This window comes from Saimiri boliviensis, chromosome 9, assembly GCF_048565385.1.
Source record: "Saimiri boliviensis isolate mSaiBol1 chromosome 9, mSaiBol1.pri, whole genome shotgun sequence".
In the NCBI taxonomy this organism is placed as follows: domain Eukaryota; kingdom Metazoa; phylum Chordata; class Mammalia; order Primates; family Cebidae; genus Saimiri; species Saimiri boliviensis.
The window spans coordinates 117509590-117563122 of NC_133457.1; the positions used below are offsets into that span (position 1 = coordinate 117509590).

The 53533-nt window shown below is 44.5% G+C and overlaps 2 protein-coding genes across 2 annotated transcripts in view; both read right to left on the reverse strand.

Annotated features, from left to right (window-relative positions):
- CYP24A1 (cytochrome P450 family 24 subfamily A member 1) overlaps positions 1-5641 on the reverse strand; it is a 19426-nt gene extending 13785 nt beyond the window's left edge. Inside the window, exons 1-4 of the mRNA XM_074406679.1 lie at positions 4998-5641; positions 4577-4767; positions 3246-3339; positions 975-1071 (exon numbers count right to left, since the gene is read on the reverse strand). Of these exons, the coding sequence (XP_074262780.1) occupies positions 975-1071; positions 3246-3339; positions 4577-4767; positions 4998-5255 (640 nt within the window). The 5' untranslated portion in view covers positions 5256-5641. The remainder of the gene's footprint in view (positions 1-974; positions 1072-3245; positions 3340-4576; positions 4768-4997) is intronic.
- Positions 5642-18143: 12502 nt separating this feature from the next.
- Positions 18144-47011, reverse strand: GALNT8 (polypeptide N-acetylgalactosaminyltransferase 8). The gene is made up of 11 exons (XM_003932596.3): positions 46549-47011; positions 41939-42236; positions 38563-38729; positions 33457-33640; positions 32575-32772; positions 31865-31979; positions 28294-28479; positions 25440-25577; positions 24817-24912; positions 23655-23825; positions 18144-20155 (listed from the first exon to the last, which is right to left on the reverse strand). Exons 1-11 carry the CDS (start codon positions 46754-46756, stop codon positions 20003-20005), a joined length of 1914 nt encoding a protein of 637 aa, XP_003932645.1. The 5' UTR covers positions 46757-47011; the 3' UTR covers positions 18144-20002.
- Positions 47012-53533: the final 6522 nt, after the last annotated feature.

The window sequence follows — 53533 nt, forward strand, 5'->3', positions numbered from 1 at the left end:
TGGAACAGCCTTCTACAGGAGCCCTTGTGATTTGCTCTTTCCCTTTCTTTAGGACTTACCTCAAATGCCTCCTTAACTAAAAAGGATTTGCACCTCTTTCATGCTCGCTTTCTTTTTCTTTTTCTTTCTTTCTTTCCTTCCTTCCTTCCTTCCTTCCTGTCTCCTCCCTCCCTCCCTCCCTCCCTTCCTTCCTTCTGTCCCTCCCTTCCTCCTTTTTCCTCTCTCCTCCCTCCCTCCCTCCCTCCCTTCTCTCTCTCTCTCTCTCTCTCTCTCTCTCTCTCTCTCTCTCTCTTTCTCTCTCTCTGGGGTCTCAGTCCATCACCCAGACTGGAATGCAGTGGCACAATCACACCTTCACTTCTGCTTCAACTTCCCAGGGTCAAGCAATCCTGCCACCCCAGCCTCCCGAGTAGCTGGGACTATAGGCATGTGCCACCACACCCAGCTCATTTTTGTATTTTTTGTGGAGACAAGGTTTTGCTGTGTTCCCTAAGCTGGGCTCAGATTCCTGGGCTGGCCTCAAGTCATCTGCCCACCTCAGCCTCCCAAAGCCCTGTGACTACAGGCATGAGCCACCGTACCTGGCTTTCATGCCTCTTAACTCCTTTTCTCTTTTCCTTTACTCCTTGGAAGGGTATGTTTTAAAATGTGTTTACTTGTTGACTATCATCTTGTCTAGCATATAAGCTACTCAAGGGCAGGGAGGTTATCTGTTTCGTTCCTCATTGTACCCCTGCTACCTAGCTCAGTGCCAGACACACAGCCAGTGTTCAACAAATGTTTGTTGTATGACTTCATAAACAATCCATAGTTCAAGGCATAACGAAAGCACATAAAAGAAGCATGAGAAGGGCTGCTATGGCCTTTCCCTAGGCAGCAATAATGCATGATTACAGAAGGGTTGCCAGCAGAGCCATGCTTCACTCTCAAAATCCCCTGCAAAATCAATGAGCAAGACTGTAGTGGCAACTCACTTTCAAGTGACCATTTGTTCAGTTCACCGTACAAGTCTTCAATGTGGCCTTTTTCATCACAGAGCTCATCTATTCTGCCCATAAAATCAGCCAAGACCTTCAAAGGAAACAACCACAAGAGACACGTTTTAAAGATGTTGAAGGAAAACAAAGGTTCAAAGCTCACTGAGCTAACTTCAGGCCTTGCTATGTGGTATATTCACCCGCCATCATGTTATTCATCCTGAAGTCATGCTAATTATATACTCTCCCTGGGAACCCACCTTATCCCCTAAGGACCTTGTCCTGGGTTATTTCCTGAGCTTTTCCTGAAGCCACCCTGAAGCTTACGTTTCAGCTTTTAATCTAAAAATAATTCTGGCAATTTAAGAAAAGAAAAACATTTTTTCCCCTAATCAGAATGGGGGAATAAACCACAAAGGAATTAGCCAAATGTCCCTGTTAGCCCAGCCTCTCAAGGACTGTGAATCGGCAGCTATCCTGAGATGCCCTTCCACATCTGTACAAGCAAATGTCTCTTTATTGGTTGGTGGTTGTGTTAAGCATATTGAATTTGGAGCCAGTAGATCTACCAATTCTGGACGCAGCTCCTTCCCTGAGTAGTCTATGACCTTGGGACAGTCACATAAGACCTCTGGATGCCAGTTTCATAAACCAGTTTTCAATTACTAATGCCTCACATTTAATGAGGTCCACGTGGTTCCCAACACTGTACAAAGTGTATTGGCTGATCCTCCCAGCAACGCCATGAGGTAGTAGGTACTGTCATTAGTCATTTCCCATGTAATAGATGAGAAAGCTGAGGCTTAAAGAGGCCAAGTTGCTCACTTGTGGACAAAGAGCTGATAAGTTGCCATCCTGGACCCTACCAAGAGCTGGTCTGATCATAAAGTCCACACATGTGGATTTAGTTTGCATGTTTAGTTTGCCCACATAGTACATGTAAAAGTACTTTGAATTTGTTACCATAAAAAAAAAAACACAAGAGGTTTCATATGAATGTATGGATTTGCCACTACTAGTTAAAAATGTAAATAACAATTACAGAACTTGGCGACGCGAGGTCTGCATTCCTACGTGGCCACCCTTTGCTGGCACTGGGGCTGCTGTCCCTCCTAGGAGGGCCATTCACTGTCATGTTTCCTAAAATTTTCACTGGGTCTGCCTTATTATTTTATATTAGCCAGGTGGCCCCTGGAAGCTTCTGAGTTTGCAAACCTTCACCTATATGATCCCATCTGGGGCCACATCCAGTTCAAAATAAACATCCAAAGTTAACGGAGGTAAAAAGAGACTACTATATGCTTAAAACCCCCTTTGACTCCATGTTGTCTAAGGGATAATGTCCAAATGCTTTAGTATAATTCAAAAATATTGTTAAGATCTGTCCAGTATCATTTCAGAGAAAGCCTTACATCAGCTATACTAAACGACCGATTCTCTGAACACACCATGTCATTTCACGCCTATTTTCAGAAGGCTCTGCTCTCTGCCTTCACGCCTCCCTCCACCTTCTTTGCTTTCAGATTCCCACTCTTCCTGAAAAACCCAGCTCAAGTATCACAACTTAAGAACTTTACAAGGCTATCTCATTTAATTCTCACAGCAAACTCATGGGGTGGGAACCGTTACTCCCATTATGTAGATGAGGAAACTGAGGCTTAGGGAAGTTGAGTGATATCGCCAGTTCTCATAGCCAGGGAGTGGAAGGCTGGGGCTTAAATCCAAGGCTGTAGAATACCAAAGTCTCTGTTCCTCATTTCTCCCTCATTGTGATATGACTTTAAAAAAGGCTGAAGGGCTGGACATGGTGGCTCACGCCAGTAATCTCAGTACGTTGGGAGGCAGAGGCAGGCAGATCACGAGGTCAGGAGTTTGAGACCAGCCTGACCAACATGGTGGAACCCCATCTCTACTAAAAATACAAAAATTAGCTGGGTGTGGTGGTGGGTACCTGTAGTCCCAACTACTCAGAAGGCTGAGGCAGGAGAATTGCTTCAACCTGAGAGGCAGAGGTTGAGTGAGCTGAGACTGTAACACTGCACTCCAGCCTGAAAAAACAAAACAAAACAAAACAAAACAAGACAGAGTGTGAAGGAGGGAGAAATATTGGTGGGGAGGAGGTTGTAGGAAGGAATGGAGAGAAAGAGATGCCCTTAAATCATCTGAATTGCGTTCTTTTTTCTCTGTACTTTGTGGCTGTGACTTGAAGCTCTATTAATATCCCTATGTCCCCAGGAGCCCCAGGAAAGCTGGCCGCAGCCTGCAAACCTCGTTGATTTTGTCGTCCAGCTTCATCACTTCCACTGGTTTCATTAGCTTCTTTTGAAAGGCGCTCCGGACCCGCTGCCAGTCTTCACCTTCCCTGTGAGAGAAGCGGAAATACATTTAGAGCACATTGGAAAGCAAAGAAGGGAGATGCAGAAATACCTCCAGCTGCAACGTCAAGAACCATACAATCAAATAAACACTGAGAATCATGCTGAGAAATAGCCAGAGAATATGAATACTAGAGTATTTGGGATAAAATAGTGATCATATTTTGACAATCTTTTGACAATAGGATGAAAAGGCATCCTTCCTCCTAGTCAAAGATTGTACCAGAAAATTGAAGTCCAGATAATCTGGGTTCAGGGATTTTGAGGTGTCTTTGCAGGGAGTGGGAGGTGGGTGGCCAGAGGCTAATTCCTAGCAGTGAAAGGGGGCATGTGAGCATCCCATCACCAGCAACTCTGATATGTTTGAGGGAAGAATCTTGTCTTCTTTCAACTCATTGGTGTGGGGTTCATATTTACAAAATACCTCAGAATAAAAATTTTACCGTCACCTCCAAATAACATACAGCCAGAGATTCACTGGAGTAGTAAAAAACCTCTTGCAATCATGCGGTTGTATGCACCTGCCTCGTAGCATACCACACAGAGTGAGGCACCGTGCATTAATACGGTTTTTAATTCCAGTAATTATATCCTGGAAAATATAACTATTAGGCATTACGATGGGGGGGGCGTAAATAAAGGTTGCGATTTGTTAAATGCTAACAACTAAAAAGAAGAATCACATCGCATTGTAGCACTTATCTACCTAAACTACAACTTTGACATCCCTCCTGATTCAAATTTTACAAGTAGAAATAAGGCATGACCCCCAATCCTTTGCAGAAAAGGTCACTGTAAAAAGCAAAAGAGGTTAAATTCTGGTTTTTGAGCTTGCAAGGCATTTCAGGGAGTTTTAAGGGCTAATTTTGTTTGTATAAGATGCTTGCATGGTAAGCTAACTTCACAACCTCATCCTGCCCAGGGATCTGAACACCACAGTTTGTACAACCGTGTTTTGGCGTTTCTTTGATGGAAGGGTGTGGCCCTGCCCTCTTGCCAGAGGGAACGCAGGTGTCCGGTGCACAGCACGGCTTTTGAATGGATCGACTCTAATCTACACAAGAGCTCAGGGTTGCAGTCGCCCCGAAGCGGGGCTTTGGTATCCGCCCTGCCTAAGGAGAGTCCAACCCCAGGGAACTCTAACTCCTGCCTCTTCACAATTTCCAGGGGCTGTCAGGTTCATCAGGCGCGGCCGCATGCCCAGGTCCCTCGGTTTGGACTCACAGAATCAGCAGCCCGTAGCCTTCTTTGCGGTAGTCGCGATAGGCCTTCCATGGTTTGATCTCCAGCCGCTGCGGGTGCGCGCTCTCGGTGCGGTACAGAGCTTCCAGCAGGCACGGCGAGCCCAGGTGCACCGACTCAAAGGAACCCAGCTTCATGCGGAAAATCTTGCCGTACTTCTTGTGGTACTCCGCCTGCAGCGGGCCCGGCACCACGAGGAGTCAGCGCGCATCCTCCGCGGTCCCAGAAGCGCTTCTCCCTCCTCCCGCCTCCTTCTTCCTCGGAGACCGGGGACCGTGGCTCCCCAGACGCCAAAGCGCACCGTGCGCCCGAGCCGCGCACCTCGGGGAAGGTTTGGTGCGCCACTGGGAGGGCGGAACAGGGAGGAGAAAGGGAATCAGGGGCGGCGCGAAAAGGTATTTACCAGGGTGTCGTGCTGTTTCTTGAGCCCCCCTTTCCAGAGAATCTGCAGCAGGCTGCCCAGCAGTGGCCAGTTGGTGGGGCCCGGCAGGGCGGCGGCGTCCTGGGTTTCGCCACCAGCTGTCAGCGGGCAGACCGGCACCTCTCGTGGCCGAGGGGGTGTGCACGCCGCGGAGGTCACGGGTCTCGGGGGCTGCCTCGGACTTCGCTGCCGCTGCAGGAAGGAGGCGAGCGAGCGGCTCTTTCTGATGGGGGAGCTCATGGCAGCGGGGGGCACTGGGGCGTGGGAGGGGACGGGGTGAGGCGAGGTTGGTACGAGGGACTGGTGGGATCTGGGGGCTTAACGATTCTGGGAAGGGGAGGCAAAGAGGGCCGGCTGGCGTGATGGAGCGGGCGGAAAGGGCCTCGGCGAGGATGCTCGGCGCTGCACCGTGCGGCAGCCTCAGAGCCTTGGTGCCTCCCGGCGCTGGCCGTAGGGGCTGGAAGAGGGCGGCCGGGGACTGGGGACCTCTTGGAAAGGGAAAGCTGGGAGTCCTCCTGTTGAGCTGCAAGTCTGACTTCTAGGGTCTCGCTGGAACCGCGGGGAGGAGGTGTCAAGGAGGGTAGGTGAGATGCTGCTGGCGCCGCGTTCCCTCCGGTCCCTCTCCACGTTCTCGAGCCCGGGGACCTTGCATTTATGGAGACAGGGCATGCCCTGGGTGGCCAATGAGCACTCAGAGGAGGGCGGAGTGGCCCCCGGCTGGCCAGGCTCCGAGGGACGCGGGACCCAGGGGAGGGGGTGGAAGGAGGATGGAGTCAGCGAGGTGAGCGAGGGCATCCGCGCTTCGGGTCACCGGGGCGCTCGCTGCTCGCCGGGCGCGGGAGGTGGGGTGGGGACCGCAGACTCCACCCCGGAGGTAATCCCCGGGAAGGCACGCGAAGCCCGGAGTTCATCGGGTGTACGCCAAACGCGCCTCCCTGCCCTCCCACTGCGGGCAGGAGCCGGCAGTGGGTACAGTGGTTGCCGCCCGGCGCTTGCACAATCGCGATGCCGGGCGGCGAGGTCCCCGAGTGCGGGCGCGGGAAAGCGGCCGGCGTCTGCCAGGAGCCCGGAGAGCCCGCGCACTTACTGGGAGCCAGATCCCCCAGCCTGGACTGAAGTTCTGTTTTGGAGGAAGTTTGGCTTTCTGCGCCTCTCAGAGTGGGGAGGATCTGAGTCTTACTAAAATGCGCCGGAAGAGGAGACTTTTGGGTCTTAACTTGAGCGAGAAGGGAAGTTTGTAGAATTTCCTTTCTGCTGTTTCATGTCTGGTTGTTTTGCAGATTAAATGAATGAACGCGCATAAAGCAGCAACAACGGAGCGCTGTCCATAGTCAGCAGTCACCAAAAATTAGCTGCTGTTGTTACTTCTTTAGGAAGTTAGGAAATGCGCCTTGGAGAGGGTGGCTTGTACCAGCGACGCTTGAATTCAGGCTGGGCCACATTTTCCCTATGTCCACCGCCCGTCTCTGTTTGTGAAAAGGAGGGGCACACAGAGCTCGAGACCACCGTCCCTAATGCCCACCGGCCCACCCCAAGGTGCGTCTTAGGCAGGTCCAGTGACAAACATACACAACTTCGAGAATCATCCGGGCCGGCAAGAGAACCTGCTGCTTTGCTAATTCAGGAAGGAAAGTTGGAGATTTTTGTTGATTGTTTTAAAGTGGTTTGAATTCTTTCAACCTGATCCGATACAAAACTACCACCAGCCAAGGAGGAGCGAAGGGACGTTCTGTTTCCTTGCCCTGCTTTTCAGTCACGTGTCTCAGTCATTTTTTGCCCTGAGTGTTGGCAAATCCTTCCCTGGTAAATTCTTTTGTAAGTCTCTAGTTTGTTTCTTAAAAATCTTTTGCAGTCCGACTTGAGCTTGAACACCATAATTTCTGATTTGTCAGGAGGGGTTAATGACTGTTTATGTTAGTAAAAATAATAGCTATTGATACATACTATAATTTATGCATATGGTATCTATTTATATATACATTATATGCTATATATGATGCAGCAGCAGCATACACTAGATTATATGTTATATGCAATATACACTAAATATGTGTAATATAGTATAGATGGCATACTGGATGTACATCCATATGTTTTATAATATTCTCATGAAATCTTTCTAGGGCTTATGATAAATCAGGCCCTGAACTAGACGTTTTATGTCAGTTTTCCCATTTAGTTCTCATCTCAGCCCAATGCCAATAAAGTGAAATAAGATGAAAAACAAAAAATACCAAAGACAAACAAAAAAACTCTTGACTCTTTAACTTTTACAGTTAGCTTAGGTGGGATTCAGACCCAATATTTTCTGATTCTAGGCTGAGCCCTAAATTATACACCCCTATACATCATGCTATGTTATGTCACTTATTCTTAAACCAGAATGTCTCAGAATATTGGAAGTATTTCTCAAATGAGAATTATCACCAAGAGGAAAGTCGGTGGGACCAGAATGCCTACTATGTCAGTACGTGCGAGGCAAATGTTTTATGTGCTGACGGTGTTGCAAAAGAGTAGCTCTGGCTGGGTGTGGCGAGTCACGCCTGTAATCCCAGCACTTTGGGAGATGGAGGTGGGTGGATTACCTGGGGTCAGGAGCTTGAACCCAGCCTGGCTGACATGGTGAAACCTTGTTTCTACTAAAGATACAAAAATTAGCCAGCCATGGTGGTGCATGCCTGTAATCCCAGCTACTTTGGAGGTTGCAGTGAACTGAGATTGCACCACTTCACTCCAACCTGGGCGGCAGAGTGAGCCTCTGTCTAAAAAAGAAGAAGAAGAAGAAGAAGAAAAAAGAATAGCTCTAAACAGAAGTTCTATGTTGTTCGCCACTGAGTGCCTTGCTTCTGGTGCGGTGTTTGGACACAGTGAATGGCTGTATTGCTGTTTCAGCCATTGAGTCATTTTCCCACTTATTCTTCCTTTTCCTTCTCTTTTGGCAGACATGCACAAGGAGAAAAGGAAATCATTTCAGACTTGCTAGGTTTTTCTAAGAGTTCCGTGCTATGTTGCTTTATATATTCTAAATAGATATTTAAATGTATGGGCAATCATTAGTTACATGGTAGCCAAAAAGAAAATTCCTATTTCAGGGATATATTTTCTCATGTTCAAGGGAGAAAATCCCCAGCAATTTTTAGATTGAATAGCAGAGAAAAACAAGACTTTCTTTGAAACCTCATTGACCTCAATACGTACCTGTCCTTGGGAAGTACGGTTAAATTCAAAATGACTATTTTTGATCCCACTTCCAGGAACTCACCATTCTTCATTTGTCCTCATCCTTCACTCCCTACTTTGCTTTGTGAGTCATCTGGACAGGGATCCTGTCGGGAATTACTAATGAGAGATCTTGAAATGCCTCATAAATGACTGCCATCATTGCTGAGACAGGCTCAGGCCCTCTGTTTTGTTCTGGGAAATCTTACCAAGTCCCAGAATGGATCATTATACTTCAGCCCTCATACAAAGGGACCACCCATGGCAACATGTGTATGTGTGAGTTCACACACCTGTGTCCACACGTGTAATGAGGGTGGGGTGGAAGAGCATGTAGGAGTGCAAGGGCTGGTTTCTCTGCACTGGAAAATGCAAAACTCTTTCAAGTAGATGCAATAGTAATATAGTTTTGTGCTTAAAACTGCTTAGGCCTGGCGTGGTGGCTCATGCCTGTAATACCAGCACTTTGGGAGGCTGAGGCAGGTGGATCACTTGAAGCCAGGAGTTCAAGACCAGTCTGGCCAACACGATGAAACCCTATCTCTACTAAAAAAATAAAGAAATTAGCCCCAGGCGTGGTGGCAGATGCCTGTAATCCCAGCTACTTGGGAGGCTGAGGCAGGCGAATTAGTTGAATCCAGGAGGCAGAGGTTGCAGTGAGCCAAGATCATGTCACTGCACTTTATCCTGGGTGACAGAGCAAGACTCCATCTCAAAAAAAACAAAAAAAATATCTTTGCCTAAACTGGGGTGTGAGTACTAGATCCACTTTCTGATTGTGGAAACCTGAAGCACTTACTTGTCACATCTGTTGAATGGACAGTATTGCAAGTAACCTCACAGTAAAGGTCAAGCCTCATGGAAACAGGAGTTGTAATAATAGCCAATTTCAAGCCTTGCTGTGAGAATACTGCATTGAAAGTTCCTAGCACAGTAAAGTACTCAGCAAATATTACCTTGTAGCATTACTGTATTGCATGCCTTGTTTCTTGCAAAGTCCACAGAAGGGAGGCAACTTAGATGTCTCCATTATTATACTTTTGTGTTCAACTCAATAGTTGCAATTGACTCAAGAAACTGTATACTTGAGTAAAACCAAAGGAAGATTAGCAATGAAATGCTGGTAAATTCAAATCCCAGCTCAGCTACTGAGCAGCCAGAAAAACCGGGGACAACTTACTCGTTTACAATGTAGTTGTCTCAGCCTTAGTTTCCTCATCTCAAAAGTGGTAATCAAGACAGGCACAGTGGCTCACATCTGTAACCCCAGCACTCTGGGAGATGAAGGCAGGGGGATCACCTGAGGTCAGAGTTTGATACCAACCTGGCCAACATGGCAAAACCCTGTCTCTACTAAAAATACAAAAAGTAGCTGAGCATGGTGGCAGGTGCCTGTAATTCCAGCTACTCAAGAGGCTGAAGCAGGAGAATCACTTGAACCCAGGAGGCAGAGGTTGCAGCGAGCCGAGATAGTGCCACTACACTCCAGTCTGGGTGACAAAGTGAGACTCCATCTTAAAAAAAAAAACGGTGATCATGGTAGTTCCCACTCCACAGGGCTTTTCTGAGGATGATGAAGCGCTGAAAGTCCCTAGCACACCCACTCACTTAATGTCATTAAGAACTTCAGGAACTGGGCTCTCAAATAATTAAAGTCATAATCTTTATTACAAGTGTCTTGGACTTCTTTGCCCAATTAGACAAACCTTCTTGAAATTATAGACATTGATTTTTTGGCCTTTGTTTCTGTTTTTCCTAGAGCATATGACAGGGCTGTTTATGTTGGCCAGCACCCAGTGAGTAAATAATGAGAAATTGATTATTGATTATTTCCTCATTCCCAAGTGAAAAGCAGTAAGCTCAGTATCAATGATTCTTTGTTTTCTGAGGAAATCGTTGGTAATCCTGGAGGGCTTTGTGTGTGGATCATATAGAAAATAGTTCTGTATGACCAAAATAATAGTTTCGATCTCAACAGCTTGGGTTGAAACCATGGCTCCACCACTCATTAGCTGTGTGGTCTTGGGCAAGTTATTTAACTTCTCTGAGTCAAGTTGCCTTATTGGTAAAATTGGGGGTTACTATACCTGTGTTTCAGGAAGGTCAAGATAAACACTTAAAATATTAGGCAAAACACAATCATCGTCTTCACTGAAATCTGTTTGGTCTCTGTACTTGCTTGATAATTTTTGAGTAAAATTCAGTCATGCTGGTAAATTAAAATTATATTACAGGTATAGAAAAAGGTATCTTAAGTTCTTTGAGATGCAGTGACACGGGAAGTTTTCAACAGATTTATCATTAAAAGAGCTGCTGTACTGCAAAGGAGATGAGAACTAGAGTAGGCACACTCAAGTTTGTGAATCATTTCACCATTACTACAAATTATAACTTATTAAGGAACTACCATGTGTGTGGCAGACATTTTACTGTCTCCACCCACACAACAATGCTGTAAGGTGAGATTTGTTATTTCCCATTTTATAATGACAAAACCTCACTTTCTTACAGAGTTTAAGCCAGACCTCGGTTGAATCTACCCTGCTACGTACTACCATTGTTACCAGGTCACGTTACCTTGTCCTCTTCTATAAAATAGAAATCATAATAGTGTCTCTTATATATCATTATAATATATAGTTATAATAGCTTATGTAGTTATTGTCTTGTAACTTAAAGTCTAGTTTGCTTCAAGATGCCAGCTTCCTAATACTTGAGCTCAGACTTAAATTGCGGGAAATGGTCAGCTTCACTAAGGCTTGGTGGAAAAGAGGCAGGGGGCTTCTCTCAGCTCCTTGAGCTCAAAGTATAAAGGAACCCACAAAGAGAATAACACAAAGGATGCTGATCAGACACACAACCATATTTAATATTTATTCTAAAGACAAGGAGTTCATACTCCTCATTGCCATCTCTAAACCTAATTATCAAATGGCTCCTGGGTGGCATGCTGTCGTATTGCAGAGGTGTTTTATTCTTTCAAGATAGTTTTGTTCAGTGGCATGAGCATGAAGGTTAAGATTCTTTAAATAGACATGAATCTCTAAAAATGAGAATTAAACTGAACGTCATTATTACGATTACCTTCTTTACTTCCACCAGTTCACAGGTGCAAGAGGTTCTATGGGCTAAGCAGAAGAACGTAAATGTTGATCAATATCTCAAACACTGCAGATTACATTTAGGAGTTATTTGAAGGCCATTTGAATAGCCAAACACAGCACTGACACCCTTGAGTACCTACAAGGCTAGAAGCACGTGGCTAGCCTCTGTTCTAGTCCCTGAGAAATCTACTTGCTGTCAAATCATGTGTTTAAAATAAAAGGGGGCTGCTGTGTGTGTGATGAACTTCTTTGGGTTTTACCTGCCCAGCATCCAAGATCTTGTCTTCTGATTACTGTGTGATTCACATAGACCAATCTCACCCTACAAGGCAAAGCCCATGATTTAGGACCAATCCACACATTCCTCCTTCTTAGCTAAAGTTGAGTGCATCCATCTGGGATGAGCTCATGTTCCATGTTAGTCTGATCAGAGTGAATGTGGAGACTTTCGCTGGACCAACTAGGAAACAGAAGACTCTTTACCCCGGGAAGGTTACTTAAGGCCCGTCATTTGCTGGGGCCACCAAGTAGAGAGGGCTGGCCTCATGGCAAAGCCAACACAGAGGAAAACAAAACTAAGAGAAGAAATGGAGGACAGGGAAAAGAAGGGAATGTCAGATCCTCATGGCATCATTCGGGACCATTCATCCATCCCTGCATTTCCTGCACGTGAGTCAACAAATTCCTCATTTTGCTTATTCTACTTTGGTCTGAGTTTCTCCTCTTGCAATTTGAAGAATACTGACTGATACAGTCATTCTAAACTACATATTACTATTTTGATTTTATTTATTTTTAATAATAAGAAAAATCATTCAGGACTGGGAAAGGGTATAATATTTCTGGCCTCAAGCAATTTAATGAAGCACAATTATGCATGGTCGTAGCTAGAGATCCCAGTCCTGAAATGAACAGTATTTTATTTATTTATTTCCATTCATTTTATATAGATGCTCTATCCAGTATTCTTTTCAAAAATATATTTAGTTTTTGGTTTAGAGGCATAATGTGGTGGCTACACATATGGGCTCCAGATGATGCTGCCACCTTTATTTTCTCACTTCTTGCTCTTACTTAAATTAGCTCTTATTATTATTCAATTGATAATATAGGATCGATCTGACGTCACATACTTCAATCTGGCATTATTTGTGTTTATTACATATGCTTTTTCACAAATCAACCACAAGCCGTCTGTCAATCTAACTTTCCCTTTAGGTATATCTATCGGAGATGAATGCACATGCAATACATGTGGCCCGCCTGAGTCATTAGCAAAGTATCCAAGCACTCTGATGTACTGAACAATGAAATGACTAGTTAGCAAAGATTGAGAGTTCATGTGCCAGTCACATCTCGTCTCGCCTAAGTCTCCCACCAAACTTTTAAAAAAGATGCAGCTGAGATCATGAAACTCATGGGGACACCAAGTCACACAGCACTCAGTTGTGATTTGAACCCTGGGGGGTACCTGACTCCTGAGCCATCACCCTTGTTCACATTGAGACAGCCTGTGTCCCTGCCTTTCCACAAAGCATGTTCATTACTTGCGGGGCTTAAAATGCATGCCCATGACTTGGCTGTGGAAGAGAATAACTATTCTCTATAACTGGCTTCATCTGGCTCGGTAACCCCTATTCTTGCTGTGCCACTCTTGGGTAAATACCTAGGAGTAGAATAGCTAGATCTTCTTGTGGTTGGGTGTTTAGCTGTTTAAGAAACCTTCGAGCTGTTTTCCAATGTGGTTGTACCATTTCACATTCCTACCAGCAGCACAGGAACGTTCTCGATCCCTTTATCCTCCCCAACACTCCGATCTTCTAAATTTTAGCTCTTCTACTACCTGCAGAGTTGTATTTATTGTGTCAGTTTTTATGTTGTGATTTTTCAGGAAATCTGTTCATTTTTTTCTAAGATATTGAATCTTTGACATATAATTGCTTTTCATATGTCTTTATTATATTTTTAATGTCTGTTAAATCTATATATCTGCTCTCTTATTCCTGATAGTGCTTTTGTTTCTTTTTTTTTTTTCATTAGTCATACTTTGGGTTTATCTATTATAGTCATCTTTTCAAAGATCCAACTCTATTAAATTTCTCTATTATTTGTTTGCTATTTCATAGACTTCACTTATTCATTCCGTTTTGCTCTTAAGCTCCCAGTATTTGAAGACTGTTACGGATATCTTATCTAGTATTGTTATCGATTTCCAATTTAATTTCAATGTAGCCAGAGAACATACTCTTGAAGATTTCAAACTTTTAAAATATATTGAGACTTATTTTTTTGATCCAGCACTTAGTTTATCTGGGTGAATATATCACTGAGCACCGAAAATGAGTACATATTTTGCTATTGTTGAGTGTGGTGTTCTACAAATAGCAGCTGGGTTGTTTTCCATTTATTCCTTCTGTTATTGATACTACTGCTGTTAAAATATTGCTCTATTGTTGCCTTTTTGGAGAGGCTTAATCAAATCTTTCAGCATTCCATTTTATTCCTTTTGTTGGCTGTGTTGCTACAACTCTTATTTATTTGTTTTTGTTTCTCTAGGGCAAATAATTCACATTCGGAATGTATCAAAGTCCATTTAGAGTCAAAAGATGTAATGGCCTTGAACAGTACAATTCCAGTTACGCGTCCCAGTTTTTGTCTTCTTGTTATTATATCCTTTACTTCTACTTACATTCTAGATCTCAGCTTACAATGCTGTGAATTTCGCTTTAGTCTTTTCTTTTAAGAAAATTACAGAAATTACAGGAAGCTTAGCTTTTTATGTTTAGCCACTTATTTAACATTTCTGGTGCTGCTCCCTCCCACCGAAGATCCACCGGTTTTTATCTTTCAGCCAGAAGAACATCTGTTTAGCCTTTCTGGGACTCTCCTCTGCTTTTTCTTAATCCAGCAGTTTGGGAAAAGCATCCGGCCTCTCGTTCTGTTTCCAGTTGCATCCTCTTAATGGCATGCCCTAAGGATGCTTGATCCAATATTGTAAAAGGAAACAAAAGCAAGATTTGTTTTGAGGACTGGTTGGCCCTCCTTTAAAAAAATTAAAGACACCAATCCAGGAAAAGAGTTGGAAAAAAGTATCCCAAAATTGTCCCATTTACCCAGGCTGTCTTTAAAACAAATATCAATCACCAGCAATTACCTTTTGTGCCCAGGCAACAGGAAAACTGGATGGATGCATCAATGCTAAAAAGCTTGGATTGAATCAGATGCTTTCCTCATAAGTGAAGTCCAAAGTGAAAAATACCTGACACCCTAGCTAATTAAGGTCACTTAGATGACAACTCCAGGGAAATTCCAGCTCAGCACCCCAAGATTTCTCAGGGACTCGGATTTCTCTTTAACCTACTGGAAAAGAAGTTGTCCTCAGCAAAGCCCTTCCATAGAGAAACTTGAGATAAAATGGGTCTTTCAGCAGGGCCATGATTGTGTGAAAGGATATGAACCGGCGAGAACTGCGTTCCTCGTTCTTGATGGAAGGTTAACATGATTAGGATCTCCAAAAGTCTCATATAGCAAGATTAAATTCTATCTTACATATCAAAATCTCAGATACTCAAATTTCCACTATGATATTCAGTTCTCAGTGTGCTCCCTTTATGTGGGAAATCTGTAACAACCACAAAGCACACTCACTCCTTCCTCGGGCATAGGCACACACAGACCCACCCATGTGTGCACAGGCCCATACATCCACACGTGCCCCCAGGCACCCGTGCATGACTTCACATGCACAGCCCCACATGCAAGCACACCTCCATGCAACTTTCCCCAGCAACACGTACCTCTTCCCACAAGCACATCTTCCACATATGCACGCCCCCCTCCCCGCACTCATCCCTGCAGATTGAATAGCACACATGATTCAGAATGTCTGTGAAGCCATTTCCAACCTGTTTTTGTAATGCTTGTGCTTCTCAGTCCAAAAGTTAGTGGAACTTATGTTTCCCGGAAATTACAAAACAGGAATTTCTCATTCTCTTAGCAGCATCCCCACCCTGCTGTACTCCTGTTAGTCAGTGTTGCAAATAGCAGCAGCACATGACAAACTGGCTGCCTCTCCTCCCCACCCAATCCCTACTTTGCTTGTTTGTGATTGAAGAACAACAGAGTGGATCTCTTGCTCGGGCTGACCAATGAGTGAGCAAAAGTGTCATGCAAGGAGACAGCCTTCTAAGTCTGTGGAAATTATTAAAACAATCCAACACAGAGACCTGTGCAACTTTCCGTTTCTAGGATGACAGGTGTGTCACCTTGCCTTCAAAGGGACAACCCTGGCTCACTTCATTGGCTCCGTTCTCAAGGTCTGATATAAGACCCAAAGAGGTCTATGCATCATGTGGCAAGAAAGTGGCATCCTCACAATCTGGAACCTGCCTCTGGTGAAAAGTGGTGTTTAGGGAACAGATGGTTGATCTTTTTACCTTGGCTGCTCACCACTCTTTAAGAGGAACATCTCCCCCAGATCAATCTGCAAATCAAATGCGGGGTGTCAGTGGTTCTAAACTATTGTGTTGTTTTGTTTCATTAATGCTGATTTCTAGCCCTTATCTGAGACCTACTCCGTGAGACTCTCTGGAGTCTCTACAAACCATAATTTGGTTAAAGTCACCTGGGAAATGGAGGGGAAGCCAGGTTTGGGAATCACTGGCCAATACGGCGATGCCTGTCCAGAGCCCGGACTTCAGAACCCAGTGATGTCAACCACGCTCATTCCACCCATCGTGCCTCGAGATGTGGGCTCCCCATGCAGAGGAGGCCTCTGTGCATGGTGGCCAGAGAGCACACCATCCTTCTTTGTGAGTTCTGGCCCAGCCCCCCAGGCAGTCAAGGGCTAAAGGGAGAGGTGGGTGGGAGCTCCCTTGAGCAGAGGGGCCTTTGTAGGGTGGTGGAGGCTCAAGAGGGAATTTCCTGCCCTGTCCTGGAGCTTGGGCCCCCAGTCCTGCCTGAAGTCCCAGGACCCACAGAGACAGCTTCCCTAGACCTTGGAGACGAATCCCAGTAATAACGGGGGCAGGATGGGGTGCTAATTACCAAAGGACACTCACTCCCTGTAGAGTTTTTCTCTTTCCTTACACAACTGATGAAAGTAAACACCCCCACGGGGCATTTAAATAATGCCCAAGCCAGAATGCGTTAATAACCAGCAGAGTGGATGTGCGCCAGCTTTCCATTTTCAGCACATACTCGACTGTGGGGAAAAGATGCTAGTAGCTACCTGAGGGCCTTGGCAGTGGAGGCCTGGTAGGTGAGTGAATCTGTCACAGTGAAATAATAAACTTGGTACCCCCAAAGACCACAGCCTCCCTTAATTGTTTAGTATACAAACCCTCCTGATTTTTTGTAAGAATTCCACTTGCTCTCTAGTTCCGCTGAATACATTTCCCATAAGGTAGTGGTTAAGACTAGAGTGAGAGAGACCTGCTTTTAATGTATGACCCTGAGTAAGTGAGCCCATCTTTCTTAGACTTAATTTTAGCTTCTGTCAAATGGCTGTACTTACTTCACAGAATTGTTTAAAAAATTAAGATCGTGAATATAAAGCATCGGTAAATATCAGCAAAAAATATTAGTAAATTACTAATTGGTAAACTACTAAGTTAACTGAAGCCAGAGAAAAGGGAATTCCTTAGTTCCATAAGAAATATGTATGGTAGATGTTTTGAGCAGGTTAATTTGTAGTGAAATTTTTGGGCCAGGTGACATTTTTATATGTATAATTTTTTTCCTTTTTTTTTTAATTGCATTTTAGGTTTTGGGGTACATGTGAAGAACATGCAAGATTGTTGCATAGGTACACACATGGCAGTGTGGTTTGCTGCCTTCCTTCCCCTCACCTGTATCTGTCATTTCTCCCCCTGCTATCTCTTCCCACCTCCCCACCCCCGTCCCTCCTCCATTTCCCCCCAACGGACCCCAGTGTGTAGTGCTCCCCTCCCTGTGTCCATGTGTTCTCATTGTTCAACACCCACCTATGAGTGAGAACATGTGGTGTTTGATTTTCTGCTCTTGTGTCAGTTTGCTGAGAATGATGGTTTCCAGGTTCATCCATGTCCCGACAAAGGACACTAACTCATCGTTTTTGATGGCTGCATAATATTCCATGGTGTATATGTACCACATTTTCCCTATCCAGTCTATCATCGATGGGCATTTGGGTTGGTTCCAGTCTTTGCTATTGTAAACAGTGCTGCAATGAACATTCGTGTGCATGTGTCCTTATAGTAGAATGATTTATAATCCTTTGGATATATACCCAGTAATGGGATTGCTGGGTCAAATGGGATTTCTATTTTTAGGTCATTGAGGAATCGCCACACTGTCTTCCACAATGGTTGAATTAATGTACACTCCCACCAACAGTGTAAAAGTGTTCCTATTTCTCCACATCCTCTCCAGCATCTGTTGTTTCCAGATTTTTTAATGATCGCCATTCTAACTGGTGTGAGATGGTATCTCAATGTGGTTTTGATTTGCATTTCTCTAATGACCAGTGATGATGAGCATTTTTTCATATATTTGTTGACCTCCTGTATATCTTTTGTAAAGTGTCTGTTCATATCCTTCGCCCATTTTTGAATGGGCTTGTTTGTTTTTTTCTTGTAGATCTGTTTTAGTTCTTTGTAAATTCTGGATATCAGCCCCTTGTCAGATGGGTAGGCTGCAAAAATTTTTTCCCATTCTGTTGGTTGCCGATTCACTCTACTGACTGTTTCTTTTGCCGTGCAGAAGCTGTGGAGTTTGATTAGGTCCCATAATGGCAACAAAAGCCAAAATAGACAAATGGGTTAAACATCTTTTCATGTATTTAAGGATATTGTATCTTTTACCCAACTTGCTATTGAGTACATGCTTTTTCAAAACTTTCCTGTGAATTGCATTTTCCCTTCAATTTGTCAGGCAGAAGCTAGAAGTTATACATTTGCTTAACACTCATCTTACCCCTTGATTTTTTCATCATAAACTTATCTACAGTAATTTTAGTTCTTGATATGGCAATGTTCACAGTGAAACTTTAATCCAGCTGTACATTTATAACCTGTACACTTTTAAAAGGCCATTTTTAAAAGTTTTAATTGATCAAATTCTGTACCAAAGTATCACTGTCCTGCTTGTCTAATGCAAAACCTAATGATTCCCAAAATCATTCCCAGGCAGCCCTGATATGAGATTAAAAGAAAACAGTGACCCCCTGAAGAAGGGGTTCTGGGAGCACATACTTGAAGGGTAATCCCACAACAACACAACACAACACACACAGACACACACAGACACACACAGACACACACACACACACACACACACACACACAGCCATCCTACCCCCTCTCCCACCATGGTGCCCAGTCCCACCAGCTTCCAAGACCTTGCCAAAAATTGCCAGGCTGAGATAGATCTTCCCAACTTACCAACTAGCAGAAGTTATTTATCCAGTGGATAGCCATAGAATCCCTGGTTTTAAAATTTTGCTTGCAATCTCTTCTTTGCCCCCAACAAGCGACGCCCCTTGATTCAAGCCTCATCTTCTCCATGACTTGCAGGAGCAGTAGGAGGAAATAGGTAATTAAGTCATTAAATGTTACGACCTACGAAGAGAAAGGCTCCGATGGCCTTGGATTTTCTTACCCTTCTCAACACCCTGCCCCTGGACAGCTGTGATGGGTCGAGGTGCCTTGTCTCCTCCCTTCAGCCTCCAGAATCTCTTTGGTGTGGGGGAGATTGATAATCCAAATAAAACTGCCATGGGAGGGTGAATGGACGAATTTTTAAAAGTTACTTGTCTCTTTGCTGCATTTCTCAGGACAGCCCAGGCAGGAGGGAGAATTAGTGCCACCTGGAGAGCTGTCATGCTGCTGGCCTGAGGAGGGCCCAGCCTCTCACGTGGAATGGCCCCCAGCAGCCTGGGGGGTCCCCGAGTGGACGAGCTGGGGAGAAGGTGTGGGGCAGATGGTGACGGTAGCTGTTGGGAAGGAAGGCTAAACAGTGTGGGCAGAAGTCAAAGATAAACTTCCATCCTTCTCGCCGGGCGCGGTGGCTCAAGCCTGTAATCCCAGCACTTTGGGAGGCCGAGGCTGGTGGATCACGAGGTCGAGAGATCGAGACCATCCGGGTCAACAAGGTGAAACCCTGTCTCTACTAAAAATACAAAAAATTAGCTGGGCATGGTGGCGCGTGCCTGTAATCCCAGCTACTCAGGAGGCTGAGGCAGGAGAATTGCTTGAACCCAGGAGGCGGAGGTTGCGGTGAGCCGAGATCGCGCCATTGCACTCCAGCCTGGGTAACAAGAGCGAAACTCTGTCTCGAAAAGAAAAAAAAAAAAAAAAAAAAACTTCCATCCTTCTTTCTTTCCCCACGTAACAGCCAAAAGATGCTGGTTATTTCAAGGAGTTTCCAAGAATGGCATTTGATGTATATCACGACCTTCCCAGGGAAGCTGGGGACGAGGTATCAGAGTTTCCTCTCCTCTCCCCAGCAGAGACACCCCAGCACACATACAGGCCCCACCTGAAGTCACCATAAACACACACACACACACACACACACACACACACACACACACACACACACTTTCTTTCTCACTAAGAAAGAAGTTCGGAGTAGAAGCCATTCCACTTGCAAGAACTAATGTCCTAGATCCAGCGCTGTCTGAGGATCACTGGCTGTTAGTCCGACCCCAGTCTCTGATGGTGTGCTGGATTTCCCACGCTTGCGTGGTACAGGTGTGGACCACAAGCACATGGCTACCCGAAGGGTCCTTCTTCATCTCCAGACACCGCTTGGTATCCCTGTTCATGACAGCTCCTCCCTGGAGGGGAAGCGAGACAGAGCCAAGGTGCTGAAATGCCTCAGTAATTCATCATGGTTAGGGGCCCCTCAGGGCTCCGCATGTCACGCAGGGAAGAAAAGGAAGCAGAATATAGGATGAGATCACTCAGTGCTCCCTCTACCAGCCTCATGGCAAACTGACCAACCAGGCGATGTCGCACTAGCTTCGTGTGATGTGCTCAGCCTCTCCTGAGATGGAAGCGTTGGGTCGGTACTGACTACCATGAAGTGACGGCCTCTGTGAGCACCGTGGGCCTTCTCAACTTGGCCTCCTTTCCACATCCTCACCCCTGAGCCCGTGAGACCCATCAGGGTCACCTTCACCTTGTGCTTCTCTCCCTCCTGAGGGGAAACTATGCTGTGCACCTGGAGCAGGAGCCACATTCAGGAATCTCAGCCTCTGAGGAAGCTTCCTGCCTTTCCTGTTGAGGAGGTGTCACCAAGGTTTATGACTGAGAACAGGATAGGCTTTAGTGCTAAAAAGTCAGGGTTGAATCCTTGCTGTACCACATACAAACCGTGGGGGTCTGGATAAATAACCTAATCTCTCCAAGTCTCAATGTATTCATCTATAAAATGGGTTCAGAGTTAATATTAAAGTTAAAATTAGAGTTAATGTTCATGGAGCATCTTGGGCCTGACACATGAAATGGGCAACAAATCCTAGTTCATCTCTGCCACTCCCCATCCTAACAGGGGAAGAGAAAGGAAGGGCCATCCTTCTCTTAGATCCTATGTGATCCCCAGGATCTCCCTGAGCTTCTTCCCCCTTATCTTCATATCTCAGCAACTGACGATCCTGCCATCTGTCCAAACCACCATCTCTCCTGGTCCTGCCCTCTGCTCCCAGCCCTCTCTCTCCACATCCCTCTCAACCTCTTTGCAGGACTCACATGAGCTGCATTAGTGCCTGGGTCAGGCTGTATCTTCGTTATTCCCTGCATTCTGCTATCATCCTCAGGGTTCATAACATTCATTCAGATGGCGAGTGAGAAACCCTGACCTGACTGTTCCCCTTCAGACAAACTGCCACCAAGTTCTTGAACACCAAGTGGGACTGACTGCAGCTGTAACCTCTCCAAATTTCTGCTTCCTCTCTCACCATCACCTCCCTGCCGCTCATCTCTTCAAATCGCAAAGTGCCTCCAACAGCCCTTGCTCCCCCCAAATTTTCCTGTCATTGGACTCCCCCCGGCCCCAACCACCCTTGCCTCCTCTGGGCACCCATCCAGCATCGGCCATTCAGGGTAGCTCTTCAGATTCTGGAACTTCTCCTCCACCACCGCCACCACTGCTCTCTCTTGGCCCCTGCTTCCAGACCACAGAGCTCTCGTGGATGGGGTCTGCCGGCTGAGCAGGCCTGGCTCGTAAACCTGCCACGGCAGCCTGGCCCCAGGGCTCAGCCTGCTCCTCAGGGATCCTCGTCCAGGCCTCCTCAGCATGCTTTGTCTGTCAGCCCCCACCCCGACCCTCACTTTAACAAAATGTCAAGAACACCACACTTCTGCCACCTTAATCTTTATCTGTTGGTCTCAGTTCTGCCCTCCTGCGACACTAAACTCTACTCTAGGCATCCCCAAACTACAGCCCACGGGCCGCATGCGGCCCCCTGAGGCCATTTATCCGGCCCCCCGCCGCACTTCAGGAAGGGGCACCTCTTTCATTGGTGGTCAGTGAGAGGAGCACAGTATGTGGCGGCCCTCCAACGGTCTGAGGGACAGTGAACTGGTCCCCTGTGTAAAAACTTTGGGGACGCCTGCTCTACTCCTTCTTCCTCAGGAAGACAGCATCATCTTTTCTCTATCCACAGGCCTAACAAGGCTTTCAAGCTATATCTCCGGGCCTGCCAATCTTTCATTTGCTCTGCAACCATTTGTCAGTGGCTGCCATGTTCTAGGGGTTGTGCCAGATGCTAGAGGAAAAATAGCAAACCCCAGGCCCTGCCCTCCAGCTCACAGCCAAATGATGACAAAAGGCACGTGAGCTGACAATGGCAAGAGACGGTGAGACCAGGGCCGTAAAAGGGCCCTCAGAGCACATAGAGGAGCCACCTGCCTGACTCCTCTGGGGTCACAGAAGGCTTCCCAAGGGAGACGATGTCTAAGGCCAGGTGGAGAACTGGGAAGAGAGGGAATAATACCTGCGAAAAGGTCTAAGTTAAGAGGGAGCCTGGACTTTCACTGAATTACCTACAGTTCCATGTAAGTGGAGCTTAAAGTGAGACTTCAGAGACTGAGAAGACGTTACCCGCCTTCTTCTAATCAATATTGTCTAGTTCAGGAAAGCTTAATCTGGGACGCAAAAAACAAAACAAAACAAGACAAAACAAAAAAAAACTCTGAAACTGTAAGCAAATCTTGCACATAGGTTCATATGCAGGTTTTCCTGGAGAGAGAGTCCATAGCTCACAACGAATTCTCAAAGGGGGTGTTAGCTTTGAAAAGTTAGAGACTGCTGAACTAGATTGCCCATGTGGCACTTGAACAAAGCACAGTCCCGCATTCAGAGACACGGTCACAGACAGACCAGTAGCTCCCTCCGGGAGGTACTGCCCCTTCCTACTGAATTGGCCCAAGAATGTAGAAGCTTTTGGAGCAACCCCATCCCTTGTCAGTTCCCCATAGATTGCAGTCAGCCGAGACCCTTGCGTCATCGTCATGTACATCTGCCAGATTCCTTCCACCCTGTCCTTGGTCATTTCATGTTGAAGTTAAAGGCAGAGCTCCCTCATTAGCCCCTGTCAGATTTCAGCCTAGTGTTCCACATCTTCTGATAATTATTAATAATAAGTAGATCGCAATGGCTAATGCATATTGAACACTCTGCTCCAGGCAGCACGCTAAATATTTTACACAGGCTATTTCATTTAATCCTCTCAACACTGGCCTACAGAAGATATTCTCATCTCCATCATTTTATAATGAGGAAACTGAGCTTCAGAGGATCTTGCTAGGTGACTGGGCTAGGACGTGGGCCCAAACTCTCAACTGTTCCACTACAACAGATTCCAATATTTCTTCTCTTTAACCACCCCTGCCTTAGTCAAGTGACTCAGCGTTTCACACCCAGTTTCCTGTTTCCAATCTTTTCCCTACATGTTGCCACAAGAAGTAACTCTCCTAAAACACTATCAAATCAAATCTGAACCTCTCATATATCTGTCCTTTAAAAAACATATAACTTGTTGGACTCACGCCTGTAATCCCAGCACTTTGGGAGGCCGAGGCAGGGGGGTCATGAGGTCAGGAGTTCAAGACCAGCCTGGCCAACATGGTGAAACCCAGTTGCTACTAAACATACAAACATGTGGTGCCATGTGCCTGTAGTCCCAGCTACTCGGCAGGCCGAGGCAGGAGAACTGCTTAAACCGGGACCGGGGAGGCAGAGGTTGCAGTGAGCCATTGCACTCCAGCGTGGGCTACAAATCGAGACTCCATCTCAAAAAAAGAAAGAAAGAAAAAAAAATCCATGTAACTCACCTGTTTAAAATCCCAATATATGTGCAGTCCATTCGTAGCTGCCTTGGAGCACGGTTCTAAGGTGGGCTTCTCCTCTGCCTTGCCAGGGTCTGTCAGGCAGCGATCACTATCCCTGGCCTCTGCAATCAGTTGTCCCACATAGAGCTCCCCAGTCAGGTGATAGTAGACGTACTAAGAGAGAGCAGAGGACTCACCATTGGTGCCATCAGCCAGTAGGAGACCCTAGCCAGAGGGAGGGCAGGAAGACTGATCTTGGAGCCCCTAGACACCCAGTTTCACCAGGAGCACTGAACCTTCCTGGACAACACGAAGCCACCTCTGCTTCCCTCTACTCCTTAGTCTCCCCTTGAACCCAGGGAGAAGGCCGGGCCTCGGAGGGCTCCAGCGGAATCATAGCTTACATGGATGAAGAAGCTTGTCTCTGAAGAAAAAACAAAACTGAACTCCAGAACCTGTCACCGTAGGCCCCAGCTATGGATTTGTTGTCAGAAAACCTTCTTTCGCATTCCTGATTTGACACGACCTTGCTCAGTGAGCTTGGACAAGTAGTTTGGTCACGTGTCTCCATTTCTTCATCTAAGTGGAAGTGGTATCTATCGCGCATGCCTCAAAAGGCTGCTGTGTGGGCAGCATGCAAAGTAAGAGGACAGATGTGAATATTGTCTGTTTAAAAAAAAGTCCGCTGGCCACACCTTCCACATGGTGCCAGGGCCCTTCCATCCCTTGGAGGAACATCTGCTCAGCCTCTCTCCTCTCTAGCTCTGTTTCCCTCTCTCTAGAAGCACAGGTGGCTTCACCTGTCCACATTCCCAGGCATTCAAGGAGCAGAGAGAAGACGGAGGGAGCAGTGGGAGGAGGGGAAAAAGGAAGGGACCAGAGGTGACTGTCAATGCAAATATCACCATGGAGCATGAATGTGACAGAGCATAGCCTTTCCACCTATCCTCCTGTAACTGAAATGCAACTAACTACGTTGCCATGGCTTTCTGAAGAAATTAAGATGGGCTCAGTTACAAGCGTGGGTCTGGGGTTCACCCTTACCCAGGATGCTTTGCTCCTGACTCCCCATCACCTATCACGGAGTCCAGACCCTGCAAAGGTTATCAGGGGCTGAGCCACGACAGACTCGCCCAGCCAGGGCCAAGAAGACTGGGGAAGTTACCTGTGAACTGAGTCCATGGCAGTTATACATGATGGGGGTGTTGCCTGAAATGGCTCCCTGATCGAGGCAGACATTTTCATCCAATAGGTTTTTCATCTGAAGGGCGAAACACATGGCGACACTGTTAGAAAGAGGCAGAGAATGAGCCCCCTCCCTCCCCAACATGTTGAGGGCACCAGAACGACCAGCCGCAGGGAGCAGAGAGCTGGGATCCCGGCAGGCATTTTCGAAGCACGGGGAAACAGGCCAGTGCTGAAGGCAGGTGCAGTGGCACTGGCCACATTCTGGAAACACCCACCACCTCAGACAGTCACCACACACACAGGGACGGGCGCCTCTGCGGAGTTCAGGTGGGCAAGGCCAATCGCTGCAGTTGGTGGAGAAACTGAGAGGGTCCAGGCAAGAGCTACAGTTTTCAAGGGGACTAGAAGCAGAGACAAGGAAAAGAGATGGGCATCGGGGAGCAAGGAACGAAAGGAAACTGAGAGGGCTGAGGGCAGAGAGCTGAGGAGAAAGACAGATAGGAAGGGCGTGTTGGGCAGGACAGGCAATCACATGGTTCAGGCTGCATTTTCTTTGCAGTCGAACGCCTAAAATCCAAAATGCGATTTCATCATACGCACTGTTCCATAGCCTATGATGGTGTGTATTGGCTTCAAGAGTGGGTAAACATTTTTCAGGTACCAGTCAAAAGTTTTACACTTCAGTTTTCCCCGGAGTGCCATTCTGGAAGAAATGTCCCCAAAATCGATTCCGGAGTTCTGTCAATAAAACACCAAGTGTTTCTGTGCTTTGATTCATGAAAGCTCGTTAAAGCAAACTAAATATGGCCTGGGAAGAACTCTGTATTTCTATATTTGAGTCCTTGTGGATGAATGGCAACGTAACTTAATAGATACACAAGATCGAAAACCTAACTTAGGACCATGCGCCTGTAACAATAGCTGAGTCTTGTCCAATCCCAGCAGCCATACCTCAACCACTCACACACTGTCCAGTGTTCAAACTGTGTTCAAATAAGGCAGATGTGGAGCTGTAACCAATCCAGCTGTTTCTGTACTTCACTTCTGACATCTGTTTCTCACTTCCCTCTTTGTGTCTATAAATCTACCACATGGCTGCACTGGAATCTCTGAATCTGCTGTGATTCCGAGTGCGGCCCAATTTGCGACTCATTCATTGCTCAGTTAAACTCATTTAAATTTAATTTGGCTGAAGTTTTTCTTTTAACAGCTCCTTAACTCCACCAGTGAGTATGGGTCATGCATGATGGAACTGAATATTTTTCTTGTAGCCTGTGAAGTAACCTTGGTGTTTTCATATTTCCAGGGAAAGTGGAAAACCCTTAAACCCTAGAAAATTCTGCTTTTTCAAATTCTGCTTTTTTAAGGCCTGTATAGTGGGGCCGCTCACGTGTATTTCTCCTCATCAGCTAATGCAGACTGCTCCTGTTTGAGATGATATTTACATCAATAAATCCCCAAATCCTCCTCATGATGGCCAGAAAGGCTCTTGGGGCCAGGCACGGTGGCTCACGCCTGTAATCCCAGCACTTTGGGAGGCCGAGGTGGGTGGATTGCCTGAGCTTAAGAGTTAGAGACCAGCCTGGGCAACACAGTGAAATCTCGTCTCTACTAATAATACAAAAAAATTAGCTGGGCGTGGTGGTGCATGCCTGTAGTCCCAGCTACTCAGGAGGCTGAGGCAGGAGAATTGCTTGAACTTAGGAGGCGGAGATTGCAGTGAGCCAAGATCGCGCCACTGCACTACAGCCTTGGTGACAGTGCATGACTCTGTCTCAAGGCTCTTGGAAGGAATACTCTAATACCAACATTTGGAGATTAAAAGAGACGTTTTTAGAAGCGATATTTTGTGGAGAATCAATGTAAAATAATACTGAAGAGGCGAATTAGAAGAGGAACGCAGAACCCACTGTGTACCTGTCCTCCTCCCAGAATTTTCTGTGGGCCTCATTTGAGATCTTCCCCTTGAAAGTTCAGATGATCCTTAGATGGTTCAGTTGTTTTACAGACTATTCTTTGTACAGGTTGGGACAGTCACAAATGACTCCCTAGAAATAAAAAAAACTAAGGATGTCCTGGAGGGTACTTGTTTTCCTATCATACGTTGGTATACTGGGACATCAGAATCAATTCTTACCCATCTTTCTTCAAACAATGAGCTAACTATAAGAAGTTATGGGCAGCTTGGATTATGAAAGGAAGGATTTTGCTGACTATTAAGAAGGCTCAGGCATTTCTGCACGTTTTTACATTCTCCAGACCTAGAGATCCCAGTGTTAGCCTGGCTCCTGACCCTAGGAGTCCTTCCAGACTTCTCTTCTAGGTCCATCCATGGCTATCCACCGTCCTGACCCCCTGGCTTTCTGGGGGCTACATCAGAACCCATGTGATAGAGGGATGAGTTTGTCAATGAGATGACTGCTTCCTGTGGGTCAGCATGGCTCTACATGCTCTAGCCCAGAGCCAGAGCTCAGGGACACGAGACAGCACCGCATGCCAGCCTTAAGCAGCCAGGGTATAAGATGTGGGCTTAGCGAAGAAGGCCATCGTTGGCTGGGTGCAGGGGCTAACACTTTTCATCTCAACAATTTGGGAGGCCAGGAGTTCCAGACCAGCCTGGGCAACATGGCATGACCCTGTCTCTACCAAAAAAAAAACTTTAAAAAGAATGCTATCCTCATTCTTGTTCGTCCAACAAGATTACAGAGCCTTCTTCTACCACCCCACACCACACCTGCCATGTTTATGTCTCCCATTATAGAAGAGAGACGAAGAACATGGAACTTAGAAGCCAGATTTCCTTGGTTTGAATCTTACTACCTGCATTACCATAAACAAGTTTCTTTCAACTCTACGTGCCTCAGTTTCCTCATCTGTAAAACTTAGAATAATAAAAATAAAACCTATCCATCCCCTATATATGTTGTGATGGCTAATAAGTTAATATATAAAAGGGTCCAGAATGCAGTACTGTACTGTTACATAGATGGTAAAGCCATTATTATCACACCATCAGGACCTTACCCTAATTCTTCTTTTTTTTTTTTTTTTTTTTTGAGACAGAGTTTTGTTCTTGTTATCCAGGCTGGAGTGCAATGGCACAATCTCAGCTCACTGCAACCTCCACCTCCTGGGTTCAAGCAATTCTCCTGCCTCAGCCTCCCGAGTAGCTGGGGCTACAGGCACGCGCCACCATGCCCAGCTAATTTTTTTTTTTTTTTCAGTAGAGACGGGATTTCACTTTGTTGACCAGGATGGCCTCAATCTCTTGACCTGGTAATCCACCCACCGTGGGCTCCCAAAGTGCTAGGATTATAGGTGTGAGCCACCGTGCCCGGCCCTTACTCTAATTCTTTAGGGCTGTGTTGGTACTTCTGTTTATCTCTCCCCATTACATAACCGCCATCTCCTCCTCTTTCATTCTTCCATGCTGCCCTTCAATTCCATTACTCACCTGGAGAGGTATGTTCCAGGCCAAGTAGACCATGTGTTTGTGCTCATCCATCCAGATTTCGGCCACTCGCAGAGCATTGCGCTTTAAGGCAGGGGTCAGATCCAAGGCATAGGGCTTGTGGTGTCTCTCTAGGTGACCAATCCGGGAGCAGGGCAAAACCTCGATCTTCCCTCCACACTGCCACACCTGCAGAAAAAGACAAAGAAGATCACCTGTGCTTCACAGTCAGTGAATTGCATAGCTTACTGACACAGGAGACTACATTTTAGAACTATTTTTAAAGAATGTATATTCAGTCCTCCCACTCCTGTCTTTATATTGCCTCCTATCCTTCTTAACTAAATCATCATTCCTTAGAAGTTTACCAAACTGCTTCTCTCCTGTCATCCAAACAACTGCTGAAATCATACTTCTTTCAGGAAGTCTTCCTAAATGGACCAAAGGAGGAGTAGCCTCTGCTCCCTTATCTCCAAGGAAAGTGCCCATGTCCTGAGAGGTGCCGTGCCCTGAGCCACTGTCACTGCACTAAGTTTCTCATGCTCCTTCTCTGCCTGCACGCTAGACATACAGCAGTGTGGCATACAGACGCCAAAGTAACCCCGTGATGCTTTGCCTCTAGCTTCCAGGTGTGCAATGGTGGAATAGGTTGAGCCTCAATTTATTCATCTGCTAAAAGGGCACAGCCACCATTTGGGTTGTCAGCAGGATTAGATGACATAACAAGGAATCAGTTATGGCAGTCTCTGAGATAACTTGAGGTACAGCTTCTCTTCCATTCTCCTTCTCTGGCTCTCCTCATTGGTCCCCAGAATCAAGTGAAGGTTACATCCCGCTTACACTCATATATTATTATTCTTTCTAGCCAAACATTCAAAAATCCAAATACAACCTTACTCCAATTTTACTAGTTGATGAAGGTTTTCAACTCATATAAATTAGGGGCAAAAAATTAACTGTTGGCATAAAAAAAAATCTTCAAGTTAAAAGTCAAGATTGCCTAGGCTGGGCTTGGTGGCTCATGCCTGTAATCCCAGCACTTTAGGGGGCTGAGGCGGGCAGATCACTTGAGGTCAGGAGTTTGAGACCAGCCTGACCAACACAGTGAAACACCGTCTCTACTAAAAATACAAAAATTAGCCAGGTGTGGTGGTGTGCACCTGTAATCCCAGATACTCAGGAGGCTGAGGCAGGAGAATCACTTGAACCTGGGAGGCAGAAGTTGCAATGAGCCTAGATCACACCACTGCACTCCAGCCTGGGGAACAGAGTGAGACTTTGTCTCAAAAGAAAAAAAAAGATTGCCATTTATGAAATAATGCTCATAATTAGCTTTCCCCAAAAGTTTTCAAACTCTGCTCTTCAAGTTTAGTCCCAATTGTTAAACTCCTTTCATCATTTATCTTTCTCTCTCTCTCTTTCTCTCACACATACATATAGAGACATTAAGCTTCTCCTGATAATATTACTTTGTGTCATACACTGTCCTAATAGTTGCCATAAATTTAATCCTCACCATGCTGGTATCCCCCTTTAAGTAACCTGTCCATGTTTATCAGCTAGTAAATGACAGAGCTGCATTGTGAACCCGGACAGTCACATGTTCAGTTCTGGCACAGTGCATGAATACACAAGGTGCTCAACAAATGTTGTTTTGTTGTTGTTGTTTTTTAACAGAGTTTTGTTCTTGTTGCCCAGGCTGGAGTGCTATGGTGCAATCCCAGCTCGTAGCAACCTCCACCTCCCGGGTTCAAGGGATTCTCCTGTCTTAGCCTCCCAAGTAGCTGCGATTACAGGCATACACCACCACACCCAGCTAATTTTGTATTTTTAGCAGAGATGAGGTTTCTCTATGTTGATCAGGCTGGTCTTGAACTCTCAACCTCAGGCAATGTGCCCACCTCAGCCTCCCAGAGTGCTAAGATTACAGGTGTGAGCCACCACACCCGGCCGCATCTCCCTTCTTAACTTTTCCTACCCATCATCTCCATTTACACACGTTAATGAACACCATCCCTGCCATGGCCACTAGATGTCAGAATAAGGCACTCCATGCAGCTCTGATGTTCAAGATCTGCTACTGGATAAAGATCTCAGTAAATGCTTAGACGTTTTAAAAGGCAAATAGTCACACACAAACCAAGAAGCTGGATATAAGCAGAACTGCTTGATCCAAGGAAAAAGGGTGACTGTATATTTTAATCAAAGTCCATTTTTAAAATCACAAAATATTAAAGAAATAGAATTTCTTGTAGAAATTGAAATGGCAGTGTTCTATGTGTATTTGGGAGAATGTAACCAGAGAGACTCAGCCTAGATGTAGAAGAGGAGAACAAAGCATAAGGAACTCAGAAGTAACAAGGGCTTTGGGTCCTAAGTTGAAGAACTGGGGTTCCAGCCAAATTCACCTAAAGCTCTGGTAGATAAGACAACCCAGCCACAAAGTCTAGGGTCATCTTCAAGAGTTTACTAAGTACCATATGTAAAGTAATTCTTTTTGCATTTATATTTTGTGTGTTAGAGACTACTTGTACTCCTGAGGTGTATTCTATTCTACATCTACAATTATAGGACAAACATCTGGGTGCATAACCCACTAACTAAAGTCTATACTTCCCAGACTCCTTTGCACACAGGTGTGGCCAGGGGACTAGGTAATGATCAATAGAATGTGAAAAGAAACAATATACACAACTTACAGATAGTGCTCATAAAAAGAAAGAGGTTGTTTTCTCTTTCCCCTTTTCTCTCCCTACTGTCTAGAATACAAATATGGTGTATTTTATGGTGAATGTGGCAGGACCACAAACTGAAACTCTTGGTCCCTATCACCCTAGAGCTGCCATATCAATCCTGAACTGCTTATGTTCAAGTAAGTTATAGGAAAGAGAAATTACTTTCTATCATATTGAAGTTTCTGTTATTTTAGCCTCTGTCAGAGAAGCTGAACGAGCATTCTAATTAATATCCTTATAAAGTCATATCAAATTCATGATTACATTATGACTGTACCATCATTCTTATGAAGTACATTAAACAAAATGTTTCTCTTCATTTCACAAATGGGAAAACTGATCAAGACCACTGTATTTGTCTGTTTTCATACTTCTATAAAGAAACTGTCTGAGACTGGGTCATTTATAAAGGAAAGAAGTTTAATTGACTTACAATGCAGCATGGCTGGGGAGGCCTCTGGAAAATCACATCTTAAATTACAATCCCCTTAATCCTTATGTGTCAAAGGAGAGACCAGGTGAACGTAATTGGATCATGGGAGGGTTTCCCTCATGCTGTTTTCCTGATAGTGAGTGCGTTTTCAGAAGATCTGATGGTTTTATAAGTGTTTGGTGGTTCCTCCTGCCTTCATTTTCCTTCCTGCCACCTTGTGAAGAAGGTACCCTGCTTCCCCTTTGCCTTCTGCCGTGATTGTAACTTTTCTTATGGGCTAATTACCTCTTGGAAACTTGAGACTGTATCCACCTTGAGTCAATCCCAGAATCCTAGAACAAGAGGTCCTTCTACCTTTCCATTATTCCACTGCTTTGTCCCGTAAAGTGAAAGGGAATGTACCCACCCTCAGGCTAAGTTCCACGTTCTCTCCTCCATAGGTGAGCATTCCACCATCCAGAGACCCGATCTCTCCCAGGAAGAGCCTGTTAGCAGCCAGGATGCCCATGACTGAAGGACTCCTACAGAGCACACAGCGAGAGTCACTGATCTCTCCACAAGGAACGGAGGCGAGCGGTGGGATGCTCAATGATTATTTGAGCTTTGGAACTCTCCCTAAGTCTGTTCTTATCATGAAGGCCCTCCCTAAACCCTCAGGCTGGACTAAGTGCATGTAGCTTTCCCTGGCCCACTGTGTTACCATAACCCTTCTCAAAATATATTGAAATTACATCTTTTTCATCTAGATATCCTTACTTCATAGCCTGCTAATGCTTGCAATGGCCCAAATGCTTTCCAAAATTTGAAATTTTGGAAAATTTTCATTTAAAAATAACTAAAAGAATTTTAAATTTTGGAAAGCATTTGAGCCAAGCATTAGCAGGCTATGAAGGCTTGATTTTTGCCTGAAAGTCCCTAAATAGCCCAACGTGTCTGTGATTTCTTAACTGGGATAACTCATTGGGGGTTTTTCCCTCTATCGCTTGTCCTTTACCTCAACCCCTCCCTTCCTTCCACGTCACCCCAATTACTACCTCCAAAGATAAACACAATCCATGCAGTTCATCCCTGCCTTCCCAGGTGCTACCCACGTTCCCTGAACCTGCTCGGACTTACTTCACTGGGGCAGTGACATCGTGCAGATCAATCCAGGCTTGTGGCAGTGCATCGTAGCGACACCAGAGTTCCCAGTTAAACCCATCAACTGCCAGTTGATACTTATCCAGTTCAAAGGTGTCAAAATGAATGTTGTCAAACACAGGAGACACAATCACGGTGTGGTCTTCCTGAATCCGAGCCAAGATTGGCTCTGCCCTAGAAGAAGAGCGTGCAGCAAGCTGCTCCAAGCACCTTGCCGTAACCTTGAGCACCTCCTCCATTTGGGCTGTGCTAGGTTGTGAGTAGAACTCTCCAGAGTCCAGAGCATCTCTGGACCTTTTGAGGTAGCCGAGGCTGCTAGCAGCCAAACCGTGTCAAGAACAGGTTTAAAATTAGTACCCAAGGAGCACCCCCAGGCCATTGTGAAGCAGGATTATCAGTATTTATATTACTCCGTGAATTTATGTTATCTCTTGGTTCTCCCTGTTTCCAAAATGATGCTTCTTTCCTGTCTGATTCTCCACAGTCTCTAAAGAACATAGCTCTCTTTATTATATCGTGTCATTTCAGGGCTGCGGAAAAATCTTTAAAATAAACAAAGGCTAATCTCTTCATCTTTACAGTTAAAGATACAATGTCTAGTTAAGTGAAATGACTTATTCAAATTCACAAAGTATTTGACAAAGTCAGAGTTATGATCCAACTGTTAACACTCTCCACCACGCTACTTCTCCTAGCCAAGCAAAATGCCTGCATAAAAGCATGCTCTTTTGGAGTTTCCCTCTGTTTAAGGTCTGGTGCTGACTTTCCCTATGTCCACAGTATCCTGTCTTGTGTTTAATATGTGCCCAAGACCTCCTCTCTGCCCTTTCCAGCAGAATCAGCCTCCTTGAGCCTTACCATCCAACATTGACTTCAATGTGAGCATCCAAGATGGCGACCACGTCTGCTGTGGCAGCTTCCCAGCCACTGTTGCGGGCTTGAGCAAGACCTTTCCTCTCAGGGTGCCGTATTATTTTCAGTAGTCCCGGATGCTTCTGGTTGTAAAGTTTAATCTTCTCATTCAAGTGTACCTTTAGTTCTCCTGTCAACCAAGTGCACACCTGTAAAAATCCTGAGTGCAATAATCAATGTGATACAGAAGTTTTATACTATTCTATAATAGTGGCTGGATTACCTCCAGCATAAAATGGGCAATTCGAAGAGTCAACTAGAATAGTAGTATTTCCCCTGTGCCTGCCTCTCTTCTCCCTTTCACCGGAAGTGTACTGTGATCATTCCTAATTTCCTTTCCCTCACAGTTAAACCATCTTAGAATGATAATCCTGCTTACCACGCGTCAGGCACTGTCACAGGTGTTTTTTTAACACTGAGAAGTTCTTGAGAGAATGAGTAGGACAGACAGAGGCTGATGGAAAACACTGCAGGAAGGCCTGGCACATCTTCATAACTAAACTCTCAAGACTTTCTGGAAAATCCATAAATGACTAAAATTGTTTTGTTTTAGATATTCCCAGTTGGCCTACTTAAGGACCAACTGGGACAGAATGCACAGATTAATCTCTTTGCCAGCTTCTAGCTGGTGAATTTAGCTCAAAAATTATGCAGACAAGATTCACTATTCCTGGACTGTTCACAGGTGGTTTTCTTCCCTCTCTTCCCTCTCTTTTAATAAACCTTGTCTATGGCTTTGCTCTTTGGCTCAGCCTACCGCTGACTTCCTCACGTGTAAGAAAACAACCTGAATGCCAATCACTGAGTGGCATGCAAAATATCTAGCCAAATGACTCTGAGTTACTCATTGATAAAATCCATTAATTTAATTCTGAAAGAATCTCATGTGGTAGGCACTACAATATCCCCACTGTACAGATGAAGAAACTAAGGCACAAAGAGTTTTTAAAACTTTTTTGAGTCACATATCTAGTAAGTGGCATACCCTGGACATGAGCCTATGCTGTCTTTAGCCACCAGGACACATTGTCTCAAGAATTCTGTGAGTACCTGGTTGGGTTTATCAAGTCCTCCCTCCATCTCCTCTCTCCCCATAGAATCTCATAGTCAAGGAATGAGATTCTTGCTGGCTCCTCTCTCAAAAGAAGAGCATATTTGTGAGACCTACAGTGGTTAAGACAGAATCATCACCTATGTGACGATGGCAGTAAAACTTGCCCCATTTTAGATCTGCTGCACTCAAGAGTGATTGTCTCAATTATTGAAGGTGCTAAACAGAGCCACTACGTCTAAGGCTGTTTGCTTCCTCTGGGGGTAAGCTGGGGGTAGCCAAGGTGGCCAGTCTGTATACCTACCCAGGCACTACTTTTACTCGGTAGTCCACAGGAGGTGCCACCGAACCTGAATATCTAGATTCTAATTTGGTCACTACATAATTCTGTGTCACTTCCCATTAGATGTGTCTGTTTTCTCAACTTAAAAAAAAGTACCACGGTTCTCCAGGGCTCTGGCAATCTTCTGCCTTGGCCTCCCAAAGTGCTGGAATTACAGGCATGTAATTCCAGCACTTTGGGAGGCCAAGGCAGAGGATTGCCGGAGCCCAAGAGATTGAGACCAGCCTGGGCAACAGAGTAAAACTCTAACTCTTTTTTAGAAAATAAAAAATTAAAAAAAAATATATATATAAATATTCATAAATATATATATAAATATTATATATATAAATATATATATAATATATATATTAAATATACAATCAAGAAAAGTACCAGATATTCAGGACCCTTCCAACTCTAAATTTTTATGACTGTAGATTCTGAGTCACCTCCTGAGAAACAGTGCCTATCATATAGCACAAAAATTAAGGATGCCTCAATGGGTCTTCTGAAGACAACCTATGCTCCATTCCCAGCTTTGCCTTCCTGCTGGTCTCTTCCCCAAACCTGTTACTTCAAGCTGGTCAGCTCAGGGTGCTTCTGGATTCCTCATTTTTGTTCACATCATCTTTCTGCACTCCTTAGTTCTCTACCCCAACCCAGTTTCTGAGTCTTCCTTCATTTCCTCTGCTGTCTCAAATCCTGTGAAGCCTTCAAGTCCCAATGCAAGCCCATCTCCTCCAGAAAGCCTCCTTAGATCATCACACCCTACTCTCTGTGCCTTCTGATGCTCACTGACAGTTCACTTGGTTTGTCACATTATTCTCCACACATTGATGTATCTTTCCACAGACTGTCTTGCCTCATCAATTAAGATGGAAACTTCTTGAACTCTCTGACATCCCCTTCCCTGCCCAGTGCCTGGCACATGGTAGAAACTCAACATGTAGTTGTTGATTGTGTAATTTTCCTAAAATTAGGGAGAAAGTACAGCATTCCACCTGCCTTGATATAATTTATAAAAAGCTTAGATCTCATCTAACATTTGAGTGGCATTTAACATTTGAGCTCAAAATATTTGAGTGATGTGAATAAAGCTTAACATCTAGGGAAAGACAGGAAAGAGGCAAATCTCTGGCGGCAGACTGTGGCATTTCAAGAGTACTACAAATAATACTGAGATAGGCGATAGGCGAGCAGAACACTAGCTAGCATGTAATGGGAACAGGCTCCCTCCTGAGCCCTTTACACACATGGTTTAATCCCAGAAGTGGTCCTACCAGGTAGACACCATTATTTCCTGATGTTACAGATGCAGAAACTGAGGTGTGAAGTGGTTGAGTCACTTGCCCCCAAATTCACATGGTGACATGCATAGTAGAGAGTTCCATTTATTTTCCTGTTTAACACAAAACAGATATTTGAGTTGTGCTCAGTGTAGGCCCAATTTGGCTGGTGTTTTCCTGGTTAATGAGAGAGACTCTCTAATTCCTGTCCCTGTAACACTGGAGAATGGCAGACAGTCCCCTCTTCTGTGACCATCCGAACAAATCATCTCTGTGGAAAACGAAAAAGGGTTTCAGACCCAAAGAATGTGTTAATAGAGTGCAATTTAGAACAATAAGAAAGCTTTGGTTTTTCTTTATGTGTCTACCCTGTGTTTGTAATCTCGTATTTTTTTATTTTATTGTTCCACAGGAAAAAGTCCTAAATTAAGTCTTATCTACACCTCATCAACATAGAGGTATAAGCTGATTGATTTTTTTTTTTTTTGCAGAAAAATATATCTTTCACAGTATTCCAGCTCAACTCTTGCATTTGCCTCATGAAGACCCTGAGTTCCAAAGAGGTGAGGGGACTTGCCTAAGGTTATCTCTGCCAGGGAGCAGAGCCAGTGTCTTCAGAAGCCCAGGGCAGAGGTCTTTCTAATCAAGCTCCTATTTTTGGCTCAGAAAACCAGGTGTGCAACTTGCAATCTCCATGCCCAGAAATGAATGAAATCTGTCTCTTTTCTCTGGTTTTCAGTGGAATTTTACTCTAAGAATTGTACTTTTTTATTTTTTGTTTAGTTACATTGGAAGTACAAGAGAGGAAGGTATGCGAAGGGTGAAGTATTTTTAGTGTGGAAGTCTAAAAAGGAAAGTTTAAGCAATCATTTTGTTTGCTCTCTCTCCTGAGAGACAGGTTGAAGGTACAATAACCTATCTTGTACTTATAGCTCCCCAGAGAAGGAACATAATCTGCCTCCAAGGAGCTGCCACTTCATAGCCCTTATAGTCAGAAACTTTTTCCTTACTGCTAGCCCAAACCTCTAAGTTTTCGTAACTTAACTCTGCTCTCTTATTTGTTGCACAAAACCAATAAAACTAAGAGTCAACACTTGCTGAGAGGCTACCATGTGCTAAATGCTAAATGCTTTACATAACTCATGTTTTTGTTTTTGTTTGAGACAGTCTCGTGCTGTCACCCAGGCTGGAGTGTGCTCAAGGCTCACTGCAACCTCTGCCTCTTGGGTTAAAGCGATTTTCCTGCCTCAGCCTCCCGAGTAGCTGGGATTACAGGTGCACAGCACCACACCTGGCTAATTTTTATATTTTTAGTAGAGACGGGGTTTCACCATGTTGGTCGGACCAGTCTCAAACCTCGTGATCCACCTGCCTCAGCCTCCCAAAGTGCTGGATTACAGGCGTAAGCCACTGCGTCCCGCCCATAATTCATGTATTATAAAAGGAACGTAGTGATTAGAACTAGGGCTCAGGACTCTGAAGTTTATGGTCAAATCTCAATTCTGTCACTTACCATCTGCGGGATACTGAACGAGTTCCTTGATCAGTCCATGCCTTAGTTTTGTGCATCTGTATAAGGGGTCAAAATGTGGTTCCTTCCTCTTAGGGTTGTCATAATGATTAAAATAGTTAACACATGTAAGGTGCTTAAAACAAGCAATGTTAGCTGCCATGATTATCTCATTTAATTCTCACTTTAGTTCATAAAACAGTTATTATCAACATTTATATTTTGTGTATAAGAAAACCAGAGCATGAAGATGTTGAGTTACCCAAGGACATAACACTTACAAAGGAGAAGCTGGGATTATGAACTCAGAAAGTGAGGACTCAGGTCCACCGTCTCCCACATCTCTTCCTTGGGTGGGCTAGACTCAGGGCAGGGGGCACCCTGTGGGCAAGAGCTGTTGCCACTTTGAAGAGCCAGCACCCAAAACTCTCTTTTCTCCAGGCTCAGTGATACAGGAAGAATGGTCTATTCCTCATAAGGAGCAACTCTAGGTCCCTTCTTGACATCTAGGATCCTCCTCTAGACTCTATTTCACCTCACAGTCTCCTTCGTGGTGACTGGGAGGGACACAGGTAGATTTGGAGGCACAGAGTCCTGGCCTAACTCCCAGCTCTGCCACAGGCTTGCAGTCCAATTTAAGCACACTGTGTGATCTCTCAAAGTCTTAGTTTCCTCATCTGTGTAACTGAGATAACTATCCTCTGTCTTGACTTTGTGAAGATTCAATGTGGCTAGCACAAACAGACCCTCAACTAATGATCTTTTTCTTTTCCCTACAAGAGAGACCCAAGGTGTCCTAAACTCTAAACCAAACCTCTTTCTGGCCAAGCACAGATGACAAGTGATGACTTTGACAATTATTCTTTCTCACGTTGCTCACCATTTGAGCTGAAATCATCCACCAAGATTATTTCCTTCAACAATCGAGATGGTGTCCGGTTGATAACACTGGTGATGGCCCTTTGTATAACGGACAGAGCTTCATCCATGAATATAAGAATGACACTGAGAGATGGGAGTTGGGACGGATACGTCTTCTGAAGACACCTATAAGAAATCATTTTTATGACCATATTTTTTAAATTACAGAAACACAGCTCTCCAATCTTCCCCTTCACTCTGTGTGATGTTACATTAACCAATTCATCCACCTCTCAAATTCATCGGAAAGCAAAACGCTTAGTTGCTTATCACAGTAGCAAGATTTCATATTCATTCATGCAAAATTTTTCTGCTATGAGGATAAACCATCTTGTATTAATCTTTGCTAGATGTTTCCATTTGAATATTCAACACACTTCATAAGGAATTCCCATTCCTCTTCCACGCCCGGATTAGTTTCCTTGCTGGCAGCTTTCTTCCTGGCATTGCCACAGCCCTTTCCCGTGTTCTCAGACCCCAGTCACCTTTGACACAACCACCTACTTCACCACCAGAGACAGGTGGCAAACTGCTCAGAGAATTGTGCTTAACACCTTTTTAAAAATCCTAGCCTACATTTATTAAATGCTTACCATATGCTAGGCACTGGTTTACCCATTTTATAGATTTATTGGGGTTTGATATACAAACACTGCACATATGCAAGCACCCACAACACCATTATAAAGGTAATAAACTTACCTATCAGCTCCAAAAGTTTTCTTCTATATCTTTGCCCATTTTTAATTTATTATTGAATTTTATAAGCACTGTTAATATATTTTACATTTCTTATCAGACATAGGGTTTGAAAATATTCTCTCCCACTCCATGGGTGGTCTTTTCACTTTCTTGATGGTATTATTTGCAGCAAAAACAAAGTTAGTTTTGATAAAGTTCAACTTTTCAATTTTGTTTCACTTAGGCTTTTGGTGTCATATCTAAGAAACTCTTGCCAACCCACTCTCTCTCAAGATGTGCTGGTTTTTTGTTTTGGTTTTTGTTTTGCTCAGAGTTTTATAGTTTTACCTCTTATATTTACAGCTATGACCACTTTGTGTTAATATTGGTGTATGGTGTGAAGAGGGATCCAACTTCATTATTGTTCATCTAGATATCCACTTGTTCCTGCACCATTTGTTGAAGAGACTGTTCTCTCTCCCACTGCATTGTCTTGGCACCCTTGTCAACAATCACTTGACTGTAACTTTAAGTGTATATTTCTTTTTCCCTATGTAAGAGGGTTCAGGGAGCTAAATGTTGGGTGTTTTCCTTTCACCATGTAGAAAGCTAAAGCAGGCTGGAGTTGAATATTCCCCTTCTCCCAGGTAGGTTAGTGTCTTAGTCCATTTTGCACAGCTTTAACAGTATACCTGAGACTGGGTAACTTGTAATGAACAGGAATTTATTGGCTCATGGTTCTTGAGGCTAGTAAGTACAGTAATAAAAATGAGGAGTTTGACTTTCATTTTCTGCTGTGGCTTTTAAGGAGCTTAGAAGTCCCCACTCTATCCTAATAACAAGTAAAAAGCTGAAAACATGGAAGAATAAACTCTTCTCAGGTCTCTTAGAGAAGTGACATTGCAGGGCAAACTGCTCGCCCCAGAACTGGACAGACAGGTAGGTGGATACAGAGACTCATAACTTTACCACGGCAGAAGCTATGGGAATCAGTGCTAGGACAGTAAAACCTGAACTGAAAATCGATGAACTGAGGATGAGTCTGAGAATTAAACACTCCAAGGAGACCCAGTCACAGGAGCTGCTACATTTGTGTACATTTTACCTCCAGGACCTGTACCAGATCGTCACAGACCCACTAGGATGGGTTTATTTAAAAAGAAAAATAATAACAAGGCCAGTGCAGTGACTCACGTCTGTAATCCCAGCACTTTGGGAGGCCAAGGCAGGTGGATCACGAGGTCAGGAGTTCGAGGCCAGCCTGGTCAATATGGTGAAACCCCATCTCTACTAAAAATAAAATGAATTAGCTGGGCATGGTGGTACATGCCTGTAGTCCCAGCGACTTGGGAGGCTGAGGCAGAAGAATTGCTTGAACCCAGGAGGCAGAGGTTACAGTGAGCCGAGATCACACCACTGCCCTCCAGCCTGGGTGACAGAGCAAGACACTGCCTCAAAATAAGTAAATAAATACACACATACATGCATACGTACATACAAATGTCAGTGAATATGTGGAAAAATCAGAATGCTCATATACTGCTTGAGGGAATGTTAAATGATGAAATCACTTTGGAAAACCACCTGGGAGTTCTTTGAAAGGCTAAATACAGAATTATCATATGGCCCAGCAATTCCACCCATAGGGTATACCTACAAGAAATGAAGACATTTGTTCACACAAAAACTTATATATGCACGAGTGTTCATAGCAGTTTTCATAGCGGTCAAAAAGTGGATATAATTCAAATGTTCATTGCCTGATAGGAAATGTGGCATAATCCAAGCAACGAAATATTACTTGACAATAAAAAGGAAAAATGTGAATGATACCTGAAAGCACTGTGATAAGTTAAAAGCATTAGTCACAAAAGACCCCATATTATATGATTCCATTAATACAAAAGTTCCAGAATAAACAAATCCATAGGGATAGAAAGTAGATTAGCGGTGGTTGCCTAGGGATGAGGAAGTTATGGGCAAATGGGGAGGGCCTGCTAATGCAGTTTCTTTCTAAAGTCATGAAAATGTTTTAAAATTGATTGTGGGAATGGTGAACAACTCTGTGAATATACTGAAAGCCATTAAATTGTATTGTACACTTTAAATGGATACCTTGCATGGTATGTGAATTATATCTCAACAAAGCTGTTTCTAAAAAGGAATTACCAAGGATGGTGGGAGAGAAGGAGAAAAACAATAGGAAAGGGAAACTGAAGAAGGAGGAGAGGAGCTGCTCTTCAAATTAGATTTAGCAGCAAAGAGGAATCCAAGTAGAGAATCTGAGCAAAGTCCTAGGGAAGGAGGTATTGCTGCTGGCTTTGGTGTGACTTGCACAAATCCCTTCTCCGCTTGTTTCCTCATCTGTAAAATTATCAGTTAGACCCATCATATCTCTGTTTCTCTGGATCAGAGTTGCAAAGGACCTCTGCTTCTCTGACATTTCTGTTCTTTCCCAAGGGTCTGTAAATATTTGGATCAGTCGGTTACCTTCTCCGAGCTGTCATTATAAAATGAATTAAAAACCAGAACTTTGCTCAGCCACGACCCCTTCCCAGCAATCCCTCACTCCCCCAGCCTTCAATGTTCACTGCTCCTGAAGCTCATCCTCAAATCAAACTGAGGTCCCTGAAAGCCCACTCCTGGTTCCTCACCTGTCGTCTCGAGTGTCGGGGATGGTGCGATTGAGAGGCAGCTGGTTGCTGAGGTACACGTTGTAACCAAACCTCTGGAAAAGGTCCTGGGCCTTTATCTGCTGGGCCTCAGAAAGATCCTCACCCCACTGCCTGAAAAGCTGTGAGTGTGGGAAGAGTTTCACTTGGGTTTTGTGCTTCTCTGTCTTATTCGCCGTGGCTTCCACTGCCTTTAGAACAGGTTGTACTTCATCTTTCGCCCTCTTCAGTGTGGTGTTCACATTTTCCTGTTGCCTCAGAGCCAATTTCACACTTTCTTCTGCAAATGAAGAGGATGGGGGAGAGGAAACATGTCAGCCCCTCGTCAGTTACCTGGGCATTCCTTTCCATCCTAATTTCCTTCAAATGGTTTACTCCCTACATCTTAAAATTCACAAGCTCTTGTCTCAGAGGATGTAATATATCAGGGAACTTGTCCAGCCTGCAAGGCTGTCCCAGCAAAGTGCGTACTAGATATATCTCTCCCTTTAGCTTCATCAAAACTCCTCCATCCCACAGCTTCAAAGCTCCTCGAAAAACTGACTCACTATGATCTGAGAAACAGGTGGAAAATCAGCTAATATTTTTCAGAATGAGGACTGAGAACCACTTACATCGAATCATCCGTTGTGATTTTTTAAAAATGTGGATACCCAGGCTAATCTCCAAATCCACTAAATCAGACTCTGAGAGTCACGTGGGAATGCAGACAGGAGAAATTACAAGAATCTGCTTTTTGGTCAGGCGCGGTGGCTCACGCCTGTAATCCCAGCACTTGGGGAGGCCAAGGCAGGCGTATCACGAGGTCAAGAGATCAAGACCATCCTAGCCAACATGGTGAAACCCCGTCTCTACTAAAACTACAAAAAATTAGCCAGGCGTGGTGGTGCGCACCTGTAGTCCCAGCTACTCGGGAGGCTGAGGCAGAAGAATTGCTTGAAACAGGAAAATGGAAGTTGCAGTGAGCCGGGATCGCACCACTGCACTCCAGCCTGGCGATAGAGCGAGACTCTGTCTCAAAAAAAAAAAAAAAAAGAATCTGCTTTTTAATAAAACCAAAGAGTAATTCTTTTTATAGTAAAATTTAAGAAACACTTAACTACACTCTTGGTGTCTAACAAAGGCAAATCTGCTCTAACCACTACCACCATCATCCACCCATGCCCTGGCTTCTCATGTGTTTGACTTATGAGGAACTTTAAAATTGGAGCTGTGCTAGTCTTGCAATTTCCAACCTGCATGATCATAAGAATGTCCTCAAAAGCTTGTTAAAACTACAGAATCCCAAGCCTTCCCTGTAGATTCTGACTTGGTTCTAGGGTAGAGCCTGAGAATCTGTATTTGTAACAATTGCTCCAGATAAATCTAATTGTCACATTAATTTGAGGAACACCGCTTAACACAAAAGAATGAACAAATAGTGATGGACCCAGGCAGAGGACGTTTTACGCAGAAGACATCCTCCAGGATCCATGACATCATCTATTATTTACCTCACCTTTCTTCCCAGTAAGATTTGTACTGGAGTGTCTTAGCATATGCACCTTGAACTCCCTCAAGCTCAGTCTGTGAACTCAGTAAAAAGTGAGAGAGAAAGTAACCATTTAAATGTTTAGTGATTATGACATTCTTCGGCACCAAATCCCACAATGGTGATCAAGGAATTCTGACATGACTTTGTTCCTGCTCATCTTCCCCTAAACCCACACTAAACTTCAGCCAGACGGACAGGATCAACTTCAGTCGGTCCAGCATCTTTCTACAAGCTAGAAGAAGGCATTCTTCTTTTCTGGATGATTGCAACTCAAGGTCACCAGCTTGGTGAGGGGACAGCCCCATTATGTGAATTTTTTCTGGGGAGACGCAGCTCATGCCGTAGCACATGGCTTGGCAAGCAGAATGTGGGCTGGATTTCAGATCCATATACGGCCCCCAAGAGGGAAGCAGGTTAAGTCCTATAACTGGGAGGAGAACATGTTTGTAAAGTGACGTAAGATTGGCCCAAAAAGAAGGAAAAGGAGAAAGAGAATCAACTCTTGAAGAGGTTATGACAAAAAAAGGAGAGTCAAAAAACTTGGGCAACAAGTAAATGGTAGGTCTGTCAAAGGAGGCTCACGTGAACACCATGCACATTTGCTCGGGTAGAAAAAAGAAGCGAGAGCATACTGTTTACAGTGTCCCAGATGAAATAGTACTGACATTCATACTTTTCTGTCCTAAGCACACAGGGGTCACAGGGTGGTAGTGGGTTCTTCCCACCTCTAAGCTCCTCTGCATTCCTCCTTGGGGGATATCTGATTTTCTCTTTCACTCATGGCTGTCAGTAGGAGCTGGTTTGGACCTGGACATCCTAAAGTCAATTTGAGGAAACGCATAATCTGGTAGTATGAATACAGTGTCACTAAGACACCCCCGTAACTTACACTGAAACCTTCCAAGCCCCAGAAGGGATGTACCCAATGACACTGCCCTGATGGGGCTTTTATGAACCCTGGGAGAGGTTCCAGAACACTGGCCTAGAGTCATTGATCCCTCCCTCAATAGGGATATAATTATTATTGTTTGCTTTTGCTCTGGATAGCTTGCATGATTCAACCAAGCATCTTTATTGACTTATGATTTTCTTTAATCTTCCTGGAATCCTGGAGGCAATGAGCAAACAGGAAGAAGGGTAGTTAAACAGGCTTTAGCTGCAGGAAGCTCTGTGGGAAAAAAGAGCACTGGGGATCCAGAAACAAGGCCTAGAAGACTTTTTGTGGTTTATCTCAGGCAGTAGTGAGTCTCGGACCTCACGCCATTGCGAATAAAATGTGGGAGCACCAAGAATAACAAGAAAAGTCTTTGCAAAGAAGGAAAGAGAACTAAACCAGATGGCTCTGGCTGGCTCCTGGTGGCACGCTGTGTCCTAGCTGAAGGAAAGAACAGCGGGGCTGCGGGTAGAACTCCTGCCCTTTTACGGCTTGAGGAGGTTAGGCCAATCTCATAAGCCTTGGGAAAGGGTGAGAGTCCCGGTGTGGTCTGGTGCTCTGCCCAGTAGTGAGGGTGGTGCTGGGGTTGCCACCCTAGGTACACAGGCATTCTCCTGGTGACGCTGCACCAAGCATATCTGCATGGGCAACGTCCAACCCCCCCAGGTAAGCCAGGGCTTACAGAGCTGACAATCCTGTTTCCTCTGCTCTCTTGCCCGGTATCACTCTCCCCGTCATCCCTGTCTGCCCGTCTTTTTCCCTCTCTCTCCTAGACCCACCCATTCATTTCTTCATCTGTGTAACCTCTATGTGTGAATAGAAGTGAGTAGTGAATGAGACGCTCACAATAAAATATGATGAAGCTTATGGAGGAGGATGTAGAAGGTGCCATGGGTGCATTAGGCCTCCTCCTCTCTCCTTTTACTCTCTCCTCTCCCGTGACACTTTCCCGTTTTTAATTCTTGTCTCCATACAGACTCTTTCACTCGCGTTCCCTGGATTCTCTGACTTCTCGGCTCCTTTCCTGTCCTGGCTCTTTTCTCCTCTCTCATCTCCCGTCTCGCTTTCCCCGCTCATTCCCTGATTGCTTCTCGTTCGCTTGTTCTCTTCTCGCCTTTCCTTCCACCCATCTCCCAGCCTCACCCTGAACCCTGACCATGCTCAGTTCTCATTTTAAAAGGCACTTTCCCCAACTCGGCCCTATGTGCAGACACATCCCTGCTCACACATAAAACACCTCCCCATGGGGTTCCAGTGTTTGATCCCTGTCACCTGGGGAGCAGGGGGAGATTGCTGCTTCCCTTGTTTGAGTTGGATGTGCAGGCAAATAAATTCAGAGGCGTTAGAGTTCCATGGCACACCGGAATCACAAACCAAGCCCAGAATTTGTTGAACTCTTACCCTTAACTTTAAATGAAGAGGTTAGAATTTGGCACTAGCAGTTTACAGATCACCTTCTGCATATATTTCACCACCTGTTAGGTCAGGTTGGTAACTATCATCACTGTTGCCATCACCTCCATTTACAGACCAGGAACCTGAGGCTCAGAGAGATAAGCACTTGCTCAAAGTCACACAGCCACAGTGGCATATCAGGATTCGATCTTAGGTCCTCTAACAAAGTCCTCATTAGTTCACGATAGGAACACACAGCAAAATGGAAGTGAGATTGCCACCTCTCTTTAACAGCCCCTACCACACGTAAGCCTAAGGTCAGCCTGTGTTAGACATTCCTAAGGCTCTTGGGATGCTTATTCTATGTCTTTGCCTGCATATATGTATACATATGCAGGCAAAGAGACAGAATGTGCATGATGAGTACAAGCCCACACATGCTTACACACAGGCATGCTCACTTCCCCCACACTGCTTGCCCTGATTTCCACTTCTACTCGCCTCATTCTCAATACTCAACTCCCATTTGAAGGCACAGAAATCAATGAGCAACTGAGATGAAAATGTGACCTCTCATCCATTTTTCCCTCCACACCCCTTTTTCCTAAGTGCCCCTAAACACACACATACATACACATGCACACACACACACGTGCGCGCGCACACACACACACACACACACACACTCACATACACACACACCCCTTCCAGGTTAGTGCTGAAACTTACTCAGATGCTGCAATTCTACCTCCAAGTGGGAGAGTCTCTTTATCACGGCCACGTGGCGCTCAGACAGAGGTAAAGGAAGCTCCTTGTGGAGACCAGCCATAAACAGGTTTTGTAAAGTCCCCTTGGTAAAAAATACCAGAATGAGATTGACAGCAATGGCCAGAGTCAGCCCAATGCAGAGGGCTTTGGGGAGTTTTCTCCAAAACATCTTCTGCCTGGGGCTTGTCTACTCCCTGTGGGGTTGAGTGCATCACCCCCAGTGCAGGTTAAGACTCAGGACCAGCCTAGCTTTGTCTCCACCCAGCTGCATAAATGACACTCTGCCTGCTAGGCCAGAAGTTCTCCTGCCAGGAACACTATCATAGCTGCCTGGCTTCTCCCTAAGCAGCGTCAGGTGGAGGAGTGTGTGTGGCAGCTGCTCAGCCACACGTAAGTCTCCCGGACACACCTCGTACTGTCTCAGAAGTCAGAGGAATGCTTGCTCCTTCGCCAGCTCAGGCTGTCTGGGTGAGAGGCTTTTCTCTCTCTATATATCCATGTTTGTTTGATTTTTAATGTTTTCTCTCCCTGAAAAAAACACCTGGGAGACTCTGAAAGGGCATGTGAGATCTGGTCCTGTGGGTATAAGAAGGAGGACAAGGATCTAAGATGTCTTTTTACCTAACTCAACACAGCTTTGGACATAATGGTAGGTGTGCAACAAATGCTTGTTCCACAAACCTAAGGAGAGACTTTCTTGCTAGTTCTTGGGACCTCCCTGCCTAGAAGCAGGTGGAGAAGAGCTGGAGGCGGTGCTCAGGGGTTGAGCCTCAGGGGTGACCCTGGTTCACTGGTCTCTGTCATTTGCTTGTCCTCTGCCCAACTTCACACACTGGGCTTCCACTCTGCCCCAGTTTCTAGTAACTCCTTTGCCTCCACACTTCACACTTATAATACATTTTGGACGAATCACCTAATGATCGTTATAGAATAAATACTTAAAATTGTTCCCCAAGGCTGAAAGTTTAAAGTTCTCAGTCTACTGTTAATCCCTTCAAAATCACAGCTTCCACCGTGTCCTGGCTCTTTGGACTATTTACTAGGTCTCAGTCACAAAACATGGTGACATGAGCTGAGGCGGACATGTGGATTAAAGGAAAGAAACGTGGCTTTAGGAAAAACAGGATGAAAATGAACAAAATGAAAAGGAATCAGTTCTTCTGTTTTGCAGGGATAGAAAATGTCTCCCGGTCTCCCACCTGCAAAGTAGACTCAAAACACAGAAAAAATGCATGATGCTTTCTGCTTCTGAGACAAGATGAAATACACACATTTAACTCTGTTCTTTCCCACAAGGGCAAGTGAAAACTCTAAACATTGTATGGAAAAAAAAAAAAAAAAAAACCTAAGAAGACTCTGAAAGGTAGAGAGAAGTGCACAGACTGACTAGAGATCTCCAGATATCCTGGATATTAGGAAATAGATTCCAAGTTGCTGGATGCGGGAGCAGTCAACAACTTGGAAATACCAATGGGCACAGACAATGAAAGCCCCACGGAAAAGCTGCTTTCTCTAACCAAAGAAACAGAAAGTGTTTAGACAACAACTGTCTTAATCCAGCCAAATGCCACTGAAAACCTTGCAGTGCCGTGCCCACGCCATCCACAGGCCACGCAGGGAAGCTAGATTTCCAACCTCACCCCAGCCGTGCTGATGTGCCCCTGTACCCCCCAGCCTCCCCTCCAGGGTGGGGTCAGTGAAGATCTCCCGGGGAGCCAGCATTTTTATCATCGTCCCCACATGATGTCAGTAAAGGAACACTCCCCTTTTCAGCCAGTGCGGCATCAGCAGAGGCCAGTGGGGAACCTGAACTCCCCGCCGTCACCCATCACTAATGAAGCAGCCCTTTCCACCAAGTGTCCGTGGAGGCTAAGCATGGAACCCGGGCTTCCACTCCCACCCGGCAGCAATGAGATGACTTCTCCCTTTCCCCACCGGAGCAGTGTATGAAAGATCTGCTAAAACAGATGTACGTAGGATCCAGAGTCTCATAAAGTTATATTCAGAATGTCCAAGAAGCAATAGAAAATCACTCGTCATATATACAACCAGGAAAATCTCAACCTGGAGAAGAAGAGGCTCTCAGTGGACACCAACACCAGCTGGGCACGGTGGCTCTTGCCTGTAATCACCGCACTTTGGGAGGCTGAGGTAGGAAGATTGTTTGCTCCCAGGAGTTTGAGACCAGCTTGGGCAACATAGTGACACTCTGTTTCTACTAAGAAACATTTAAAAAAAAAAAGGGTTTTCTTTTTTTTAAATTGGGATGGCATGGTGGCTCACACCTGCAATCCCAGCACTTTGGGAGGCTGAGGCAGGCAGATCACTTGAGCCCAGGAGTTCAAGACCAGCTTGAGCAACATGGTAAAATGCCATACTACAAAAAATACAAAAATCAGCCAGACGTGGTGGCACATGCCCGTGGCCCCAGCTACCCAGGATACTAAGTGGGGAAGACAACCTGATCCTAGGAGGTTACAGCTGCAGTGAGCCATGATTGCGCCACTGCACTCTGGCCTGGGCAACAGAGTGAGACTGTTTCTCAAAAACAAAATTAAAACAGATACTAACACCAAGATGACACAGATGCTGGAATTGTCCGACAAGGATTTAAAAGCAGCCAAGTAACATTGCTTCAACAAGTGGTTATGAACATGCTTGAAACAAATGAAAAACAGTAAGTCAGCAAGGAAAGCAAATGTTTCAGCAAAGATATAGAAACCTCAGGAAAGAAATTGAAGATATAAAAAAATTACCAAATGGAAATTTTAGAAATGAAAAATACAATAAACCAAATTTAAAGATCACTGGGTGAGCCTCAACTGTAGAATGACAAGGACAGAGCGAAGAATCAATGAGCTTGAAGATGGAACAACAGAAAATGCTCAATCTGAACAACAGAGAGAAAATAGATGAAAAAAATAATAAACCTCAAAGACCAGAGAGATTACAACAACCAATCTAACATTCATGTCATTGGAGCCTTAGAAGGAAAAGAGAAAGTGTGGGGCTAAACAAGAAGGTACAGAAATAAGGTCTGGCTGGGCATGATGGCTCATGCCTGTGACCCCAGCACTTTGGGAAGCTGAGGCAGGTGGATCACCTAAGGTCAGGAGTTCGAGACAAGCCTGAGCAACATGGTGAAACCGTCTCTACTAAAAATACAAAAAATCAGGAGAGCGTGGTGGTGTGCACCTGTAATCCTTGTTACTTGAGAGGCTGAGACAGGAGAATCACTTGAACCTGAGAGGTAAAGTCTGCAGTGAGCTGAGATCACGGCACTGCTCTCCAGCGGAACTCGAAAGAAAGAAAGGAAAGGAAGGAAAAAAGAAAGGAAAGACAGAAAGAGAGAGAGAAAAAGAAAGGAGGGAGAGAGGGAGGAAGGAAGAGAAGAAGGAAGGAAGGAAGAAAGGAAGGAAGGAAAAGAAAAGAAATAAGAGCTGAAAATTTCCGAAAGTTGGCAAAAGATAGAAACCTACAGATTCAAGATGCTGAGCAGATCCCAAATAGGACAAAGTCAAAGATATTTATGATCAGCTGATGCTCAGATGCATTATAATCAAACTTCTGAAATCTATAGACAAATAAAAACTCTTGAAAGTAGCAAGAGAAAAATGACACTTATAGGGAAAAAAACAATTCAAATGGTAAGAGTTCTCATCAGAAATTAAGAAGACCTGAGGAAATTATCACAACTTTACAAGAAAAGAATGGTCAACCCTGAATCCTATATCCAACAAAAATACCCTTCAGGAACAAGGAAGAAAGCAAGGCATTCTCCAATAAGAAAAGTAATAGAATTTGTTTCCAGCAGACCTAGCTCAAAAAGATGACCACAGAAACTGTTTAATGACAAAAGAAGGACTCTTGGAACAAGAAAAACAAAAGAAGGGAGTTAAAACCTGAGTAAATACAAAAGACTTTCCTTTTCCTCTTGAGTTTTCTAAATTGTGTTTGGCAACCAAATACTATAACATTGTCTCCTGTGGTCTGAAAATATATGAAGAGATATTTAAGACAACTATACTATCATCTTAAAGAGTAAAATAGGGAGGGCAAATTGGGGACCTAATTAAGGTAAAGTTTCTTCAGTTCACATGAACTGGTAAAATGGCAACACCAATAGACTGTGTTAAGTTATGTATATATGGTGCTGGTGAAATAGTTCTAAAGTATCTTAAGTGACAGTGTTTGCATGTCCACATGTGATAAAATAGCATAGAACTATATACATACGGTATCGATGTCAATTTTCTTGTTTTGCTATGGCACTGTGGTTATATAACTACATATATAATACAGGAGTGTCAGCTTCTTTGCTATTGCTCTAGGTTACATATGCAGTTATATATCTTCCTTCTGGGAATACTAGGTGCCCTGTCATGCATCCAATCACTGCTCAGTTATAAAATTACATATACAGTTATATAAATATAATATAGTCATTGGGAAAAACTTGGTGTAGGAAGAGTAAGAGAACTGCTCTGTACAATTCTTGCAAATTTTGTGAACCTGTAATTATTTCACAATTGTTTTCTTAAAAAAAAAAAAGATTCCTACCCTGCATAAATTGACTGTTGACGTAGATCACTTTCTAAAATTACCAACTGTTTATCAGAAACACACACAAAAGTCATGGCTACCTCTAGAGTTGGTAGGGATTGGAGAACTGAGGGCTAGAGGTGGGGAGAGACTGCTTTTCACTGAATAATTTTTAAATATATTCTACATTTTGAGTCATATTACATGAATTATCCATTAAAAATAAATAAAATAATTTGATCAAACATTGCGCCATAATCGGTATCATGTTATTGCTGTCTAGGATAGGTCAAAGTTCACTCAGCTAGACCAGCCAATATGCCTCTGCAGTCTGGTGTGCCCCTCTCCTTCTCCACTAAGAAGTTGATGAGACCCCTCTTTCTGGGAATACTGGGTGCCCTCTCATGCATCCGATCACTGATCAGAACCCTGGGGCAGTAGTCTTCCAAGGTTCACTTCATAAAATTCATAAAATTCACCCGGATGTCCAGGTTCGAAGCCAAAAAATCCTATTCTGTAGGTCATTAGGGGGCCTGGACACCTGCATTTTTAACAAATGCCTCATATGAATAGGTTTACACCTCTGCCCTGAGGGAGCCCACAAATCCATGGGAGAGGGGCTGATTTACGATTAGAGTCAGTGGGCTTACTACCCTGCACGAAGCCCCAACTTGCACCAAGGGTCACAAGAGGGCAAGTGACCAGTCTGCATAGGGATGTGGCATCCTGAAAAATTGAGTGTGTGTGCGTGTGCATGTGCGTGTGTGTGTTTCAGTTCCTCAAGGAAAGGGAGCGTGTGTAAGGAAGGTTATGGGGACAAGAAAGTACAATTTTTTTTAATTTTAAAAGTAACAGGAACTGGGAGCAGTGGCTCACACCTGTAATACCAGCACTCTGGGAGGCTGAAGCAGGCAGATTACGAGATCAGGAGATTGGAACCATCCTGTCTAACATGGTGAAACCCCATCTCTACTAAAAATACAAAAAATTACCCAGGTGTGGTGGCACACGCCTGTAGTACCAGCTACTTGGGATAGCTGAGGTGGAAGAATTGAACCTGGGAGGTGGAGGCTGCAGTGAGCTGAGATCATGCCACTGCACTCCAACCTAGGTAACAGAGCAAGACTCTGTCTCAAAAAATAGTAATAATTATTCTTGTTATAACAATATATAAAATAATAATAAAATAAAAACAATATAAAAACATATAATAATAGGGCTGCGATATCACTTTGTTGCCCAGGCTGGCCTCAAACTCCTGAGTTCAATTGATCTGCCTGCCTCAGACTCCCAAAGAACTGGGATTACAGGCATGAGCCACTGCACCCGGCCACAAATGATTCTAATGAAGATCAAATGGATAAAAGCAGTCAGAATGTGGAGGCAGAGACTGCAGTAAGAGTCATAAGAGCTGTCTACCTGATTTTTGTTTATAATAGCAAATAATAAGCTGGACTTAAAGTTTCCAAGCACAGACAAATGGTTAGATAACAAACAGTGCATAATAGTTAAGTAAATTATACCATCTCCCCTTCACAGAATATTAGAATATTATGGACAGCAAGGAGATACTGCTGGAGAAACTATAGATTTTAGAGCAAGGTAATAATTCTATTACTTATTATCCAGGTAAACTAAGGCAAATTATTTCACCTCTCTGAACCTAATTTACCTTATGTACAACATGGGGATATATAATACTCTCCTTTGCAGAGCTGGTATGGGATATAGGATAACTTTTGTAACTTGCCTGGCATATTCAATAAACATTAGGTAACTTTCTAAAATCACAAACTCTTCATTAAAAACACATATGAAGTCAGGCACGATGGTTCATGCCTGTAATCCCTGCACTTTGAGAGGCCGAGGCAGTCAGATCCCTTGAGCTCGTGAGTTCAAAACCAGCCTAGACAACATGGCAAAACCCCATCTCTTAAAAAAAATATACAAAACTTAGCCGGGTGTGGTGGGGGGTGGGGGTGGGGCGCCTGTAGTCCCAGCTACTCAGGAGGTTGAGGTGGGAAGATGGCTTGAGCCCAGGAGGCAGAGGTTTCAGTAAGCTGAGATTAAGCCACTTCACTCCAGCCTGGAGTATGGAGCCAGACCTTGTCTCAAAACACACACACACACACACACACACACACACACACACACACACAAACACACACACACACACAAATAGTGGTTGCCTCTAGAGTTGGCGGGCATTGGAGAACTGAGAGATAGAGGTCGAAGGAGACTGATTTTCACTGTGCAGTATCACTGATACAATCATTGCTGTGGTTTTTGTTTTAAAATATTTGAAGGCCATATTGCAACATGGAAAACTGCTTATAATAAAATGCTAAGTGAACAAAAAAAGGCTAGAAAATGGTTGAGCTTTCCAAATGCAGTGTTATAAGAG

Bases quoted from the DNA above. Each gene is read 5' to 3' on its own strand.
- GALNT8 (XM_003932596.3), bottom strand. From the start codon at position 46,756: ATGTTTTGGAGAAAACTCCCCAAAGCCCTCTGCATTGGGCTGACTCTG. The intron at 38,730-41,938 runs GTGAGGAACCAG...GATTTCTTATAG, and splicing joins CCCGACACTCGAGACGACAG to GTGTCTTCAGAAGACGTATC. The intron at 23,826-24,816 runs GTAACTTCCCCA...GCTCTCTCTTAG, and splicing joins GCCATGGACTCAGTTCACAG to TACGTCTACTATCACCTGAC.